We start from the raw sequence: 72,089 nt of genomic DNA on the forward strand, positions 1-72,089 counted from the left end.
CCTCTTCTTAAACCGGTAGCTGTTGCTCCATCTCTTGTTTGGTCCAGTTGGGTCGCATTTATTTGTCATCAGTGCCACCGGATCAGAAGAAGAACCATTGGGCGAACCAGCTGTGTCTGAACTGGTGCCTTCCCCTTCGGAGCTAAGAGATGACATTCCATTCCCATTGATCACAGCGGCTGTCGATGGGGGTGTTACTGTTTTTTTATCCATCCTTGTGGTTGACTCATACCCGTTGACCCTGTACCTAATTTGACGATTAATTGTCAATCAAATAATTGCGATTAGCGATTTTATTGTGTTTTTGGCTCTGAACATTGGAACATGTGAATAAAAACTTAATTTCTGTTTGCCTTTTAGGCTTCGTAATCAAAAATTGCACACCTGGGGCAGATTATGACAAATAACTGAAATATACAAAGAAATTACTCACAATCTAATAATTTTCTAAATAGTAGAAATAGTTGATCTACAAGCTCACAACGCGTCACTTTGTGACGCGTTGTGAGCTTGTAGATCTGTTATTTGTACTACTTTTGGAACATTTCGGAAAATGTATGAACATTTTTCAACGATTATGCAGAAATAATTTGCGATTATCTCAAATAATTGTGATTAGGTGATTATGTAATAATTGTGACAGGCCTACCTGTACCCTTGTATGGCAACAGTTTCACTGGCAGAACCTGGAGAAGCGCCATTGACACAGACTTTGTTAACCGAACCCACAGCTGACGTCTCACCATTGACCGTGCCATTCGGTTTAACGTGGCCATTATGGTACCACCTTCTTCTCCTGCCCATGATGTTGTGGACAGAGTGAGATATTGTGCAGCCTGGAGTCTGTAGGGTTTGGGGAATTTGATGTAACCCTAAATGGGTAAAGGGAAAACAAGACTCAATAAACCAAATAATAATTAGGTTTTTAAACAAGCTCACTAGAGGAGGGTCTTAAAGGGGTATTTCTATTTAAAACACTTTTGGGGTTTACTCGGCTTGTGTGTGCACCCCACACAGTTTTTAAGTTACTCATGGAAAACACACGTACCTGGTTTCAGACCAGTGACTGATATTGTCCTTCTAATTCTTTAGTCATTTTCCCCAAAAAAAAGGAGAAAAAAACTAACTTGATGACGGCCCCCTCGACTCTCAACCAGGAATAGTGTTTTCAATGAGTCCAACATGATTAACATGGAGTTTGAAGTTCAATTGGCTTATATAGGAGGATATCCAAATGAACATATTATTATATCAAATATTGAAATATTGAATTGAGCAAGTTAAAAATAAACACTGTCTGGGTTGCACACAAAAGTGCTTTTTTGTCCAACAACAAAAAAAAGAATAATAATTGAAAACTGGTCTAATGTAAAGTACATGTCATGATGTGAACATGCATGGTATATCATTATCAAATTTGATTTTATCATTCAACTTCTTGTTTATGCCCCAAAATGACTGGATATGATATACAGGTTTTGTAGCAATTGTAGAAATATTAGACCTTAATTGTCAAATGTTTAAGCATGTTTTAATCATGTATTCTTGAAAACTAGTTTCATTAAACTGTTGTTGACAGCTGTTAACTTTCTTTTCAAAAGTTTTTCAAAATGGAGTCTTGTTTCTGCTTAATTTAACTAAACTTGCTTGCAGTTAACTGTAACCCAACTCATTTAGTTTCGTTATAAAGTGTTTCTTTGAAACCACTTGTCCCTTATACAGTACGAGTTGCAGAGGTGGAAGAAGTACTCAGATTTTGTACTTAAATAAAAGTATCAATACCACAATGTAGAAATACTCTGTTACAAGTAAAAGTACCAGTATTCAAAATGTACTTGAGTAAAAGTACAAAAGTATTGGCATCAAAATATACTTAAGTACTAAAAGTAAAAGTACTCATTATGCACAATGTCCCATTTACAAGTTTCCAAATGTATAAAATCCTTTGAAAATAGCAGATCTACAAGCTCACATCGGCTATTTTCAAATAGCCAAAGTATGTAGGTCTGAAGTGGTTACTGTGTGTTTTACAAAGTACCTAGTAACTATAAAGTTTTCCAATAATTGAGTAAAAAAGTACAATACTGAGATGTACTGGAGTAAAAGTATTGAAAACTGGAAATACTCCAGTGAGTAAAGTACAAAATACCTCAATTGTAATTCGTAATTACAGTACTTGAGTACATGTACTTAGTTACTTTCCAACACTGACAAGTTGTAAGGGACTACAAGTGGCTACAAAGTAACACTGGAGCCAGTTGTCTGATGTAGGCCGACCGTCGCTTTGATCATTTCCGACACAGTCCCTTGATAGACACCAGGACACCAATCATTAAAATGACATTATGATTGATATGAAGGCCTCAGAAGCTCCCAGCACACAGTAAACACATAGACAGGTTCTTTTTGACAACAGAATGAAACCTTTTCCTTCTCTGTGTGTTAAAGTGGACATTGCTGTAGCGAGCAGGCTAACCTCAATTAGGTGGAATTGGTTGTCAATCTGAAAACCACAGACTGGTTACTTCGTAGCTAATCAAAACGACACCCGACCTCATCCTAAACACGCTTTTATAGAAGAGTTTAGTGGGAGGGGTTCAAAGTAATCTGAAATCAGGCAAATGTAGACAAATATCGTCCCTCATTGACCTGTAGGTCTTCCTGAACTCACCTCCTCCTCCAGGACGCTGACTGTTGTACTAAGAAATGACTGTCATGCGTGTGAGGGTCTGAGGGAGTGAATGGTGGGTCAAGGCCGGCAGAGGGCGTCAAAAACATTAAAGGCATGTATGTGCCTTCTGTATGATTTTATTTACTATAGCATATATACATATACATATACTTGTACAACAGTATAGCAAACACGTACACTTGTTTCTTTTTTTTTGTTTTTCGTTTTTTTTTTTTTTTCCTCTCCATTTTGACTTTCGTTTTTCTTTGTTTTGTAAAAGGGTAGGCGTAATAAGCAATGCTTCAGCCTATACCTTTTTGGGCAGAAATGTGGTTATCTTTTCTTGATAAACTTTTTTGTATTACCTATTACCTATTACTGTAATGTTATGTTACCACAACATTGACTGAAATAAACTAAACCAAAAGGCCCAGAATAATGGTGGGTCAAGCCCAGCAGAGGGCGTCAAAGGCCAAGAATAAGATATAATCAAACTTGAGGTGGATTTGCAACAATCTGAAGTCTTATCTTGGATATGATGTGTCTAGACTCTAGATAATTAACTTCGGTGCATTAAGAGAAAAAAACAAAATAGCGTTAATATGTCTATTTGATAGTGTTGTATAAGATATTTGAGTTATGTCTATTTGATAGTGTTGTATATTACAGTGGTTCTCAACCTGTGGGTCGGGACCCCAAGGGTCCACACATGATTTGGCAAATTGTCAAATAATAAGAGGTAAAAAAAAATTAAAATAGCTGATCAACAAGCTCACAACGCCTTGCGTTGCGAGGCATTGTGAGCTTGTAGATCAGCTATTTTCACAATATCAGTCAAACTAATTGTAATGCCTCTACTCCTACAATTCCAAGTGCTTGTCAGGGTGAGGGGGTCCCCAGTTAACGTATGATTATTTATTATTACTTCAACGTATTTCAGGCCAAGGACCCCTTAGCTGAGAGAGAGATAAAGCATGGACCCCCACTACATATTGTATAAAATTGTGTTGCACATTAAACTTTTTCAGATTACATTACAGACTTGTTTGACAGCACAGTCATCTGAGTTCTGTAAATTCATGTTTCTTTTTTAAATACAACTTTTTACACTAAATCTTTCTAATATGTTGGATTCATGTTAATGTGTCATATTCAGACATTGAACCACTTAAACCCTCAATACTTAGTAAGTCTGACAGCTGGCTCTGTTCTACACCAAACCTCTTCGTGGAAAATAGCAACGTGTGAGCTTGTAGATCTGCTATTTTTGGTTAGCGTTATCCTCAGAATAGGGATGCTAGGGTTCAAGTGGTTAATGTAATGCCCCCTGTAGTAACACTGAGGACAAGATGTGAGCTTGTAGATCTGTTTTTTTCACTGCTTCTTAAACTTTTCAAATTATTAGATTTTTTCATTTTATTTATGAAATACTTTCGAAAAATGTTGGAATTGTTTTTAATTGTTGAAAAGTTGTGATTTCTTTGGTTTAAACTTTTTTAAATCTTTTGAAATAATGTATTTTTTGAAATGTAGGAAATGGAAAAAAGCACCCCATTATTTACTCAGGACCCATAAAAATTTGTCTGCGACCCAAAGATGGGTCCCGACCCACTGTTTGGGAAACGCTACTAGCCAAGGCTATGGGGTGACACAGACCACGGTAACAGAAATTCAGGAAATTATAATACAACGAATCCATTTTATTTTAATTGCCTGCTTGAAATAATGGGAAAATATCAATCATAACTGAAGAACATAACAGTGACCTGGTGACAGAGCAAATGCAGCTCAATATTGTTCCCACTGAATCATCTGAATGACTAAAAGATGACCAAAGACAAGCAGGTGTGATGATATATATGCATTTTTTTATGTTTTAATCTGACCATGAGTCAGTGAGGAGACCATTGGTAACACATTTATATTGCTCATAATGCTCACCATTTATTCTTTTCTGTAAGTTAGGAAGACAGATGACAATCATACCCCAAGAAAACCTGTCACAAAGCGACCTGGAAATCAAGGACTTAACGAAGCTCCAAATTAACAACAAAACAATAAATATTACTTTGCATTCAAAGATTAATCATTAATCGATTAAATACTTCGCTAATCTGCTTATAATACAACGCATTGTGCTATGCCTGTTTTACTATTAGTACAGCTAAACTATCACAAGGTCTTGCTTGATAAAACAGTATAAAATGTCATAGTATCTGAAAAAGAGTGGCGAATGGCACGTGAATACAAATCATCACTATATATGTACAACATTTACAAGTCATGAAAATAATTCAGACAGACTTTAATGCACCCTCAAGAACTTAAGTCAAGTTATAGCAACATCATCTTGAAAAAAATTGTCTTCAAAAAGGCACAGACAGGAGAAAAGATGAACCGAACCATGCAGAATGAAACTAACATCTTTTTGTGCAATGAAGCAAAACTCAAGTTTAGAGCAATTGTGTAATACAGCAGAATGTTTTCCCCCACCTTGCCAAAACAATGCCCTGTGTAATACAGTAATGCAATACATACATACATGTATTAGAACATACCATGACAAACCAAAGCGGTTCATACACAAAAACAGCCTTTGAGACTTCACAGAAAGTGAATTGCTGAGTGATACATTCATGTTATTTACAGTATTATGTGAGCCACTGAGGGCACAAACCACAACCTATAAGCTTCAATTAATTCAGTGTTCTATTCCAGTCTTGTGTGAGTCTTCTGTATACATACTGTACACCCTTGTGGTACCTCACTGCATATTAAGTTTTAGGTTAATCAAGTATAATTCTTTCTGTTGATTTCCTTGAGACATAGATCGAGGGGGTTATGCAGTAAACCGTATCAAACTTTTTGAGATGTCCAATCCACACCAATGGAAATCCACAACACATTCTTTACATTCATTACATTTCTGTGCATCATTATTGTGTCTATTGCTACCGCACAGACAGTGTACTATCAAAAGCTCACTCTTTATTAGCATTTTGCATCCACAGAAGCAGTAAACACTCCTTGGTTGCAGCTTCCGCTCCATAAAGTGACATTTTACACTTCCTCTTTTCTCTGACCCACTAACGTCAAGCCTGTCTGTCTGTCTGTCTGTCTGTCTGTCTGTCTGTCTGTCTGTCTGTCTGTCTGTCTGTCTGTCTGTGTGTGTGTGTGTGTGTGTGTGTGTGTGTGTGTCAAGTCAACACACTGTTGAATTGATTGACAATGCAAATGCTCCTGAATGATCCTGGAAGACGTCATTTCAAGAAAGAACTTGACCCTCGATTAACTTTCTTTGACTTCATGACACTTCTCTCCTTGGCCTTCATGGCAAATCATCTTCTGAACACCCTCATCATGACACTTCTCTCCTTAACCTTCATGGCAAATCATCTGAACCCCCTCCTCATCGTCAGGGAAGACCATCTTAATCATTTCTACCACTCTCATTCAACTTCTAATTCAATGTGAGAAGGTATATTGTCCCTCTCCTTCTTACAGATTTCTTAAAGAATGTTTGATAAACACGTACCTCTCTACATATTTCATCGACATGCATTATTTCTAAATGAATCCACATTAGGCCTTTTTCCACAAACTGAAATGACAAAAAAAAACAAAAAAAACAAAGGCAGGCCGTTTCAGATTTCTATCTGTCCGGCTTTGTGCATATTCAGCATGCCAGCTTGCATCGTGATGTTTTCCTACAGTGTCTCTCTGGACATATAACACCTCATGAAACAACATCATACGGCTGTATTCCTGTTTACATATTAAAAGTAGGTATGTCCAGTGTACAATATCTAGCAATGCCAACTATTTCAACATCATGAGTACAGTATATTCCCAGGAATAATTCTCCAGTGTCGTCTGATGAGATCAAAGTTACGCCAATGACAGCAAGAAACCATGACGGCAGAACAGAAAGAAAGCACAAACATGACCGATTAAGTTGAAGAGTCACAGTAGTATGACAGTCCGTGAGTGAGTAACTGAGAAACTCCATTTCGTTTAGTACAGAAATTCCAGTAAAAACGAATACTGCAAGAAAAGCGCATTTTCACCCCTTAACAGCAGAGGGCGATGTCTGTCCATTAATTTACTGTCTCTGGTCCAGTGTTCCAGTGCTGCATTCACACCCCCGCCCCCCCCCCCCCCCCCCCCCCCAAATTGGGATTTCAGTTTCTTATCAGACAACCAGACATGATCCTCATTCTAGCACCATAGAATGATTCTCATGCTAGTTGTGTTGACTGCTAGTTCTTGATCTCCAGGATGGAGGGGTTGTGGTCCAGGATGGACAGGATGATCTTGTCCATGTACTGCCGGAGACGGAAATTGATTTCTTCCTGCTGCTTCAGGGCGTCCATTAACTAGAGAGAGAGCGTAATGCATCAGATTAATCAGATTTCACATGGCTCGCCCTCTAGATGTATGACGACTTCCATATGTTTTATCTATATTGTCTGTACTGTCTGCAGAGCATATCACACCAACATTTCACTGCACATACTTGAGTGACAAATAACCGTTACCTTTTATATTAGGTAATGATTCAAGATGTAAGAAACAAAGTTTCCAAATAATAGAATAAAATAAATAATTTCCATTTAATGATAGCGATCTATTTACCACCACAGCATAGCCTGCCCTAGGGCATACATGGGCAACCTCACCTTCACTTAATGCGGCCCGCAGGTTAATATCGGAATACTGATATATTGATTTCAGCTGATCCAATTCCAAACATGCAAACATGACCCGCTTTAATGACTTTAATGTCTTTATTATTAGTTTAATGACTTTTTTTTATGTCCAATGTATTTGTATTTAAGTTCATAAAGTTAACTTAAGTATAACTAAATGCATTTGAAATTAAATAAAAAGGATACTTTTCAGGATTCTAATTCCAAAATAGCAAAGATATCAGATCAGATCAGCTTTTTTTGCTACTTTTGTGTGACATACTAGAACGGCATTAATTTATGAAAAAAGTTAAAATATGGAGATACAGTAAGAGGTTTCTGCCCGACAGCAACAATATGCAACGTGGCCCCCTGGAGTGAGTGTGGAAATATAGCGGCCCTCTCCATCATCAAAGTTGCCCACCCCTGGCCTAGGGTTTTACCTGGTCTCTGGAGGCGTTGTCTATCTCGGCAGCCAGAGACTGGGCCTTAGTCTGTGTGGCAAACAGGTTCTTGGCTTCAAAAAGACTCAGGCTGAGGATCTGCCCATTCAACTCATCGTTCTGTTCCCTCAACTTCTGATTCTCCTGGAGTGAGAAGAGATGGAGAAGAAAGGAGAGGAGAGGAGAAGAGGGGAGGGGAGGGGAGGGGGGGAGAGGCAAAGCAGTTAGCATCATCTCTAGAGTACCATCTAGAGGCTGCCCAGAGCGACGCTGCCTGTGGTGCTGTTTTAGAATGGTTACTCCCTTCCTTTGCTCCTGCCAAACTCCTCTGCAGCCACACTCGGTTAGTACTGTAGCATCTGAAACTATCAAGCCGCACACAGCAAGTCACAACAGCAACACACTGCTCTCGGTACCACATCCAGCAGCAAACACAGCAACACAAACATCTATTCGGGCAACGCCCACAGGACAGAACAGGGGGTTATGTGGTGTTATGTCACAAACAGGTCACCTGTATTATTATTGGATGTGGCTCTCTATGTGCGTTTTTCCCACGGGTGTTATGATTGCTCCACAATGAAGTTGCCCATGGGCACTGACAAGGGATCAGCTCTCCTGCCCCACCTTCCCCAACCTGAACAAAACTGACCCCCAAATCAACCTCTAGGTGCAAGTTCACACTACTTTCGTTATAGTTAGTGGTTAAATCAGGAAGTCAAAGTTCACAGGAAGCAACAGATTTTACCATTGGACCAGGACGGAACCGTGCCCCAGCCAGCACCAGATGCTGGAATTCAGGAGGGAGAAAGTCCTGGGATGCAAATCGCTGGACACACATACATAAATACAAAGATTATGTGTTTAAGATCATGTGTTCAGCCTTACACTTTGCTTGATGTCACATGGCAGTACACTCGCTACGTACACTGCATAACACGTTTGTCTGAAACGTCCAGTGGTGTGTTCTAGGTTTTTTCAGAGGGTATACGATAATTATTCCCTGCACGACACGCTAGCACGTTTTCAATGGATGAAATGGTTATTAGACTGTATACGCTTTTTTCAAAACAAATTTGCACTGTATACGGCGTATACAGCGTAACACGGTAGAACACACTACTGGAAACGTCAACAAATAAGGACGATTCTAAATGTGAACCTGTAGCAAATAAATTAGTAAAAGATAATAGAGCATTGAAAAAAAACAAGCAAAAAGGAAAGACAGACAAGCAGACAAAGAGAGAGACAGGTGGATATTCTATATTAAAGTTGTACAATGCAGAATCACAAATAACGATTTTTAGCAACCTCTGCTGGTCACTACCGTCACTGCATACAATTTCCCTAGTCCTCGATTACCCAGAATTCCATTCGTTTTCACCGGAAGCCGGAAGCGTTTCAAAAAGCGATCTTTTAATTGTTTTATACTATCTACGGATCGTTTCTCTTAGCCAGTGGAGCATTAGTTACCATGAGCTGTGCTTTCTTTTTCTGTTCTTTTTCGATCTTCCAATCCTACATTATCTTAAAATCAGCGTGAGGTTCCTTTTTGTTAATAGCGCGGTAGTTCCTGGCCAAACAGGAAACCGTTGCGGTAGTTCCTGAGGACGTCGGCCACGACGTCATGACGTTGGCCAGGAACGTCATTTTCCCGGGAAAGTCCCCCCCGTACACGTTCAATAGAAAATATATAAATAAAAGGCTTCCGGGGGTGAAATTCACGGAGTGGGTGTTGTGAAACTTTTGCCACTCGCAAAAGATATACAATTTAACTTTAGTTTTGTTGAAAACGTTACCTAGTATTACTTTAAGCTTAGAGAGAGACCTGCAACTAATCATCATAGTCACACAAGTATAGATAAGATACTACAGACAGAGCATTGACTCATCATCACCAGGCTCAACAACATCATTCTTCCACCCCAGTCTTGCATCGTGTACAGTACAGTATGTTTACTTGAAACAGAAATTGCTTGAGTGATGTTGTGGAACTGCAGGTGAGAAGCTGTGACCAGTAGAGAGTTGCCTGCTGTTCAAAATCCAGTTATTACAATTAAATGACTGCGGGGCTATGGACTGTGGCTTTGTTGTTTTGTTTTAATTCTGCTTTTCATGTTTGTTTTTGTTTTTTTAGCAAGGAGACTTACTGCCGAATCCATTTACCAGTCATGCATTGCTAAAAGAATCCATTTACCAGTCAGGAATATGAATCAGAGACAGTCTTATTAAACTTTTAATAGCTTAGTCCAGCTATATATTTGGAAGGTGAAAGCCATTACACAGCAACAGCAACGTCAACGGCCTTACACTGTATTCTCACTATGAGGAACAAGGTGGAACTGCCTACTTCCCAGTCAATGAAGGCTTCAGTCTGTTCAGTGTAAAACATCATGGTTTACTTTTTATAAGACATCTTAAAACCATGCTCTTCTGATCTCTTATCTCGAACGTTTACTTTACTAGGTCTGTTCACTTAGTGGGAACTGGAAACAACAGCAACGCATTTAAGTGCCTTTGGGATCTTGACTCTTGGCAGCCATTTATCTTGAGACAATGTCACCCTACGTATGTGTTTTGTAAAGGAAAGCGTCGTCAAGCGATTTAAATGACCATGTATGTTGATAAGGGCTTAGAAAAATAAAGAGAAATAGCCCTAATGCTATTTGATGGAGCATATCAATACACACACCTCAATAAAGTACGATGTACAAAACAATTATAACTAACACAAACATCCCTCTGCCTTTCTGTACTATTAGTTTATAAGGTCCTAGCCATGCCTTAGCAGTGGTTTTCAAAGAGCAGTCCAGGGAACCTCAGGTGTCCTTGAGAGGGTCTCCATCCAAATGGGTCTCCATCCAAACATAATTCAAATCACTTGATAATCATTATTACACTACAAAAATAAATGCATGTGTGACTATTCTAACAATAATGTTTAAATATCACCGTTATTAAGCTATTCCGCATGAACAATTCTGACAATTTAATTTAAACCAAAAAATATTTGTAGTGTCAGGGTCCTCAGGATATATTCATTTGAAACCGTTGCCTTATGAAAGTCAATTTGAGGGTCATGACATGAAAAAGTGAAATACCCAGCCTCATAGCACACCCACATCACACTGGCATTTGGAATAACTGGTAATCAGGCACACCTGATAGATGGCAATGTCACCACATGGCCATCCCCCTCTCTACCCTCAGTTTTCTGTCTCATACAAAAGTAAGAAACTGAACAAAAAAATACAGAAGAACTGGGTATGAGGCAGGTAAAGTATTTGTGTACTCTATGCTTCTTGGGAGTTACTCTCCTCCTACTCATTACAGTCATTTAGCAGACACTTTTATCCAAAGCGACTTACAATAAGTGCATTCAACATAGGTAGGCAAGGAAACTACTAATCACCAGAAGTCTTAAGTGCATTCTCTTCTAAAACAAGCAACTAAGAGTATACCTAGCGCTAAGGTAAAAGTGCAATATCAGCTACAGTACCTACTCCTCCTCTTATATGAAGAACGGTACTTTGGATTCCATCTGGTTGGCACTTCTTTTATTAAGAGAAGCTAATTATTTTTACCCCTATTTTCTCCCAATTTTGTTATTATGCCATTTAACCCTCCCTACACCTTTCTGTGTTGCCACTGCTGTACCTTACTGGCTCACCTGCCAGTAAGGAGCCCCCACCGGGAGGACGTAGCGCCTCTGTTCTACTCCTGCCATTCAACAAGCCCCGCTGACAGGCGCCCTCCCTGCTGCCCAACTTCCTTAGCCCTGAACAAGGCCAATTGTGTTTGTGTGTAGACACTTGGCCAAGCGGGATGTACCGAGGTGGATTCGAACCCCTAGACTCTGTGGTGGACAGTCTGGACACGGACAGGTACTTGAACCCTGTGCCACCAGCTGTATGGCCCTTCTTTTCGACATGACAATGTATATCAGTGTGTTTTATTGAAAAACCCATTAAAACCGGGGAAGCATCTGTGTCATTTTAGATTTATAAAAAAATAGCAGACGTACAAGCTCTGTACATATGCTATTTTTGAACATTTTAGAACAATCTTTAAAGTGTGAGAACTACTGATTTAGAAGGCATTCGTAGAATCGGCCTCAGGTCTTAATGGGTTAAACATTCTTTAAAGGCATCATGACCATAGCTGTACTGCTGTGTGCACCGTGTGTTGAGTTGTACCTGTTTGAGTCTCTTCACCTCATGCTCGAGTTCCATCTCCCTGGTTCTGTAGGTGATGTCGGACAGGCTGGAGGAAGAGCTGCGACCGCGGCCGGGCTTCTCCGTCTCCAGCTTGAACAGCTGGAGGTGCTCCAGTTCCCGACGCAGATCCTCTATCAGCTGCACACACACACACGCACACACACACACACAAAAAGGATGAGTGTTATGTAAGGTCAGTGCAGCATTTTTTTTGGTTGCAGTGGTGCGGTGCGGAAGTGGAAGTAATTGTGTGTGTGTGTGTGTGTGTGTGTGTGTGTGTGTGTGTGTGTGTGTGTGTGTGTGTGTGTGTGTGTGTGTGTGTGTGTGTGTGTGGGCGTTTATCTGGACTCAGTCCATGAGTCACTTCACCTGCAGCGAGGGAAGTCATGAAGGTGATGGGAATAGAGAGAGACATAGAGAGACACAGAGAGAGAGAGAGATCAGAAGGAAAGAGCGCTTTTGTGTGTGTGTGTGTGTGTGTGTGTGTGTGTGTGTGTGTGTGTGTGTGTGTGTGTGTGTGTGTGTGTGTGTGTGTGTGTGTGTGTGTGTGTGTGTGTGTGTGTGTGTGTGTGTGTGTGTGTGTGTGTGTGTGTGTGTGTGCGCGCACATGTGTGTACTATGCTGGTCATTTTGCCTCACCTCCTGCATTGCCTCCTTCTCCTTCTGGAACTGCTGCCTGTTTTGCCTCAGTTTGTCCATCATCTTCCTGTAGAGGTCCATCTCATCCTTCAGACGCAGACTCGTGTCCTCCAGCTTGTCCGTCATCCTCTGTTTCTCCTGACAACGGACAAACAGACATTTTACTGCTTGTGTTTATTTTCACACGGTCGCCTCCACGAATGAAGTTAGACGGGGTTGTGTTCTTTTCCCCCATTCTGTTTGTTTGTTTGACTGTCTGCAAAATAGCCAGAGAACAGATGGCCAGACTTCCATGACACTTTGCAGTATGCTTCAAAAGAAGAAAGAGGCCGCACTGCTCGTAGACACGGTGCAAACAGTATTTTAATGATAAACAACCAACGCTTTGACCAGACAAAGACCTCTCTCTGGGCAAAACGTTGGTTGCAAAATACTGTTTGCATTGTGGCTACCAGCAGTGTGGTCTCTTTCTTCTTTTAAAGTCTTGTTACTTTACAGTATGCTGCCTCAAAGAGATGCTTGACTTTTGGGTCAAAAATGACAAAAGTCAATGTCAAAATCAAGGTCAATGTCTGACTGTTAGCAAAATAACTCAAGAATGTGTGGGCGGATCTTTATACAACTTGGTGGGAATGATCACCAGGCTGCCACAAAGACATGATTACATTTTGGGTCAGAAAGGCAAAAGGTGGAAACTGCACATATCTGGAAAACAGTATAGGAGGAATGCAGTCTCTATAGGTCATATAGTCATTCTTCGAACATAAACAATAACATATTTAAAACTACATAGGATAACGCTGTGCCATTATGTATCAATACATGCACAACACATACATATGGAAACAAACACACACACTTTATTTACCTGCAATATGCATTTAATATACATGACTTATTTTTTTATTCCTAATTAGATTTTAAGTATACTGTACTGTAAGCCACACTGTTGGTCGGTTTATCCGATTAAAACATTCAAGTGAGAGCTGGTTGCAGCTTATCACAGATTACATGCTTGTTTTTCTCTGTCATACATTTTATCTACCACGATTCCACAACGTTAAACACAGAGACCAAGAATTTCACTGCCTGCCATGATGCTGTGGTGTCGCGCATGTGACAATAAATCACTTTGATATGCTTAATGTGCATAACTTAATGTATACAGTACATCTTGTGCTATGATTCATGCTCACACATACAAATACATACAGTACATGCTCACACACATACAGACACAAATGTACAAACACGTACTGTACATGCACAAAAATATGCATTCATGTTACACAGCATTTCCATTTGGTGCCATAAAACCAAATGTCATACTGTAGGGGCTGAAAGTGATGGCTGCTGTCCTGCATACAGTATACAGTCTGAGAATAGAGGTGTTGTTCACAACTCAACCCAGATCTAACACCTTCTCTAAAACACTACTCCCTCTCTACCCCCCCCCCCTCTCCCTTTCACACAACTCATTAGTTAATTTGCTTTCTCACTCTTGCCTTCTCTATCTCTTTCCTCGTTCATGTGTGCTGTGTACTGTATGTATTTGTGTGTGCACACTAATTTGTTCCTGAGAATTATTTTGACTATCAGGGACACAATCACTGGACTAACAAGACTGTGTTGACAGTATGTGAATACGGAAAACAGACAGACACCGTCTGTGTTAGAGAGAAAGTCACGATAACACCCCTCTGATAAGAACCAGTATGCGCGCGCAGGCCGGCACCAAATGAAACCCATTCTGTGATGTCTCGCTAGGACGCGCCTCACTAGGTTGAATGTACTGACACCAGCGCACCCAGAAACAACAGGTTGGGAATTGATTGCATGAAACAATCACCTGTGCGTCCAGTCTCAATGCTGGTAAACAAATAATTGGTCTATAGTGAGCTGCTTTGGCAGAGTGACTATACCAAACCCCCAGGACCCGAGGATTATAGAGCACCGAAGTCTGACGTAATTTACGCATGTTTTTTTTTTCTTCCCACTCTGAATTCCCATAGACGTGTTTAATATCGCGTCATATAAGAACTGCGTTCCAAAAATAAACAGATGAGCCAGGCGGTTTGACTCATATTAATTTGGCGTTACCGCCGCCAAATTAATTTAATTCTCGCCAAAAACAGACCATATCATATATGAGTGACTGACTATCTTAAACGATACAGAGCCAATAGTAGAAATAGCGCAACCAAGTATAAATCACGCTTTTACCTCGTCCAGTTTCTCTGTCTGTTGCTTGAGCCGGCACATGTTCATAGTCATGTCACTGTTGTCGTCCTCCACCTGCTGAAGTCTACACAGATACAGGAAGCCATGTTTCAATGTAGGCTGTGAGAATTGGAAGGTCACCACAGGATCAACCCCTTCATGTCTTTGCACAATATCTGTGTGTTTCTCACCGGTTGTTTAGAAGTTCTATCTGTGTGTTCTTGTCTCTCTCCATCTTATTGTAAGCCTCTCTGTGACGTCTCAGTTCCTCCCCCATGCTCTGCTCTGAACGGGTCTCCTGGTCTTTCAGCAGCTCCTCCAACTCATGCACTCTGAGAGAACATGAAGATACATCACATGGAGTTAAAGATTTATTGATGGATAAAATATGGATGCAAGCCATTGTTCTGACACAGATATATATGTAGATTGAGCAGATATATTATGTAGAAACCTTTTTTTTTGTACCACGAGGGAAAGGGCAAACTGAGAGCAACACTCTAAAATGCACCCTGGGATACAGAATAAAACATAAAACCAACAAACAGTTTAAAAAAAAATAATGTGTTGCTCTCAATGAGACGTAGCAGTAACGCCTTTACCTAGAATGTACAAAGGGAACCGTTTGGAAAATGTGTCACAGCAGGAGAGAGGTATGCATTGTTTAGCTCTCTCTACATGTAAAGTAGTACATTTGGAACAGTAGAGAAACCACAAGCTTCCGCAGTGGCTACATTATTAACACAATGCAGACAGTAGATGTGTAACGGGGGGGGGGGGGGGGGGGACTTCCACAAGTGCTGCTGTAATATAGAAGGTTTCATTCAAACACTCTCATGTCGCTAGGTAGAATTTTGACATACCATATGAAGTCGGATTTACAAGAAAGTACAGCTGAATTCTGAGATATCATATCATAATGACAAGAAGAAAAGGGATATAGATATAATGCAGGGGGGGAAAAGATTCAGGCCTTTTTTTTTATTCAGTGGTGGAATTGGGCTTCCATCCATATACTAAGACAGTGGTTTTTCTCAACCTTTTCAGGCCGCGACCACCCAAAATAATCTATGTGAACTGGGGACCCCACACCCTGACAAGCACTTGGAATGTAGGAGTTGAGGCATTACATTTAGTTTGACTCGGTTCCGCAGATGAAAATTGTGTGTGTGTGTGTGTGTGTGTGTGTGTGTGTGTGTTCTCTCTTGTTGTACCTGTGCACAAGATGTGTGTTCTCCTGCTTTAGCCTGGACTTGAGATCACCATTCACTAAACTGTCACTCTCCAACTCTGCTACTTTCCTCTCCAAGAAGGTCACCTGGCAAAGAGAGAGAGAGACAGAGAGACAGAGACAGAGAGAGAGAGAGAGAGAGAGAGAGAGAGAGAGAGGGTACAGGGTTTAGAGTGTGACTGCGCCTTTCACATTCAGTGATGGAGGATATTTGGGAATAAAGCAAGGCTCAGAGCTTATGTTTAAAATAAACCTGTGACTTAGAAAGAAGACAACGGTCCCTATGTGCTCAGTTGAGAACTAGTACCTTGCCGATTCAAAGGCACACCTGAAGTATGTTCCTGTACTGTTTGTGACCTAGATGTTTCCCACACTTCATTTATTTTGGTATTCCATTGCACTAGCTATACTACCCTAAGGGTGCGGTCACACCGAACTTTGGTTCTGCCTATGCGGTCGGATTCTGCCAATGCTTTTCTATGGAAACGGAGTGGTTTGTTGCCATTCGTGGATTTCCACAAAAAATTAACGCCCCGTTTCCATTAAAAAGCATTGGAAGAATCATTGGAACTGCACCCGAAGGTAAACTTTGTTTGAAAAGTGAAAGTAAAAAACATCCGTATTTCTTTTGCTCTGGTGAAGGGAATATGCTGAAATGGATTTTCAAAGAGGAGCTTTTTCTCTTGGCAAAATTCCTAAACAAATTAAATAAATGCTTGGAGGAGAAGACAAACCCCTAGAACAATGTAGTGTTTATATGGTGAACTTTGTTTTTGTATGTGATTATGTTGTAATGTACCGGTATGTATGTTATACAGCAGAGGTTCCCAAACCTTTCCATGCCAAGGACCCCCAAATAGCCATAGCCTCTGGTGGGCCCCTCCCATCCTTGTTACGAAATGGCCTTTTTTTTATTGTTGAACAATTTGGACTTTTTCCTTCTTTTTTTTTTTTACAGAAATGACATGGACAAAATAGGGATGCCAGTTACAATAACTCTTGGTTATTATTCTCAATATTTACAGTGGGAACCATATTCTGTTGCGAGTTCAATCACAGCAATACACACTTGAATTTGGCATGAAGGGCTAATACTCAACCTGTGGTCCAGGTCTCACTGGTGGGCCGTGAGGGTATTGCAAGTGGGATCCAAAATAATTGGCAAAACACTACGATTTTAATGATATAACAATAATATTAAAAAGTGGTACCAGTGAATAATCCAAGGTGGAACACAATCGATTGATCATTAAAATAAACATGCTTTGAAAATGCACGTGACACATAGCCTGGCTCCAGCCCCTGAATCACTAGCCACACTTCAGGGGTCTGGTGACGCTGTCGAAGGCGGGGTTTTCTCGGTTGAAAATGTAACCAGTATGATCCAGTATGAACCAATCGCCAAAGAGTCCCACTTTGGCCACGCCCCCATCTCAGAAAACGGGTGCACTGAGGGTGTCATGCTGCGTGACACACCCACCTGACCACAAGTGGTCAGGTGGGGTGGGCACTGGGCCACGAATGCTTTCAATATTTTATCTAGAAAAAGGTTGAGAACCACTGCTGTATCTGAAAACATGTTAAGATTGATGATCAATTAGCAATTTAAATGATCGAAACGACGCAGAACTTTTGAGTGAATGCTGCAGCAATGAGTCGCACTTCCCCTGAGCATCTATCCTGTGCTACTAGCTAAAAAAAAAGAAGTACAGAACATAATGTTCAAAGACAGGCACACATACATACAAAACACACACACTCAAGACATACACGTGCATGCGTGCACGCACACACACAAATACATACCTTCTCATTGATGTCGATGTCACAGGAGTCGATGCTATCTCTGAACAGATCCTCGGTACTGCCGTTGCTACTGCTTAAGTTGCTATTCTGGAGCAGCTGCCTGCTCGCACAAACGTAGACACAAACACACACACACACACACACACAAGCTTAGGGAGAGAGATCTGTGCAGAACAAGGCCAGGTGAGATGCAGCTGGTCCTGCGCGCGTGTGTGCGCGTATGTGTGTCTGTCTGTCTGTGTGTGAGTGTGTATGTGTGTGTGTAAGACAGAGCGTCCTGCACAGACTGCCGCAGGATAGCAGGGAAGTAGGACTGTATGTCCAAGAGCTGAGGCTAGCAGAGGTGTTGGAGCTATAACAGTAAATGTGTGTGCAGACACACACACACACACGTGCGCGTGCACGCACGCACACAGTGTCACTATAGCTACCCTTCTCCATCTAATGGAATGACTTCACAGCAGCAAGCGTCCATTCAATTACCGAGATTACTGATAAAGACAGGAGAGGACAGGAGAGGTGAGGAGAAGAAAGGAGACAAAAGGGGACACATGTGAAGAGAAGAAAAGACACGTCAAAAGGCAAGAGGAGGAGAGAAGGAGCCAAAGGGAAGGAAAGAGAAGAGAGAAACAATAAAGGGCTGGCTGTAGGGAAGAGAAGACAGGAAGGACAGAAGAGTAAAAAAAGAGAACAGAGGGTTGAGCACAGTTAACAAACCCTCATATAGAATTCATAGATCAGGAGTCTGGCAGACCACAATAACTCACCGGGAAGGGGGGGATGGGGGGGGGGGTCTAGGACAAAGACCTACATTGGGTCCACTGTTACTGTGACTACGCAGTAAAATCCTCAGTGTTCATTTAACTCAGAGGGTACAAATACAACCAAAGAGACCATTTGGTTGCATGTGTACACTCTCTGAGTTTCAAATGGATAAATTAACTCCACAGGTTTTACTGTGTACTGCACCAATCTGCAATGCATTCATTTCAACATGCACACGGTTTTAATTTAATTTGCAGATAAGTGGTGCTTATATGGTCGCCAGCTGAGGACCTCTACAACACAATCATAAAGTACTTACTGCCCTTGCAGTCAAGACAAATAGTTCTCCAGTTCCTCTAATTAGCTTTGTTACTGATTAAATAGACTATTCCATACCCGAGGATGCCGGTTCATGACTGGTCATGATGTCACCCTGACAACCAACCAACAACCAATAAACACCGTGGCGTTCAAGTCCATCCAGGTTATGGGACTGCAGCCACGACAACAGATCCCATAGCCCGTGGCAAAGATGCTACTAAACAGCTTAACATTTGGAAAAGTTAAGAATCAGCTTTGTCAATCCCTGCATATGCCAACTGTCAATGTCCATGTCCATGTCCAGATCGATTGAACTTGATCTGTTAATAAACAAATGCAGCACATATGTCTGACTCTGCACACATACTACGCATAACATTGCATTTAAAAAGGTCACACACACACACACACACACACACACACACACACACACACACACACACACACACACACACACACACACACACACACACACACACACACACACACACACACACACACACACACACACACACACACACACACACACACACACACACACACACACACACACACACACACACACACACACACACACACGAAAGTGACGTACCTTCCAAAGGCTGTGCTGGAGATCTTCCTATTGGGGCTACAGCAGAGACAAAAACAAAAGTCTCTGTCAATTTTATCACAGTAACATCACTCAAATTAAGATGCTTTGTGCATTGAACATATTTAACCCATTAAGACCGGGAACGCATCTGTGTGTCATTTTTATATTTCTTTGGCTATTCAAAAATAGCAGATATACAAGCTCATAGTGCGGCCCGCACTATGAGCTTGTATATCTGCTATTTTGGAAAACAAAATTAAATGTGTGCAAATCTTTGAATATAATACATTTTTAACTCAAATCTTTGCTTCTGCATGGGGGACCCTGGAACAAAATATTTTGAGATGGGGGTCCGCAGCCAAATACATATCATTTTGGGGGTCCTTGACATGAAAGATTTGAGAACTACTGATATTATAGCAACATAAGTTTAAAAAAAATCTAAACTGTTAGGATTTAGAAGATATTTGTAGAATCCCCAGAAGCAAAGATTTGAGTTAAAAATGTTCGCTTTAAAAATATATATACAGTATATATTCAATTCATATTCAATATAAGTTTTGCACACATGTTCACGATTTTTCAAAAATAGCAGATCTACAAGCTCATAGCGCGGCACTCGGTGGCGTTCATAGCGCGGCACTCGGTGCGTTCCCGGTTTTAATGGGTTAATACAGGAGACATAGCGGTTAGAGGAGGGAGAAAATAGATATGACGTGACGAAATGTACGTCATATGACAAGGCTACACGGACTGCCTGACGGACATGACAAGTATAATTTGGCCTTGACGCTCTCCTACATTACCTCAATCACAGTTTAGCCACGCCCAAGTGAGTGAGTTTCCCCAGACCTCTATTCAGAGACCTCTATTGGAGGGCTGGCAGAGACTACTGTATAACTAGATGAACTTCAAGGTGCAAAGACATGCTGTCAGACGCAGTAGTGGAAAGTTTACATTTACTCAAGTACTTTTTTTTTCACTTAAATTTTATTAAGTTTTCAAAAACACAAACATATAAAACAAAAAGACAAACAAACAATAGACATCACACATGTTGCCAAACATCATCTTATATAATAATAAAATAAAATAGAAGGAGGGTACAGGTGCTGTTCAATGTTATTAAATGATAGTACATGAAAACTGAAAAAAAAAGTTGTTCAAAAGGTTTTAACTCGTTCAATTCTTACAAACATTTTCATTCATATATTTACTCAAGTACTTAAGTACTTACTGTACTTAAGTCAAATTTTGAGGTACTTTTACTTGTAACTAGTTGAGTATTGCCAATTTTCAGAACTTTAACTTCTACTCCACTACATCTCAGAGGCAAATATTGTACTTTTACTCTACTACAATTACTTGAAAACTTTGGTTACTAGTTACTTTGTAGATTTTGATTATTATTAAAAACATACATTAACCACTTCAGCCCTATATACATTTCGGCCATTTGAAAATAGCCGATCTACAAGCTTGCAACGCATTGTGAGCTTGTAGATCTGCTATTTTCAAAGGATTTGAAAACTTGTGAAATGGGACATTCTGCATAATAAGTACTTTTTAGTTTTGGTACTTTGACTATTTTACTATTTTGATGCCAATACTTTTGTACTTTTATAAAGTAAAAAAATACAGTACTTTTTCCACCACTCAAAAGTCCAAATGAGACAAAAAATACATTAGAGACCCTGGTGGCCCAATCCAGTTGGTGAATAAACCATATAATCACAATTAGGGGTGGGACGATATGGGTATCTCACGATACGATATCTGTGGCGATATTAGGCCCTTGATAACAATAATATCACGATATTCAATATATTGCGATATCACGATATATTGCATGAAATTTCACCAACGATATATCACGATAGTCCTTGTAATCAATTCATAAACACATAAAATAGCACCAATCAGTTCAAAATCATCATTACACAAATACAGAGTCGGAAAAACAAGGTATCACAAACTATCTTTTTCGGCAGTATATCGATTATTTATCGTGGGAGAAAGTATCGCGATAAATCGCGATATCGATATATCGTTCCACCCCTAATCACAATGTTCTGACATGGCAGATCTGTGTTTCATGTCATGATGACCTCTTAGAGCCCTCACATTCCTATCTCTGTCTGTCTATACACTGTCTTGTCATAAATAGAATGGAAATAACTTTCTATTTGTCTCCACTTTCAATTCTTTCTCATATCTGTTTGTCAAGTAAGAGTCAATTAAGAGACTCCAACTGAAGAAAACTAAATAGTTTGCAATGATTAGAAGGAGGCCCAGGTAATCACTATACATTTGACCGTTCTCACCATGAGAAAGAGAGAGAGTGTGTGTGTGTGTGTGTGTGTGTGTGTGTGTGTGTGTGTGTGTGTGTGTGTGTGTGTGCGCGTGTGCGTGTGCGTGTGCGTGTGTGTGTGTGTGTGCAGAACAGCTATGAATGTTCACACAGGGTCAGGATTATGTGTCTAAAAATAGACTCCCTCATACAAAGGTTGATGAGGAAAGCACCGGAAAGATGGCCTATTGTAAAATTCACTTATATAACCACCTGCCTGCGTGTGTGTGTGTGTACAAAATACTGTATGTACTGTAGGTATGTGTGTGTGTGTGTGTGTGTGTGTGTGTGTCTGAGGGGTGGGGTTTGTGAGTTGGTATTAGGGTAGGAACATTACAAGCCCCATTCTGAGCTATATTATTATAAAACGTTACTGTAAAATACTTTAATGGAAAACAGAGCAGTTATCCTTGATCTAACCTCACCCATCCCAATTGAATTACTTGAAATCCTTCTTTATAGCGCACGTGTGTGTGTGTGTGTGTGTGTGTGTGTGTGTGTGTGTGTGTGTGTGTGTGTGTGTGTGTGTGTGTGTGTGTGTGTGTGTGTGTGTGTGTGTGTGTGTGTACGACCGTGCGCGTGTCTACCTGTTGGCTTTGAGGTTCTTGAGACGAGCCTCGAGGTCATTTAAAAGGTTGACCTTTTTGCAGCACTGAGAACAGTAGACATCCATCAGTTCACCGCTGCACAGCTGACGCACCTTACGAGGGGTCTGGCCCGCACTGCAAGGCAAGGCAAGGCGGTTTTATTTGTATAGCACATTTCAACAACAAGGCAATTCAATCTGCTTTACACAGAACATCAAGCAAAGAAAACACAATTATACAGTGCTATTAGGATGGATAAAACACTGTAGAACCACACACCCACGTGTCTGTGCGCGCACACAGAGAAAGAGAGAGTTAGCTAACCATATGCACTCAGAAGAAGATGTCATTTTAGTGTTGCTTATCAGTGCCTGTACCTGTGTATATAGGAGTGTTTTACACATGTAGTATGCGACCTTGGTATTAAAACAGCTCAATTAGTTCAGAATGCAGATGGTGACTGAAACGGTTATAAAATCATATAACTGGTGCCAAGACTTGCTGTATAATGATCTGGCTACCTGCCCAATTACAGTGATAAAACCCGAAACAGGGGTATGGAGTGGTAGAGCAAAGAAAATGACAGAGAGAGAGAGAATGCATTTAAGGGACAATACCACTGTTGTGTTATGTGTAATTTTTCAGGAAATACGATTCTACTGGATTCCACTAATTATAGTACTGTATGAAAATGTATTTGCAGAGACATGAGACTTTAATCAACTACGCGAAATATCATTGCACGGTTATTTTTGGTCAAAGTTATGTTGTCATTGGGTTTTAAGGCATCTGTAATGTTTTAATGACTTTGGACTAGCAAAATAAAAAAATAAGGCCATTAAAAGGAAAATGGTCTATGTAAAAAATGCAGATATTTATTAAAAACATAGCTACAAATGATGTTGGCCTTGTTTTTGTACTTCATAATTTAATGTGTGATGCCCCTTGAGGGCCAGAAAAAAAAGGGGAACAAATGTTTGCATGTACACACCAGTGCAAACCTGTTGTTATTGCAACTATAATTACTCTGTTTATTTCTTTGTGTCACAAGTACTGCACCCTGAAGCAGGCACAAGCTGACACGTGTTGGTGTATTTAAACGTTTTTTGTTTCCAGCTCATTGAATTACTGAATTTACTGAGTTTATTAGGATCCCCATTAGCTGGTGCATAACAACAGCTAATCTTCCTGGGGTCCTTGGTCACAACTCTTCCTCTCTCTTTGGAAAGTCCAGCTAGTTATTGAAATAATTCAACCTATACAAAACTTATTTGAAAAGGAAGATACCACAAGGTAGATGTCCTCAATTTATGTAGAATGATTTGATTGCTTGGCGAGTTTCATCTGTTTTGTATGCTATAGTGATGCCAGTCTATTAGGATAGGAGAGTTAATACCCCAGAACATATAGGCTTGATCATGAGATGAATATGAATGTCTTCCTTGATGTCTTCCTTCAGTGACTCTACTACGCAGTCAGGAGTTTCAGGTTCATCGAGTTATGTGCGTGCGGGTGTCGTGCACCAAATACAGCCAATCAACGAGCTCACAACGCGTGAACGGCTATTTTCGGTGCACGACACCCGCACGCAACTATAACTCAGGCTTAAGCCTCCGATATCACTGAAGCAATTTCAGTTGGTCAAGACATTTCGTGCAACACAGGTCCCCAGCTGTAATGGGGCCGTGGACGTTGTGATTATGTGGTCAAGGCACAACCAGTCATCTATCGGTTTTATTTGACCTCAAGTGTACTGTATGCACAATTTTCTATGGTGTGGTGGAGAGGAAAACATACACAGGTCAGCCCTATGTTCCCTCAGCTTACAATTGGGGTTAGGGCTGAGGGAACATAGACACACGCTCCAATGGGGAACGCGCACACACACACATTTAGACATACACAGATATGCTTCCCCATTCCCTCTCTGTCTCTCTCTCTTTTTCTGATTCTCTCTGTCTCTCTCTCTTTCTGCCTCACACTCTCTCTCTCTCTCTCACCTGGAGGGGACGGAGGAGCCCAGATCGGAATGTCCGTTGGTGCGAGTCTCGTCGTCGGGGCAGGGGCTGCTGGGAATGTAGTCCGGTTCCTCTCCTGCTCCGTAGTCCTCAAACTGCTCCTCATTCAGGGAAGCAGAGGAACGTGTCGACAGGTCGGAGGTCACTGAGATGTTGGTCTGTCCACACCTGAAGGGAAGGAAGCAGAGAAAAACATGAGCATACATTATAGTTTTCATGCATTATGTTGGAAATGGAAAGAGTCATTAGATTAAATATATTGTTTTGTGCTTTTCCTTACAGAATAATGTGTTGATCCCATGTCTGCTAATGCACAATTTGTTTACAGGTCCTCAGAAAGGACAGAAAGCGTGAAACTTCTGAGCTTCATCAATATCAGTGCCGTGTTTGCCCTTATAACCGTCTGATCAATTGTATTGGTAGAAATAAACATAACAATGATAATAATAAAGTGGTAAAGTAGCTGCCCACCACCGCAGAGTCTGGGGGTTTAAATCCACAGCGGTGAAAACCGGCTTTGTCGAGCATCTATACGAGTACAATTGGCCCATGTTTGGGCAGGGAGCGTGATATTTGTCACTTCACATACTCCTACGGGCTGGGGGGAGGCACCTGTCATCGGGGAGTGTTGGGCGGGAGGAGTAGGACAATGATGGCTCTACGTCCTCCCGGTGGGGGCTCCTCACTGGCAGGTGATCCAGTAGGATACAACAGCAGTGTATCCTACTAGCCACAGAAATGTGTGAGGGGAGGAAACGAGGAATCGATTGGCATAACTAAATTAGCGAGAAGAAGGGGTAAAAAGCTCAAATTAAATAAACAATAAACAACAATTGGTAGAAATATCTATCACGAGTATTTCATAATTGGCTGAAATTTGTTCGTAAACGGCGCATATCTTTTGGTCTCTTCGCCAGATTTGATGGCATACAATCATGAGTATTAACTGGCCACAGGCAAACAGGAGAATAGGAGGAGGAAAATGAGAGAACAAAGTGGTAAAGACAGAGAGAAGCAACCCAGAGGTTAAGAAACACAGAACATCACAAAAGAAGTACAGAGACTCCCATTTGTCTCCAGGGAAGAGAAATTCAGCCGTCTACAGTACAGTACCGACAGCGATGAGTGAAGTGAAGTGACATGGAAACCTGACTTCAAAAGCTGCTGCCTTGGGGCTGCTCTGACAGTGCTTAGTTTTTTCTAGAGCAGCGGTTCCCAAACCTTTTAGCTCAAGACTCAAAAGAGACATTTTGCCAGGGACCCAAACTAGTGAAAATAGCAGATCTACAAGAAGTAATAAGTAAAGCCAGTGGAAGTCAGAACTACACTTACTTCACGTCTCCAGAGAAGAAAAGCTCCCCCAGCGCGTCCACCTTGTCCCCGGGTCTGGCCACCCCCTCAGAGGAGTCTGACCCTTGGGTGCTCCCCACCGCACTGTCCCGGTCTGACTCCCTCTCCCTCCCCCTCCCCTCCTCCGCCACCTCCTCCTCTTCTCCGGGGAACAGCTGGCGCCCGGGAGCGGTGTCAGGAACGGCCCGTGTGCACATGATGACCGGACAAGCCTGCGCCTCCTTATCGCGCTATAGGAAGGAGGCAGGGAGAACGAGAGAGAGAGATGAGAAAAAGGTTACATTCTAGTTCATTGGTTCTCAAAGTGGGATCCGGGGACCCCCAGGGGTCCTTCCAGGGGGTCCCCAGCAAAATGTGTTAACATAGCATCACAATAATTTTAACCACTTTAACCTTTTATACTTTGGCTATTCCAAAATAGCAGATATACAAGCACATAGCATGGCACCGAGTGCAGTGCTATGAGCTTGTAGATCTGCTATTTTTTTTAAATCTTGAAGATTCGTGTATATATATATATTCAAAGATTTGCACACATTTTCCACAATTTAAACAAAAATAGCAGATCTACAAGCTCATAGTGTAGCACTCGGTGCCGCACTATGAGCTTGAGATTTTTTTTATAGCCAAAGAAATCTTAAAATGACACAGATGCGTTCCCGGTCTAAATGGATTTAAATGAACCCTGAGGATTTTACAGTGTACGTGCTTTTACCGTTGAGAATAGCAATTACTGAGATCTTACATGTGTGAATCACACTGCCTCTTTGCCTTACACTCACTGTTACAGAGTGAAAACCTTGTGACTCACATTCTGAAGTTTAGGTTCCCCCCCCCCCCCCCGTTTGCACAGAATTTCATGGGCTTATAGCAAGTTATGTAACACAATGACACCCTTTCAAGACTCTAAAAAACAGATACTGTTTTTTGGGGGTTTACCTACATAATCCCTCTACATCATCTAAACGTGGTTAGCAAACAACTGTTAATTACAGCTAAAACACAGACAAATATTGCACTGAATCAAAGTAGATGCAGTGGAATGTAGCACTTGGAATTGTAGGCATTACATTTAGTTCACATCAATGTAAAGATGTCAATTGTATTTAAGGGGGTAAAACCTTTGTGTGGGAATGTTCTTAAGGGTGTCTGGAAGGGGGGGGGGGACAAAGGGGTGAAAGGTCATGTGGTTAAAGGTCATACGTCACTCTCTCCATTAATTTTCACTCGTGGAGGGCTCTAATCTGGTCTAATCTAAAGAGAACGTGACTGAAAAATAGCATGACGTAAGGAAGGAGTGAGAGAGGTGAAGGAGAGGAGGGGTAAAGGGAGGGAGAGAGGTGAAAAGGGGGATAGAGAAAGAGGAAGGTAGGAAAGGGAAGGAAGGAGGCAGGGAGGAATGAAGGAGTGTAAAATTACAAAGATCACTGAAGGAGGAAGAGGGAGAAGGGGGATGAGATAGGGGATGACATAAAAAATTAAGAGAGAGGAGAACTTAAAGGTGACTCTCCAGTCTCCACCAAACAGACTACTTCAGACTATACTTCAGACTACAACAGGCTGCCTGCCAGTGTTGCCAGGTCTGCTTATTATAAGCGACTTTGGGCTTGTTTCCTTGTAAAGTCGCTTGTAAATATTCATAGTTGCTGGTTGCTTGTTTGGGCTTGTTTCTGAAGTGTATTTGCTTATTTGGGCTGGCTTTCAAGATTCAAGAATTAACTATGGTAGTGTAACAAGATGGGGTCTATAAATGGTGTGGATTTCTGACTTTATGTTGATCATCTATGATGTACAGTATATACACATATATGTCAAGGCTTCAGACCCGATCCAACCCCCTTTGACTTCTATTCTGATTGTATTATGAAATTAAAGTTAAATAGAAAAAAACTAAACATATGCATGGAGGTACTTCCTTGGCCTACTGGCAGTGTGCACAAGATATGTGGTGCTGATCAGTCCAGTGGTTTGCGAGGTTAGCCCTGGAAACACAGACACATACAGACAGACCCTCTTCTAGACAGCAGACAGAGCCACACTGTAAGGATTGACCCGTAGGAGTCTTAAATTAAATTAACACTCCAGACTACAGACACAGAGACATTTGTAGCATGTTTGCTGCTTGTGTACCTGTATGAGTGACAGTGACTCATTGATTTCATTCATGAGACAGACCCTCTTCTATGCGGCGAGCCACACCATAATAAAAATCCATAAGGGCCTCAAGTTAAATAATTACTCCCAGGTTGTTCAATGTGTAGGAAGGGTCAAAACAAAGCAGAGAAGCAATTTCCCCCGGGGATCAAAGTATAAGTAACTTAAGTAAGAGGGTATTAGACAGTAGTCTAACAATAAATGTTTGAGCAATAAACTGTGTACAAATACACAAACAAAACAGGGTTCAAACTCCATCCTCATACAGTATGCCTGTCCGTGTTTCTCAATTTCTATACTGGATAAACAACTAGTGTTCTACCTCCCACTGAAGAAAACACACACACACACACACACACACACACACTTTTAATAATTACCCTTTCAACACACTGAGGCCCAGTGTTACTAAGAACAAGCCAACATGGGGTCTGGGGCATAGAGCCAAAGAGAACAAATCCGAGCAGAAAGGTCTGTTTAGCATTCCACAGACCAGGACAGGGGGTCTCCTTACCTCCGTGAGCCCTACAAAATGACAGTCAAAAACAGCCGTTTCCCCTCTCTACTAGAGCCCGACCCATATATCGGTATATAGTAAGAGAACATGACATTGAAAGTAACAGCAAAAACCACTCAAGATGGCGCCACCTGTCCATTAAACTCTATTGAACGGTTCCTCAAGCTACATACATAGGCCAATATTATATCGGCCATTTTTTATTCTAAAAAAAAGAATCTGCACGCAACACGTTGCTGTGAGCTTGCAGACCGGCCATTTTTTTAATAGGGCTTAAGTGTTGAAATAAAATAATTGCTAGTTAAACGCAAAGTTTTGCTAATTAATTAGAAAAAGTTGCACTTTTTGACAAAACATCAGTCAAAAATGATAGTCGGTGGGCTAGGACTCACTAAATTTGGGATCGGCATCATCGGACTCAAAATTCTGGCAAGGGTCAGGCTCTCTACTCTCTACTCCAGCTCCATGTCCACCAGAAATGAGCTAGATAACAACATTAGCATGGTGGATAAAATATCTCATGGCACGGGGAGATCCGGGGATTTTCCCTTGCTTAATATGCTAGAACAGTTGTCGCTGTGTGCGACGCAGTGCGTGCCTCTGCCATGTTTGCCCCATATGAATGCTCCAATGTCACACTGTAGGACACATGATGTACATACACCATCATTAAGGCCCTGAATTAATAAAGCTTGGTTAAGAGGTCTGTTAAGGGCAAAGAGACAGTTGGCAGAAGAATGGTGGTATCCCCAAGCTCTTGTGTGTGTGTGTGTGTGTGTGCGTGCGTGTGTGAGTGAGGGTGTGCGTGTGTGTGTGTGAGGGAGTGTGTGTGTGTGTGTGTGGTTTTGGAATTAGTTCATTTGGATCACTGCCAGTCACTCCTGAGCTGCTCTGACAAGAGAGGGAACAGAGTGATGATTGAGGGTGTGTGTGTGTGTGTGTGTGTGTGTGTGTGTGTGTGTGTGTGTGTGTGTGTGTGTGTGTGTGTGTGTGTGTGTGTGTGTGGGGTACACGCATGTGTGAGTATGTGTGTAGTCGCTCGAACCACCAGGTCCTGGATGACTGGGAGCTACAACTGCCACAACACCGTTTTGTGTTGATGACTTCTGGGCTAGACCACAAACACAGATGGTGAACGTAGGAAGTTTAAGTGCAGTCTTTTATCTTTATGGGTTTGTGTCAATTATCACAATAAGTCCCAAACTGTGTATATTTGTTTTTATATGCTAAAAAATAAATAAAAACATACTTCCTTCCTCCAGTGTGTTTGCTGACTGTGATCTCCCATATTGGTACATTCCATTTGACTTGTAAATAGACTTAGAAGGGCGGCAGTGGCTCAAGAGCCTGCCATGGAATCGGAAGGTTTGATCCCTGGCTCTATTTGGCTGCATGTCAAAGTGTCTTTGAGCAAGACACTGAACCCCTAACCACTCCAGATATAAGTAGGTTGGAGCCTTTACATGTTTGCCTCCACCATTGGTTGAGTAAATGGGTGAATGTAACACACATTGTAAAAGCGCTCTGGATAAAGGCGTGACATAAATGCACCATTTACCTTTTTTCCTTTTGTATAAAGCTCAACTGGTTTTCATTTCTGAACTGCCCATAAGCTGCCACAAAATGACATTTTGGCAGAAAGGCGGTGCTAGAGCATCCCAAACAGTGGGTCGGGACCCATTTGTGGGTCACAGGTTCATTTTTACGGGTCGTGAGTAAATATCCCCTTAAAGTTTTTCATTTCCTTTTTTTTTTTTAATGATTAAAATCTTATTTTTTTTCATGAATTTAAATTAAAATTGTCATTTTTCTAAATAATTTCATAAATAAATTCCAAAAATCAAAGAAATTCTCTAAATTCAAAAACAAATGTTTAAGACGTAGTGAAAATAGCCGAGCTACAAGCTCGCAACGCGTTGTGAGCTTGCAGATCTGCTATTTTGATCCCTGGTTCTGGACATCGCATAGTCATATACAGTACATGTGAAAGGACCGCAACAAGCCGCTGGCTTTATTGCGTTGTATGATATAAGCATAATACGATTATAATTATATACATTGGAATATATTGTGCACACTTCATCTGTCTCAAAAGCTAAGCATAGTTAATTTGTCTCCGTGCATGGCCTGAATACAGGGACTGCTATAAATTAAAATTACTGTGACGACAAAGATGATTATGTTTAAAATATGTATTTATTTATGTGGACTGAATATGAATTATGATGTAATTCAGAAATACCTCAACGCCGCGAGTAGGCGGGGTGCGAGAACGGGAACTGTACATGCAAAAAGAGGGACGCATGACAGACGGACAAAGCCACCTTTAGAGCCCGATTTTAGTGGGTAACAAAATCCATTTAGAGTCTTACAACCATAAGAAGTGATGAAAAGATCCATCCAGTATTACTGTATGCTCTGATGATAATGAAATGGTACAACCTGCTTTATCTGAAGACAAACCTTTATAAGCTGCTTTTTCTGCTTCAACATCCTTATGGGTGCGATAACACATCCCTTAATCATATCTGTAATAGATGAAATAGAATTAAAAACCCATCGGTGGTTCGCAATCGTTTATATGAAGCCCTAACAGGGATCCCCCACAGGGTCTGGCCTAGTTAAAAGACCCTGATTCTAACCTCCTTTTCTTGCTCTCCTCCGCTTCTCTCTCGCTCCCTCCCAGGTGATTCCAAGGGCAGGGGATGGAGAGAAGGAGAGATGGAATGGATGAGTAACTAGGGAAAACCATTCTACATCTTTCCAACTCTCAGACCACAGTAAAATCATCAGTGTTAGTTTAACTCTGAATGTGTACAAATGTACAATTTTTTTACACTCTGAGTTAAATGAACACTAAGGATTTTACTGTGATGCCTCGCCCCAAACTAGGGCAGTGTGTGTGTGTGTGTGTGTGTGTGTGTGTGTGTGTGTGTGTGTGTGTGTGTGTGTGTGTGTGTGTGTGTGTTTTTTTAAGTGAAGTTACTACTCTATAGATGCCTTCATCCAAATGTTGCTTAGAGACAAGCCAGACAACTGTTGGATAGTTGAACACAGGTTGGCTGTTAATTGATTAATAATAATAATCATAATTATTGTCTAGACAAGATTGCAAAGTGCTTGTTTAAAAAACAATTCTAAAAATCTATATTTATTAATTATCGATCAGTGGGGAATAACAAGATAGCGTTGCAGTGGCTTCGTAAATGATTGTGTCACCAATGCCATCATTTATTGATTGGTGGTTGAAATGTGTTATCGTGAGTTTGAATTGAACTCTCTTTAATTGCATGCATGTTGTGTGTGCTCTGCATCCTACGCTCTCCTTAAGCTTAGCCTTATTGTTTTGAAGAGAAGCCTATCTTTCTTCTTTACACCCTGTCGTCACCAAGATGACAGCTTTATGAACCTCATCAGCAGCTGAAAAAGAGCATGTGTGCTCAGCAAACTCTGTCTCTGGATATATAAATGTCAAACACACAGTGTGTGTGTGTGTGTGTGTGTGTGTGTGTGTGTGTGTGTGTGTGTGTGTGTGTGTGTGTGTGTGTGTGTGTGTGTGTGTGTGTGTGTGTGTGTGTGTGTGTGTGTGTGTGTGTGTGTGTGTGTGTGTGTGTGTGTGTGTGTGTACTGTAGTCTCTAGGTGTGATAGAGAGACAGAAAGGGAAGACAGCAGAAAAGACAGAGAGAAATGGAGCCAACCACACAGGGTGGAAGGATGAGTGGAAACATCTATAATTCACAGCCACTGCAGCTGAGAGAGGGACAGAGCCAGAGGTAGAGAGACAAAACAAGAGAAGTGGGAAATAGTGTGCGTGTGCGTGTGTGTGCATGGGGGGGGGGGGGGGGGGGGAGTCCCTTTACTCCAGGAAAATAAAATAAATGGATTGCATGTCAGGTGGAGAGAAAGTACAGGAGAAAAACCTTTAGAACTATTCAAATGCATGGAGAGGAAATAAAGGCACTTAACTTATCTCAAATACACAAATACACAAACGCACGCACACCAAGAACACACGCACACACACAAAGACCACATCAGCGACAACCTTGCAGAGAATCTTCAAAAAGAATAATCATAATCTTTTTTGAAGGTAAATAATCACTAATCTCACCTTCAACTAGCCTCTGTCTATGGTGCCTTTTGTCTTTGAACAGTGTGATAGACAAGTTCCGTGAGGGATGAACCATGATTAATATGCTACTGATGAATGTTGTGTTACCAACTGAAACGCAAATAGTGAGTAATGCACAGCTGTTGAGTAATGCAGAAGGAAGTTGCGGAAATGTAAATGGTGACACGCTGAATTATTACTCAATCGATACGGAACGTACTCGGATCAAAACATGTTTGTTATTAATAGCACAGCGTAACATAATTATATAAACATTCTCAGGGAAACCTCTTAATGATGCTGGACAATTCTAACAGCTTGAAGTTAGCAATGAATGGAAGAGCCATTTCAATTTTAAATGGCCATCTTCTCAGAGTATATTGAGACCCACAGCAGTTTATAAGAAACCGCAGTATATGTAGCTATCTAATGCTACATTCCACACAAACATGTTTTGTTTTATAAAAATGTTTTTGCTATGTTTGCACAGCATTGAACGCCTGAAACAGAGAATATTCAAAATACTGCTGACTTGAGTATGGAAGGGCAGACAAACAAAATATTCTCAGTGTTTTGTTCACCTTTCTCACCCTGACCCCCCCCCCCCCCCCCCCACATGCGCACGCACACACACACTTCATTAGCAGTTAGCGCTCCATCTCTCTGTTATTCAAGTGTTAAACTCCTTTCATCAAGTTGAGCAAGATTGTTACGGCCAACATTAAAACGATGGACCCTACACCTCTCTCTACTCTTCGTCTCAGTCAGGGCTGAGTGCTGTGGGTCAATACAATTTTAGTGCTGAACAAATCATTAATTTGCCCCCGTGGAGAAGGCTGTGGATGACCATGCATTTCAAGGCATCATCAATCCATGTTAGTGGAGGGGAGAAGAGATGGCTTTGAACTTGCCCAGCCATGGCATAGAGAGAAAACCAGTGCCACCTCAAGTGAAACAATGTGGCATGTCCCACAATTTATAAAGTTATGCTACATGTACTGTATTTCTTACTTAGGAAAAATGTGAAGTGTAACAACTTTCCTTTCTTTCCAATTTACTTTTTACCCGCTTGCTGAAAGCTGGCGGGTCTACAGACAGGCTGGACCACTTTTCACACCTATTCGACACCTATTTGTCATTGGCTGTCCTGGCTGTCCTTCACTACTTTAAGCCAATGGGGACACTTTCCCGTTTAAGCCAATGCCTCTCCTCCTTTGCAGCACCCGCCTCCCCTCGCCCCTCCCAGCACTTCCCCTCCCGAAGGAAATCCACGCTCCTCACACCAGTGCATCTTACTTAGCCTCAGGCTACAGAGCTGCTAACCCCCCCCCCCACACACACACACGCGCGCAGAGAGAGAGAGAGAGAGAGAGAGAGAGAGAAACTACCGGCCATATTAGCACTTCAAGCTATAGCGGATATACAAGGGGGCCTGGGGACCCCCGCAAAGCAATCACTGGTGGTCCGAGGACCCCCACTGGGAGCCTGAGACTTCCCCATACTATGAACGGCTATGTTGCGCGAGCGAGACAGGACGCTAATGATTGACATTAAAACCAACGAAATGATGTTGCTCACATGTTGCAAACACAGCAGCTATTGGTGAGGGCGGCCCCAGCTAAACAACAGGCCGCTCGATGTTCGTTTGTATGGAAGAATTTCACTGTAGATGTGGACAAAAACAACGGTGGCGTGACGAGGCTAGTCGACGAACTTAGCATTGTTAGCGTCATGGTTGAACTTACACCTGGTGTTTGCATTTCTCCATTTACAACTCGTACATCTTCATAAACGTTCAGATTTCAAATATAAAGTGCTTATCTCATGGCTACGGGTGTTATAATTATATACGGGCCCTCATAAGTACCCGTATCGTTCAATAAAAAGCATTTTGCTCCGATTGGTGGCCATTGTCTCCGTTTTTCTCAACTACGCGCCTGTAGCGGTTGGGGGGTGTATGCACTCTGATACATTATAACTCTATGCGAAAATGGCCGCCGATCGGAATAAAATGCTTTTTATTTAACAATACGGAAGATACGGGTACTTAGACCCACCCGAAATGACGTGTAACATCCGTGGCCATGGGGTAAGCACTTTATATTTTACATCTGAACGTTTATGTAGATGTACAGGCTGTAAATGAACAAAGTGCAAACGCCATGTTGCATTTCAACAAAGACGTCACGACGACATGTAGCCGTTTATTTGCAGTGCTGGAAAGTAACTAAGTACATTTACTCAAGTACTGTACTTACGCTCACATGCGACGCGTTGTGAGCTTGTAGATCTGTTATTTTCAAATATTTAGTACTTTCACTTTTGGTACTTCAACTACATTTTGATGCCAATACTTTTGTACTTTTACTCAAGTACATTTTTAATTCTGGACTTTTACTTGTACCAGAGTATTTTTATATTGCAGTATTGGTACTTTTACTTAAGTAGAGAATTTGAGTACTTTCTCCACCACTGCTTATTTGGCCTTGCTTTCAAGATTCTTTTTGAAAATAGCTGCTGTATTTGGCCTCATGTGGTGCAACTGGTCGTTTCTTTTGGCCTTGTTTTCATAGACCTCGTAGCTTGTTTCTCTCACAGAACAACACCAGCACTGGATTTTATCAATACATTTACTTACAATCTACAAGCATCCATTGTGAGCTTGTAGATCTGCTATTTTCAAATAAATATTTTATTAAATCTATTATGATGATGATTACTTAATATGCTCAAATTATTTTTTAATAATTAACCAGTTGAGGTACTTTTACTTAACTGGAGTATTTCCAATTATCAGTACTTTTACTTCTACTCAACTACATCTCACAGGCAAATATTGCACTTTTACTCCACTACAATTATTTGAAAACTTGAGTTACTTTATAGATATACACATACAACACTAGCACTGGATTTTATCAACACATTTACTTACATCGGCAATTACAAAATTACCAATCCACAAGCATGCATTGTGAGCTTGTAGATCTGCTATTTTCAAATAAATATTGTATTAAATCTATTATGATGCTGATTACTTATTATGCCTTTTTTTTACAACACAGATCCTCTATGGGGGTCCTTGGCACTAAATAAAGTGGACAGCTGACTGAAAGGTGTCAATGGGGGAGTGATTAGAGGAGTGGCTAGGCTGAATAAATTACCCATTGTTCACGCCCATTACCTGGAGCTGAGAGGTGCTCCGAAGTGACAATTCTTTAGAAGGGATTATCTCAGTTTGCACTATTATAGATAACCAGATTCAAATGATCACATCTTCAAATATGTTCCAATTTTGAAAAATGCCAACTTGCGGCATAAAGCATTATACCCAGTCACATATAACCCCCCATGCAAGATCTGTGTGAATTTGGAAAATATTCATACATTTTCAAAAAAAAAAATCCCAGATTTTTCTAGCCGATCTACGAGCTCACAACGAGCTTGTAGATCGGCTATTTTCAAATATTCAATGTATTTCTATATAGGTTTACACTTTAAAGTGCTTGGGTGGCCTACATATAGTCGTTTCTTTTGAGATTGTTTTCATAGACCTGGTTGCTTATTTCTCTCGCCAAATCTGGCAACATCGTTCAGAACAGAGGCATAATCCTCGGACGTTCATAATGCCACGGAGTTAAAAAGTATTCCAGTCTTGATGATGACGAACCTTTATGTACATGTAGACCTACTCTATAGGCCTAAAGTAAGTGACAAAGGAATTATATCCCCTCATACCTGCAACCTATAAAGATATAATGGCCTGGCTGCAACAGAGAAGGAGTGCACGTGTTCTAAATGTTTTAACAACACCCGGTTGCATTGGCTGGGACATTCTGCACAATGAGCCTGCCGCAAGCGGGTATATTATGACTTTGTCATTTCTTGTTTTCTATCGCTTACTCACCCCATGGAGACTTGAATTCATGGATATTCTTTGTTGACTCTTTTGGAAACTCTTTGTGTCCGTTACCGGAACCCACTGCTCGTCATCAAATTATTGGCTTAGGAATACGACAAAAAAATTAAATAATCCATGAATTCAAGTCTCCATCAAAATCGGGGTGAGTAATCGATAGAAAACAACTATTTTTTGGGGTGAACCATCCCGCTAAGCATAATTTGGGTTTGTGAAAATTACAGTTGGTCTGTCCATCACGTTGATCCCAAACACAACATATCGCAAAAATGATTAGCTGGATTGCAATGTGGATTACTATGCTTCATAACCCCCAGAGGATGACTGTCTGCTACAGATTTTGGTGACCCAGTCACCTTTTCCTCTAACGCATTGGTTCTCAAAGTGGACCCAGGGGGGGGGGGGGGTATCAGGGGGTCCCCAGGCAAAATTTGTTAATAGCGTCACATTATTTTAACCACTTTAACCATATTTTATACTTTGGCTATTCAAAAATAGCAGATCTACAAGCTCTGAGTTTGTAATTTTTGAAAAATTCCTGGCACCAAATATTTTTTAGATGGGGCGTCCGCAGCCAAATACATATAATTTTGGGGGTCCTTGACATGAAAAAGTTTGAGAACCACTGTTCTAACATCACCATTAGGCCAGAATTTCCACTGGCTCACATTTTTACTCAAGATTTACACAAGATTTCTCCAAAACTATTGGCTGGATTATAAGATGAGCTAGTGATGTTGGTGAGCCCATGGCCTTTCCTCTAGTCTAGAACCATGCTTCTTCTGCCAAAACTTCCATCCTAAGTCTAGGGGGTACTAGCAGGGCTTTAAGACTCAAATGGACTGCATTCATATAAATGGATGGTGAATGGACTGCATTTATATAGCGCCTTTCTTTGTCCAAAGCGCTTTACAACGTATTTGACAGCCATGCAAGGCACCAACCTGCACATTGGGAGCAGTGTCTTGCTCAAGGGCACTTTGACACGTAGCCAGGAGGAGCATCGAACCGGTCCGGGAACCTTCCGATTCCAAGGTGTGCTGTCCTGAGCCACTGCTGCCCAGACTAGGTCTTGTTTAAATGAACATTTTAGCTTACTTACTTAAAGCTACACTATGTAACTTTCCTGTTCTACCCTGGATTTGAACCGTGGTTTCCTGCGCAAGTGCTGAAATCTTTACCAGGTGCGCCAATAGAGCTCATTTGAGCCACCCTGATTTCTCTGGGGAGAAGGTCAAAATTCGTGCCAAACCAGGAACAGGATCGTGTCAAAGGTTTTGTCTAGCTAAATGTCTCAATAGAAGATCAGGACGACCAAATAAACCATAGAAGTTGTATTGTATTAACAGAATATAACATACAGATTGGACAAAAGAATATTTTATTGATTCTCACAAAATATAATTACGTACATCATTATAGAGCTTTAACGTTAACATCTTTAACTTACTGTTGAGGTCAACAGTGTAGCCTGTAACGTAGGATACAAGAAGAGAGCGCACTAAGGAAGCGTGGGCACCTCAATCAAAAACTTTGTCCAAAATATGAAATAAAATGATATTTGCGTACTGTAAAGTACACATGATGTGAACATGCACGGTACATCATTATCGGACCTAAATTTACCCTTAAAGTTCTTAAAATGACTGGATATACAGGTTTTTCAGCCATTTGTAGCAAATGTTCTAATCATGTATACTATATACTATATTTGTTTAACATTTTGGAACAAATAGCCAATTTTACATCCAACGTGCCCACTCTTCCTGTTACCGTAATGTATTCATTGTATTAAGCATGATTTCCTGCCTCAACATCCCAGCTACACAAGAGTGCTGGAGACAGACAGAGATGTTAAATAGAGACAGGCAGACAGAGCTATGCAGTGTGTGGGCTAGATATACAGCCACAGGAATAAACAATCTGATTCAATGGATGAAGCTTTGATTTATAGTGTGTCAACAGAAAATACGAAAACACTGGGTTGGGACAGTCAAGTGAGTGAGAGATGTAGACAGAGATAAAGAGAGAGATAGACAGACAGACAGACAGACAGACAGACAGACAGAATATAACAAGTGTGCACGTAAACAGAATGACGGAGAAAAGTGAGAGAGAAAAAGAGATTGAGTGAGAGAGAGAGAGAGAGAGAGAGAGAGAATTTTATGTCAGTCTGGACTCCAGAGATAAGACATGCTTCTCTGCAGTAGCATTCTCTCTATCCATTTGTCAAAACAGCTCTCTCTCCCACAGTCTCTCATTTCTTCTCAAGTGCTTAAGTGCTCTCTCCGCAACAATGTTCAACTATAAAATGACCAGTCAGCTTTAATGCACCATCTTTGAAGCTTTGTTCTGTGTTCTCAGTGGGTGTATCTCTGTACTCTATCCTGAGTAGTCTTTTCACACTCTTAGGTGGTTCCATCACAAGATCTTGTGGGGCCATCATCAGAGGATTTACAAAATGAAAAGAATGATATCAGTATATATAACACACATCATGTGTTCAATAAGTGGGTTTGTCAAAACATCAACATCAGTGAATGGTAGCACAACGTTAGTGGGCACTATGGCTTCCCCTAGTTTTACCGATTTACTGTACAGAGACACCTAGGGGTGGTGTTGCACTGCAAAAAAATAAACAAACAAATAAATAGATAAATACTGAACTGTGGCCACTGTACATAAAGCTTTAGCATCACTGATCGATTCAGCACTGTATTTTCCTTCTCTCACTTCTACGTGGTAAATTCCATTCTTTTCAAGTGCATGTGTTTATATCTTAGGTCTGACGAGTACAGTATATATACTGTATGTCTAGTTATGTGTGTGGGTGTGTGTCAACGTACAGTTTGTCTGCTTGTACGTGTATTTGTGTATGATTCACCTCCTTTAGCAATAGCAGTACTGACACACTCACACAGACAGACACACACTCACAAGAGGAACTATTGACTCATAATCCGGCCACAATTTCACGCAGTAAATACTGTAAGCACATTGGTTTTTCACAGCTGAGGCAGACAGACCTTCAGCCTCGTCACAGGAACACGTGGTCCACTCCACTGGCAGACAAGATACTTCTAATCTAAATGACACCTCAACATCTCTCTACAAACCTCTCTCGCTTTCATAAGTTACATTTTCACACAAGCTTCGTGTCTTCATTAGATGTAACCAAATGTCACAAAGATTGAATGTTATTTTCGTTTTCCTTTGGCCCTTGACAACTGTTGGGTTGGGTGTTTCAGCTTGATACCAATCAATATTGCTTTGATGTTTTGCGAATATTTTCCTATACTTCCTTGAAGGGAAAGCCCTGAAACAGAATTTACATTGTGCTATTCCAATGATATTTAACAGTTAGATCAATATTTACAAACATAGACAGCTGCACTTCAAGGTGTGATTCTATCAAATATTGCATCTGCTCCATAGTGCTCCATATACCTGGGGTATGGAACTGTGTATATTTTCAGTCAGAGCTGTAAGCCCTACATTCAAATAAAATTACATTTGCATGTGATATCTCAAACAATAATTAGAAGCGTCAGCTGATGACAACATGAATTCAGTATTGGTGCTTGCTGATTTCCTGCTTATATGGAGAAAACAGTTGTTTATAGCTGTTGTTTATAGATACAGACGCAATACGTAATAAAGTTTTCGGGTGGATTTTCTCTTTAACAAGACAGCCCATCAGGTAAGACATGGATCACTACATCCACCTGTTCTTATACACAGACCGCTACGTATCCTGCTGATGATGAGAGCCAAGTCAGAACACATGTTGCCATACATGCAATAAATGTGATTTCATCTTGGGACTTCACTTAACCACATTAACCCTGATGTCTGTATATTGGGCAAAGTTTCCAAAGTTTTCATTTTCCAAAAATAGCTAAAATAGCAGAGCTTGTATGTACAGTAGGATATTTTCGCTATTTGTCAAACGACGTAAGTAATTACTGTAAGGCCCAGAACAGAGGCAACCCATGTCCAGTTTACTAAGTAGAGGGTTTAAGTGGTTAATGGACATTTCCACCTGAGTCCTGTGGGGAACAGGTAGGTACTTGGATTACCAAGAATGTTGGCCTGAACAATGGACAATGTAGGACAGCAGAACAGAAGTACACTGGAGACTAACTAACAGGGATTCTCTATGAAACCCTGTAGAGAGTGGAAGCACATGTAGCATAACCCTCAGGGTGAAATAATAACTGAACTGTGTGTGTGTGTGTGTGTGTGTGTGTGTGTGTGTGTGTGTGTTTTTGGAGAACTTGAAATGCCTGAACAAGGCCTTGTTCAAAAGGCTCATATTGCAGTTTTGTGTGTGTGTGTGTGTGTTTGGAGGGCTTGAAATACACGCCTTGTTTAAAAAGGTCATATTGCAGATTTGTGTGTGTGTACGTGTGTGTGTGTGTGTGTGTGCGCACGCACGCACGCACACAGGGTGTGTTTGAGAGTAAATGTTTATTCACCCAGACATGGTCCCTCACAACGTGACAGATGAATGGAGCATAATTAATAATGGTGTACAAGGCTGCATACACAAGGGAAACTCGAGGACAGTAGCAACAGTGTATGGTGTCCAAGAACAATCTGCCAATACAGCCAAGTGTGTGTGTGTGTGTGTGTGTGTGTGTGTGTGTGTGTACTAGTCGTATAAAAAGATATCAATACACTTCATTGTCTTGATATTATGTTTTGTGAATTGTTAACACTTTGAATTGTTAATTGTAACTCTTGTTAACACTTTACTCAGAGTTTTTATGCACCCGTTCTGTTTTTCATCCTACTGCGGTGCTGCGATGACATTTCATTACAAGGATCAAGAAAGGCCTATCTGTCTGTCTGTCTATTAACAGTCCATATACAACAGTATGATTGGAAATCCAGTCAGATTGAAAAAGGTGCACTTGTTTTCACCGACGTAGGCACGCCATCTGAAGGGACTTGAGCCACGAGAGGCACCGCCAAAGTCGCTGTGCCGAGCGTTGCGAAGTTACCTTCAGTCAACTCAGCGCCGTCTGAGTTATGTCCCGATAGGGACAGAATCGTAAATCATCACCCCCCCTAGTCTCGGTACCTCCAAGACATCTTTTCTTTTATTTATGGGGAGGCCCCACCCCGCCGGGGAGCGCGGAAGGTGAACTCGAAGACAACGAGCACTCCTTTTTCAATCCGACTGGTTTTCCAACAATCATACACAACATTATGCTAACCCGTTACGCGGTCAGACAGTGCAAGTGCAGATAGCCAGGCCTGACATTAGGCCTTCTATTTTATATTTTTTCATCTTATTTTTAACTTATTTTTATCTACTGCTTTTTTATTCTCATTAATTATTCTTGAATCTTAGCTGTATCTGTCCTGTGTTTCATGCCTATCTTTATCTATAGTATCTATATGGTGGCACTGCTGAGTTATTTTAGTTTCCATATACACCGCCCTACATATGTGAGACTAGAATTTGTTCTGTAAAACAGGGAAAACATTTGGTCTACGTGTGCGTCACTCTGACCTTAAAGTATTTTACATATGCAATTGTTTGTCGTTTTTGGGAGCTAGTCGTTCGCACGAGAGCTGTACATATCGAGCCTATGTGTGCATTCACAAAATCCCAAGCTTAAGCTACAGAATCAACTAAGTGTCATATTGCAGGAACATGTCACACCCAACACCAATGTCACACCCTCTCGTGTGTTTGTGTTTATTATCCATCCATTTGTCCTCAAGGTGTCAACCCCCTGTTCCCACACAGAGCAACAAGTGCTGAGCAACAACTGTTGGTCCTGTTCAAACAAAACAGCCAACAGCCTCCTCCTTCATATCGAAACAAGGAACTACGTCAATATTAGCATGATGGAGTCAAACCAAAGTCGTCAGTTGGGTAAAATTGTACAGTTGTAGTTTTTACTACATGTGTGTGCAGTATTGGGCATGCTAATCTGCACTCTTGTATTTGAGTGCAAACAATGGGTCGGGACCCATATGTGGGTCGCGGACCAATTTTTATGGGTCGCAAGTAAATACCCCTTTATTTTTTGTTTCCTACATTTAGTTTTTAATGATTATTTTTTCCAAAATATTTTCAAACAATTACCAAAGATTAAGGGAAAAAAATACTTTTAAGAAGTAGTGAAAAGAGAAGATCTACAAGCTCACATCATGTCGCATTGCAATGTGTTATGAACTTGTAGATCGTCTATTTTCACTAGTTTGGGTCCTGGGGAGACATAAAATGTCTCTTTTGGGGCTTGAGCTAAAAAACTGTGATAAAGAATGTTTTGTAAGAATAAAATATGAGACGGCAAGTTACATTTCAACACATACCCACAGTTGCCTTTGTAATGAGGTAAATGTATTACAATAAAACAAGGAGAAAATAAGATGAGACGCTAGCCCGGCAATAATGGCTGTAAAAAAAAACTATTGGTTGTCTCCAAGTCTCTCTGCCAGCCAGGCCATCGTCTCACAGCCAAGTGTGAGCTGCAGTGTGTTGTGTTCTGTCCTCCATACCGCCAGTGAGGAAAAAAGAAAACAAATGTCCACTGAAAAGAATCCGTCTGCCTTTCTTTAAAAAAGTCCATTGTCTTTTTCTTAGTTTGTCAGGCCTCAGGCTGCCATCCATTGAATGGAGGCATCTCATTGTGAGATTAGAGAGGCAGACCCTCAGCAGGTGGTCCCCCTGTCTGCCGTCAGCTGTCTGTTTCAGACTTTATCAAGAAAGGCTTGGACCTTTTTATTGTAACAACTTGAAATGAAAGCCTACTTGATGTTTGACAGTGTAAAACATGAACATGTTTTAGGGCCTTTCAAAGTACTGCATTTTTAATCTCAACGACAGACTGGAATGGAAAGTGGGAACTGTTTTCTGTAATTCTTCTCTCGCACGCACGCACGAGTAATTATGTATTATGTTAGATTTCTTATTATCACTCCCTCTCTCTTTTGGTGTCTCTCTCTCTGTCATCTGACTGATGCAGATTAGCTGCCCTTTATCCAGGGCTCAGCGCTGATAATCTAGTTATACTAGTCCTGGTACACTGCAGCTTAGATCTAAAACAGTACTACAGTAAGTAAGTAACCCAGAGGATTTACCACAAGTAGAATTAATGACATCTTTGCCCAATAACAAGCCAAATGAGTCAAATGGATTATGTAACATGATCTGGAGGCCAGGCCTAGTTTAAAAATAAAAAAACACTGTCCTGGGTTAACATACTTTGAACTGTGATACTGATGGACACAACTCAAACTTCACTTCTTCTGAGACAGCAGACATGATATGCTGAACATATTCCTACACAGAATCAAGTTTCTGGACTAATCCAAATAATTTGAAGTACATATTGTTCTTTAAAATATGGTGCAAAATGAAAAAGAAAACTGTCAACATTACAACAATAAACAAAACATCACTCCTTCATATTTATGCCATTGACATTAATGCATTGTATGTAGGCCTATATGCTAAAAACATTTAAAATGCCAATATCCTGTGATTATTGTATAGTCACACGTTTTAGGGTTAAGGACAAGGTCTACGATTCTTAGTCTCAGGGTTTTAACACAATGCTTTTACAACACATCAATACAGTGTTCCTCCTCGCATTTGAAACCTATTTAGGTGTGATCATATCCAGGCAGAATGCCATTGGACACGGCGCTAAAGTTACAGACATCACATGGTCCAGAGCAGAGATTTGTCATGGTTTAAATGTCTGTCTTGCTCACTTTCCTGGGGTGTTTGTTTGTCCCTATATACCTCCTCCATCTGTTTCTCCTCCAGTCCCCACTCTCTATCCCGCTCCCTGTCCTCATGCAGGATAGCTCTCAATTAATCCCATTACTAGAGATGGAGAGCCGAAGCCAGACGGAAACCCTGTAGCCACCAGCCGCACAGAGAGGCAGAGAAAAACAGAAGCAGAGATATCTAGATAGAACCTCAGATAGACAAGGAGCAGAGGAAGAGGAGACAGACATGGTGAGACATTGAAAGGGACAACAGTACAGAATCAGAAAGATCAGCCCACCACCAAGGCTGGTCTTTCTGATTCTGTGGTGTGGTGAGCTGGGGTCAAATAATGGTTAAACCACACACACACAAACAACCACGAGGACAATGAACCCTTCAGCCAACCAATATCCCCCACCCCAACACACACACACACACACACTTTCTCTGCCTTTTGATTTGGTCTTTCTCCTTGCTCCACACACACTAGACTAGCCCCTTACTTCTTTCACTTCTCCATCTCTTAACCTTCCTCCTTATAATCCTCCAATCAATGTGACACCCCCCTTCCCTTACCCCGATCCCCTTCAGCCGGCCGGCTGCAGCCTCTAGCTGTAGCTGGTCTCTTACCCTGTGTGTGCTAGTGAGGGGGGTCCATGGTCTCAAGTTACCCTATGTGGCGTGCTACTGAGGGGGGTCCATGGTACCCCTGCCTCCTCTGGTCTCTTATCCTGTGTGCTTACTGTGCTAGTGAGGGGGGGTCCATGTGGTCTCTTATACCCCATGTCCAATGAGGGGAGTCCATGGTCTCTTACCCTGTGTGCTAGTGAGGGGGGGGTCCATGGTCTCTTATACCCTGTGTGCTAGTGAGGGGGGGGGTCCATGGTGGTCTCTTACCCTGTGTGCTAGTGAGGGGGGTCCATGGTGCCCCTGCTGCCTCCACTCTCCGCCAGACAAGCCCTCCTCATTCGCTGAAGTCATCCACTTGCCCCGTCCTGTCCTCCAGGGCTAAAGTCCACTGCGAACACACGCTGCTCGCACTACAACACATACAGGTGTTCCTTCAGTTCACTGGGAAGGCAGAGGAGGAGAAGGAGGAGGAGGTGTCAGGGATAGATAGATAATCCAGAGGGTTAAAGTCCTGACGGGTTGGTATTATAGTCCAAAAACACAACAACACAGAAAGCCTAGCCGGAGGAGAGCCGCTTGTATCGCTGTGTAACCAACCAGCTGCACCGGCTGGGATGGGTTCTCCCAACTGCTGCCGAGAGAGACTGCAGCCGCCTGGGCGCACACATACACACTCTCTCACACGCACATACACACTCACACACACACGTACGGTACACAAGCACAGGCTCTGTGTAACACGAACACACATGCATGCACACACACACGCGCACGCACGCACTCACACTCACTCACTCACTCACTCACTCACTCACTCACTCACTCTCTCTCTCTCTCACTCCCTCTCTCTCTGGTCGCCGGTTGACTCGCATTCACACACACAGTGAGAGCTCTGATGATCAGACTGAGGCAACAGTTGTTGAATTCACATCGCTCCTCCTTCCCTCCCACCCTCTCGGGGTGGTTGCTTAGCAACTGGCTTCAGGGGGCGGGCCTTGGGAGAGTCCTCACATTGCTGCAGACTCTTCCCTTGGCCGCTCTGCTTGGCCGCCGCCCACTCAGGCCACATTTGCATGTTGAAGCCCTGCCTGCCTGGTGCCTGCCTGCCAGTGGTAGAAAGTAACTAAGTACATGTACTCAAGTACTGTACTTATATGTACAATTTTGAGGTATTCTTTACTTTACTGGAGTATTTCCAATTTCCTGTACTTTTACTTCTACTCCACTACATATCAGAGGAAAATGTTGTACTTTTACTCCACTACAATTAAATGAAAACTTCAGTTACTTTGTAGATTTTAATTATTATAACAAAACATACAAAACATCACCCACTTCAGCCCTAAATACATAGCCGATCTACAAGCTCACAATGCGACGCATTGTGAGCTTGTAGATCGTCTATTTTCAAAAAATCGTTTATACGGGACTTCTATTTGTATATCTACATTGCAGTATTGATACTTTTACTAAAGTAAAAAATGTGAGTACTTTTTCCACCACTGCTGCCTGCCTCTGTCTGCCTTGTTTCATTTCAGAAAGGACAGTGCGTGGCTGACTGACTGACTGACTGTGCCCTGTAGGCAGGGGATGGGAAGTGACTCACTGTGGTTGTTGTCACTCACACTGAAAGAGTTCAGTCTTCAAGTCTTGAGTGATACAGCAGATTCCACATCAGGTTCAAAAGTGGAGAGGTGTTTAAGATGTGAAAGGAGGAAAAAAGCTTTTGGTGTTTCTGAAAGACTGAAAGAAAATGAAAAATAAAAAGTGTTTGTACTGTAGCTACTGTATGTGTGCATGTTATTGTGTTCAAATAGCTAAGCACTTACTGACTCACCAGCACAGCTACGCTTCCAACGCCTACATGTGAATTAATCTCAACCCTCTATTCCAGTACGTTTCGCTTAAAGAAAAAAGGCTACATTTGAAGGGTTATATTCCAGACATTTAACACCTCCCAGATCAGATATTTAACTCTCTCATGACCCCTCCATAATGATTGTCTGCACTGCTCAGGCTTTGTCTGACCCTATATTCCTTATTCCTCCCATATTTTATACATGTTTTCTTCTATTATCTGCTGTATTCTATATAATGTAAATATTTACATTTTGTGTCAAATTCCTTGTAGGTGAACATACTGTAATAGGCTACTTGGCCAATAAGCAGATTCTGATGCCTCATTTCAGCCCTATAATCTACACACCTACCTCTCTTTACCCCAGCCCAGATAAAGTACAGTATAGTAGGTTAGTGTTAAACCCAGCCAGTCTCCTTCTAAAATCACTGTATCTCCTCTGTGGTTAGTGAAAAACATACCACTGTTTGTTGTTTTGTGGTGATTGGGGGGTAATTTGCACAGTGGACAATGATATGGTGATGCAAGGGGTTATTTTTTGCTGAGGTATAGTTTTTCTTGATTGTTTCAAGATATTTTAGCATAGCTGTTTTAGTGAGGCAGACTAAAAAATAAAATAAAAAAGTAGTAAATATTTTTAAAGTAAGAAACAAGATTGAAAATAAATAAATATAAGACCTAATGTCCGGCCTGGCCAGCTGCACTTGCACTGACCAGGTAACGGTTTAGCATAATGTATGAACTATTAACAGATCTTGGCGGTGTATAGGCATAACGATCATGTACAATCTATCACCTGGTCATACTGTACATCTATCATCCATAAATGGATATGAACAATATTATAATATTATGAACAATATACAGAACAATCTATGTAAGGTGTAAAATAATACTAGTAACGTGAAGTAACGATCACATTTTAAATAATACGAATAAGAACGGCACTGCCAAAAATGGAGAAGACGCTGAAAGAGATTCAGATAAGGGATGGTTTATTCCAACAAAATTCTCTCTGAGTAGGATTCTCAAGTGTTCTCTGAGCTTACAATGGAAAATGCAGGTTGCTTTATGCAGAAATGTTTATCATCTACTGTAGTTAAATGATGTTTTACAGAATCGTAAACAAAGACAGAATTATTATACAAACAATTTGTTATCATGCACATGTCCGATTGTCCCGCTGAAGTGGTCATCTTATCACATTGAAGACGTCTCGAGGCGCCCTGGGTCAGATGTTGTTTGGACATTTCAGTACAATTCAGTTAACAGAGATATGCTTTCTGTGTCAAGGTGACATGAGCATGGCAGTGCAAATGGGCCATTACATGAATCATCAGAAATAGCCCAGGGTGACATGATTATTTGCAATTATACAAAATTATAGAAAATAAATTAATTAAATATTAATTTAAACCTATCAATCTATCAACACTGAAATATTTACAGCAGTTAGCAGTCGGTCCACCGTCTCCCCAAAATATGGTGATGGGAGTTGTGGGGGTCTCTTCTTGCTCTGTTGGTAGTCCAGTGCTATGTTGAACTGAAGGTGGTTGCGGTGTCACACTATGGTGATGCTCTCCACCAAGGCTCTGTACTCCTCCACATTGTCATCCATGATGCAACTGACAATGATGATGAAGGTACTGAAAAATTCGAAGAACATGCCTCTCACAGTGCTGTGCGGCCTCTCCAGCCAGGTGAGTGTTGGCTCTGTGGAGCATAGATGATGCTACCATTTTGGCTGATACGCAAATTGCAAGGAGTCAAGGGAGTCACTCACCAGGGGTTTCAGTCTCTCAATGGTCTTCATGATGTGCAGTGCGTTGTCAGAACGACTGGTCCGTAGTCACTGAGAGCACACAGAGGTACCCGGTACCCGGTACCCGGCACACATTGTACCCGGTACCCTTTCTTGGGTACCGGGTACAATGTAATGTCTTCCAGAGTTGGGGCACTTTCCTCAGCCTCAAGGAGAGGTTGAAGGGGTGCTGCTAGCTAGCGGTCCAGTACATGCCTTGAGCACCCTAATTGATTGATGTTGTCCAGACCTATGACCTTGTTCACATCAATCCTGGAGAGCTGCTGTGTTTTATGTCTTGTTGCCACCAAATTCTTGAACCTGAAAGTCAATTCAAATTCTCTCCTGCTCTGATATTGCCATTGACATTTAAAGGGCATTCTAATCTCTACCACACCTTCTCTAGGGGGGGCGATTGAAGGCAGCTTCTAAATGGGTACAGATGTTGGTTATTTTCCTGGCTCTGAGTGGTTTTATCAATGGCTTGGATATGCTGTCACTCTATCGGCTTTCCCACAGATAGATTTATATTGCTGCTGACCTACTAAACTCTATACTATAGGAAATTGACTCCCCTATAGTAAACACTGCATGCAGCACTGCTGCCAGCACAATCAATTGCCATGAGGCTGCTGGAAATAAATACTGGATAGGATACAAGTTTCCTTGATTTCCCTGTACTCCCTACTGTATAAGTTTCTCCATTCTGTCATTCTTTAGCTGCCCCTCCTTGTGTGTCTACCACAGTATACACAGTCACCCTAGCCAACCTTAGGTACAGTAGGTGACATGCCAGTAAGTCATTCCACACAATTATAACATTTCATCTAGGCCTATAGATCTGTTGTTTCTGCCACAACACAATGTGAAAGCTGGCTAATCCATTTCCCTCAGGTTTCATCACTCCAACCTAATCCTCCTAAAATTACAGCGAAATGTCAGCGAACTCAAGTTTTTCTCGTTTTTCTTTTGCCCCGAGCTTATGTTATGTTGTTGTGTTCTCTCTCTATCTTCCCCCGTTCATTGATATTCTTTCAGAGAGATTCTTTTTTCTTTTCTTTTGGCAACCCTTCATTTCATGACAAATTTTCTCTCCAGGGGGGGCGGTCTTTCCTATGTGACGGATAATCCACTCACAGCCACTAGAGAATTGACGTTTGACGTTAGTGGCAGTGCATCAGAAGGAATAAGGAAGAAAGAAAGTGAGATGGAATGATGAGGAAAAAGGAAGAGAAGGGGGGGGGGTCGGCATAAGTGATCCTAGCTGGCTAAGGGACCCAAATGAAAACTAATTATGTAGAAAGGAATGCACCCCTCCTAGACACACACACACACACACACACACACACACACACACACACACACACACACACACACACACACACACACACACACACACACACACACACACACACACACACACACACACACACACACACACACACACACACACACACACACACACACACACACATTCTCAAAGACACTGGCAGTGGGTCAACCAATGGCCTGTGGCAATTTGTTTATGTGTAATTTGTTAGAGGGCTGGCCCTCTCCCCCCCTCCTTTTCCAAAGAAGGCATTTGCAATTCTATTCATGTCTACCTGCCTCATTCAAGCAGCGACACAGAGTTATGGACCCAGGGCCACAGTTTTCTCAACAGGCTTTTAGATAGCTTTCAGTTATCTCGCCCTGATGAAGACCTTAACCGGTCGAAACATGTTAGCATGTTTATAGAATTAGTTTTAACTTTACTTCCTCTCCTCCACATTGTTTGAGTGCTCGGATCTCCTCTTCCTTTTTAAGTCTATACATTCCTGCTGATCGTAGAAGCACCTCCGAAACACTTTTAAGACTCACTTTTTATCTCCTGCGAGCACCCGGTTGGCCTCTGTGTTTTATCCAGGCTTTTAGATAGCATTAACATGGTTATGTTAATGCTCAGCAGAGAGGGGAAGAGAGAAAGATGCTGTTATCATATTGTGAGATCTTAGTGTGAGAAAGTGTACAAGGTTATGGTGTTGCTGTATATACTGTATAATTGTGTGTGTGTGTGTGTGTGTGTGTGTGTGTGTGTGTGTGTGTGTGTGTGTGTGTGTGTGTGTGTGTGTGCGTGCGTGCGTGCGTGCGTGCGTGCGTGCGTGCGTGCGTGCGTGCGTGCGTGCGTGCGTGCGTGCGTGCGTGCGTGCGTGCGTGCGTGCGAGTGTGTGTGTGTGTGTGTGTGTGCGTGCGTGCGTGCGTGCGTGCGTGCGTGCGTGCGTGTATGTATGTATGTATGTATGTATGTATGTATATATATATATATATATATATATATATATATAGAAACAAAATATATATTAACATTTTTTTTTTTTACCTACTCTGGTCTTACCTCTAGGCTTTATGCTCTCATGTTTTAAATGTTTTGTTCAGTTTCTTAGATGTTTTTAGAGGTGTGATGATTCTTTTTATGCTTTTGCTTATTGTAGCACTTTCAGATTTTCACAAATGTAAAGTGCATTATAAATAAAAATATACACTGTATGTATTGCATTTATGTTTCTAATTTAGTCTTTATTTGAGCAGTGTTTCAAAAGGACACACACACAGAGAAGTGAGAAAATAAATAAACCTAACAAATGTGCTTTTTGCAGAGTTCAGTTGAAGCAGCTCTGTGGGGATTTCACTCACTGCCAGGATTTGCAATGCAGCAAGATAAATGAGAAAGAGTGTGGGGGTGGAGGTGTGTAGAATAGAGAGAGGGAGAGAGGGAAAGGAGAGCGGAAGCTTTATAAGAAATATATAAAGCAGGGATATACTTTTGGCTTTGGTTTAGTTGGGCTGAGTGATGTTCAGGAACACTGTGGAACTCTTCTGACGGTTTAGATGAAGGTACTGAGAAAGATTGGGACAGATACCCACATGCACAATAATACACAAATCCATGTACGACCCTATACGGGCAATTATTTTACTCTACCTTACTTCAAAAACCATTCTTTAACCACTGCATTGCATTGAAGATGATAAGAGCAATAGTATTGCAAGTGTATGCTTACAAGACTCTTCCAATGTGCTTTAATTGCTGTTCTCCAGTCAGAGCCCTGGGTATCCGATAAGTCACTGACTGAAATCAGTTCTCCTTCCTTTTGGACTTCAGTCCAATTGGAAGCCCACTCTCTCAGATAATTTCTATAATCTAGTCGAGGCAATTGCATTCATTGATCAGATCACTGAGCCGTGACTTTCACAGATTTTATTATCGGATTCTGTGGACTTCATTTAAGCAGAGAGGCAGAGAAAGAGAGAGAAGTAGAGAGAAAGTGATGGAAAAGGAGTAGAAAACCCAAAGGTTTTGTATGTACGAGGCCTATATAGTAGGGGGTACTAAGTGAAAAATCGTTACGCGGCGGATAAAAGCATGAAATTTGATACAGATGTCCCTTGGGTCATCCTAAAACATCCTAGAAGGGGTGCCCAAAAAAATCTTAAACAGGAAGTGAGTTATGGACAAAATCCAAAATGGCCTCCTAAACTGTTGACCGTTGACTCAAAAGACACCAAAATAATCTCCAAAAAGCATAAAATGTGGCACACATGTCCTTTGGGTCATCCTAAGACATCCTAGAAGGGGAGCCCAAAAAAATCTGAAACAGGAAGTGAGTTATTGACCAAATTGAAAATGGCCGCCTAGTGTTGTCGATTGACTCAAAAGACAACTAAAGAATCTCCAAAAAGTATAAAATGTGTCACACATGTCCCTTGGGTCATCCTAAGACATCCTAGAAGGGGTGCCCAAAAAAGTCTTCAACAGGAAGTGAGTTATTGACTAAATTGAAAATGGCCGCCTACAGTGTTGGCGATTGACTCAAAAAGCCTATAGAATCTCCAAAAAGTATACAATTTGGCACATATGTCCCTTGGGTCATCCTAACACATCCTAGAAGGGGTGCCAAAAATAATCTGAAACAGGAAGTGAGTTATTGACTAAATTGAAAATGTCCGCCTACAGTGTTGAAAGATGATGCAAGATACCTACAGAATCTCATAAAAGCATGAAATGTGGTACAAATGTCCCTTGGGTGATCTGAACGCATCCTACAAGGGGTGCCCAAAAAGGTTTTAAACAGGAAGTGACCGCCTAAAAGCAGAAAACATAAGGGGACGTCATAAAAGTGTATAATTTGGTACGTACATTGAGTGCTTCTTAATATATCCTAGAAGGGGTTATTTATTTGTTTGCTTGTTTATTAAACTTTTTAGGAAGGGACCATGTTGAAGAAATTCTAAATGGCTGTTTAAACAGTTGACCATGGCAGTCTGCATATTATGCAGACTCAATACGACAGGTTATGCAGTGCATAACTTGCCGTATTTTGTAGTCTACCTTCTGTTTTCATTTCTACATCACTTATTTATTTTACTTTCTGCATAATTTTTGTATTGTACTCTTTGAATCTTCTTTATATATCTAACTCTCTGCATATTCTCATTTATTTTACTCTGCATATTCTTATTTTACTCTCTGCATCTTATTTATTTTGCACTTTACATCTTCTTGCTTGTTTTACACTCTATCTTCTCATGTATTTTCTTCTTGATCATTACTGTTTTTTTGTGATTAGTGTTTAGTAACTACATGTATTCATGTGTGCCATTTCGCAATTACCAGCACATTGGCATAATGCTCTGCAAGGTAACCCAGCATCCCGGCATCTACACTTTCTCGAACAGAAGGGCTCAGCTTTGCAGCCACACTTGAGTTCTCTACAAACTTAAGCAGCCTCTGGCAAGAGTGTCCATAAAGGTGTCCACGAATCAGCGACTTTAATTTATTTGTCAGGAGATGGTAGAGATTGCATAGCTTTCAGGCTTCTGGACCAAATGCTAGATTGGCTGCTCGATTTGAATATTGTAGCAGTGCAGCCCGTGTGGGAGGAGTGTTTTCCATTGAGAGACTATTCAAACTTTTTTTGGCACCCCTTAGGATGCATTCAGATCACCCAAGGGACATTTGTACCAAATTTCATGCTTTTATGAGATTATTTTTTATGAGTGTCTTTTGCATCATCTGTCAAGACTGTACACAGCCATTTTCAATTTAGTCAATAACTCACTTCCTGTTTCAGATCATTTCAGGCACCCCTTCTAGGATGTCTTAGGATGACCCAAGGGACATGTATGCCATTATGAGATTCTTTAGTTGTCTTTTGAGTCAATCGACAACACTGTAGGCGGTCATTTTCAATTTTGTCAATGACTCACTTCCTGTTTAAGATTTTTTTGGGCACCCCTTCTGGGATGTCTTGGGATGACCCAAGGGACATGTATGCCAAATTGTATGCTTTTATGAGATTCTTTAGTTGTCTTTTGAGTCAATAGATAACACTGTAGGCGGCCATTTTCAATTTTGTCAATAACTCAGTTCCTGCTTAAGATTTCTTTGGGCACCCCTTCTAGGATGTCTTAGGATGACCAAAAAGACATGTGTGCCAAATTGTATGCTTTTATGAGATTCTTTAGTTGTCTTTTGAGTCAATCGACAACACTAGGCGGCCATTTTCAATTTAGTCAAGAACTCACTTCCTGTTTCAGATTCCTTTGGGCACCCCTTCTAGGATGTCTTAGGATGACCCAAGGGACATATGTGCCAAATTTTATGCTTTTTGGAGATTCTTTTGGTGTCTTTTGAGTCAACGGTCAACAGTTTAGGTGGCCATTTTGAATTTTGTCCATAAGTCACTTCCTGTTTAAGATTTTTTTGGGCACCCCTTCTAGGATGTTTTAGGATGACCCAAGGGACATCTGTATCAAATTTCATGCTTTTATCCGCCGCGTAACGATTTGGCCATTTTTTGTGCTTAGTACCCCCTACTATATAGGGACCATTTGTGACACTCTATTCCTGATCACATGTGTATTCTCTAGTGTGTATGTTGTTCTGCACACTTTTCCACTGGCATGCTGTGTGGAGCCAGAAGATGTGTGCTTTAATATTTAATTCATATTGGATCACTGCCAAACCTAAACCGATCCTGTAACTTCATGAATTTAATTGATCAAGTTTAGGATTGAATGCGCATTAACAGCAATACGTTCAGTACACCATTGTGCTCTCTGTCACTGTGCTCACCAGAACAGGGATGGTAGGGTTCAAGTGGTTAATTCTGAGTGTACAAAATAAATCCATGTGGTTCCATTTGTACACTCTCAGAGTTAAATTGTATTGGCGTTTTGTATTATCTGTCAACTGGAAACATTCACTCAGCTTGTATGTGTAATGTTAAAGGGATAGTTCACCCCAAAAAAAATACTTATTTTCTATCAATTACACACCCCATGAAGCCTTGAATTCATGGAGATTTTTAGTTTTCCCTAAACCAATAATCTGATGACCAGCGGAATCTCCGGTAGGAGACACAATGGAGATTATTTGAGTATTTGAGACAAAAACAGAAAAATCTCCATGAATTTAAGGCTCCATGGGGTGAGTAATCGATAGGAGAAGTCATTTTGGTGGTGAACTATCCCTTTAATGTTGCACATGTCACGTCAGATATACTTGTACACAGTAGTTTTCAAAGACACATTTATGCAATTTGTCTGGCCTAATTGTTGCGCGCTCATTTCTGGTTCACTTACAGAACAAGGAGAACCAAAATGGAAATGGCGGGCTTGCCATTATTAGCTTACTGCTATATGCTACTGTATTGACCTTGCAGTCCTATTTAAAGTAATATACAGACAGGCCCATCCTTTATACTGCCCCGACCCCCCACCCCCCTACACTTGTGGAACTCCCTGAGCAAAATTCCTTGTGTACCATGATTATAAATTAATTAAAATGCAGGTGTTTGTTGTGCTCATGTTTCTGCCTTACAGTATACATGTATGTCTATTTTGTATGTTGTGTATTATTTAATGTCAGCGCATCTACCTATGTAAGGCAACTGTCAGTGTGAGGTGTGTGTGACACAGTATAATGATGATGATGAAAGGAGATGGCACAGAGAGAGAGAGAGAGAGAGAGAGAGAGAGAGAGAGAGAGAGAGAGAGAGAGAGAGAGAGAGAGAGAGAGAGAGAGAGAGAGAGGTACAGTACAGACAAAGAAAAGAGGGACAAATACAGACAGAGAGATGGAGAGAGATGGGGTGAAATAAGACTAAAAGCTAAAAGCATGGAGACAGAGGGAATAAATAAATCAGAGAGCGTGAGTGTGAAATGAAACATGACTGCGAAGCAAGTAGAAAAGTTGAAGATCAAGCAAAAGGTAAAATTGAAAACCACAAAGAAGATGATATGACATTTCCTGTCATTGGCCCCGTCATCAAGTATAAAAGGCATGCCTTTTCTCCTTTCAGGAGTGATTCAACCACTTATTCCCTATATATTTCACCATATGATGAATAGTGTAAATAGCCAATCTACAAGCTCATGACGCATCACATTGCGACACAATGTGAGTTTGTAGATCTGCTATTTTCAGCATTTTTGATATAGGGGCCCCAGGGTTCATTTAAATGTTTGCACACAATAGCTTGTGCAATGTGCCACATTGTGCCTGTGGGCGATGTCAAATCCATTTACTGCATATTGTACTCCCTTAGGCTAAGGTATGCAGCTAGACTCTATTACAAGAGTGTCAGATATTGACCTATATAATGATGGCTGTATATGTGGCCTGTATGAAAGTACAACCAGGCTATTGGGTTAGGACTGCCCAGGGGGGGGAAGTCACATGCTGTTATGGAGATATTGATTACTTCTTACATGCTTAGCGAGCAAATATTTATGGAAAGATGCATGGCACAGTTACAGTAGGAATAACAATCAAGGTGATGAAATGGCCTTTAGAACTAAAGGACACGCACGCACATGCACACGCACGTACACGCACAAAACCACATTCAAACAGTTGAGTTAATATACTGCATGATATACTATAGTGTTCAACAGCTCAGTACAACCATACTGTATTTTCCACATGTTTGAGTATGAAATCCTCTAAACCTTTTCCCCTTGCAAATCCTGTGAGCACAGGACTTATAAAGGACTATTTCTTTGCTGCCAGACTTCAACAAATACTCCTTCTATTACCATGTGTAGCCGAGTAGCTGAAGTAGGAAGCCGAATATCTCCCTTGGCCAGCTATGTTTGGTTTCCCATGTGGGAGACCAGGCTTTCAATCCAGGGGGTTGTATGCTATTTGCTAGTATTAAATCGTTGCTTCTGGATACACCCTTTATCCTAATAAGACTATAGATCTAACAGCTGCTTGCTACAACCAACCGGAATAAAGTGGTTTGAACCAACTGGCATTGCCATCCTTAGAGCCACACACTCCGAGGAGTCAAATACTGTACTAGATAAAAAAATATATACAAATATCAAATAAAGTATCATAATAATAAAAAATAAGCTTCAAAGTGTCGTTTGGCCTAAGGGTGGCGCTAGACTAAAGGCCATGGGGTGACCAAAATCATCAGCGTTAATCCTCCAGGGGCAAGAAGGTGCAGAGAAAATGATATGGCCAGTAGTTTCGTTTTTGAGATTTGTTGTTTGGGACTAAAGTGATGGATGGACAGACGGATGGACTGTCCAACCAACCCACTGACCCACCAACTGAGCAACTGACAGACCAACTGACTGACTGACCAATGCCACAATCTTTAGAGCCCGGGGCTAGCTCTCCCAGTCCACACAAAAGATTCGCAACGCAACAAGTTGCAACTTGCAACCAGTTGCAACGGTCTGAATTGACAGATTTGCAGATCGGGCCAGTTTTGCTATTCTGGTGCAAGTGGTTGCATTTGCAACAAGTTGCGTTGCGAATCATTGGTGTGGACTGGACTTTATAGCATTAAAATATTGTTAAGCTCACAGAGATGAGCTTGAGTTCATGAGAGATGAGTTCAGAAAGAGCACAACTGAAGATGTTGGTGGACACACAGTTTATAACCACTCATAATGTCCCTTTCAGTGTCTCGTCTGTGATGTGCATGCTGAGCAGCCAGGCCATCCTCACTGACAGCAGATCAAAGCCTAATGATCAATATGACCTAATCTGCCTCAATCAGACCACAGGGGAATTGTACGGAGCCCCTGAAGGGACATTTCAGGTAGATTGTTTTAAGGGTAGGTAAAAAAAATTAAAGGGTCACTTTATTTTTAAAAGCTGGCGGTGTTTTGTGGTATGGGGAAAAAAATCATATGTTGGCAGAAAAAAAGAGGAGGCTATAAAAAAAAAAAAAATTAGGGGGAAGGACTTTTTTTGGGGGGTTAACATTTTTTTTAATAGTTGCTTTATTATTAAAGGGTGTATAAAATAATCTAGAGAATGACATTTTTGGGTCCACAGGGGTCCCCGTGGCGGGGGTGGCGGCCGGGGTTCCACCGAGGTCCCCGTGGACCGGTCAGGGGTCCACGAGGGTCCGCGGGGGTCCCGGCGGAGTTCCACGGGGGTCCCTGCGGACCAATGGAGCTCCCCACACACAAGAATTTTTGACTTTTCGGATGGAACATCCAGGGATGATGCTCAGCTGCACGACCCGTCCGAAGGGCCACTCTTCCTGGGTACCAGATGGGACGAGTGCCCCCTCCCAGCTCTGGAGGTGTGCCTCCGAGCTCCAGGGGGGGTCCCCCGTTTCCGAGCCCCGGAGCAACTCAGCAGAGGGGGAAGAGGGGACCCCAGGATCGCCGGGTAGAGACGGTCCACGGGCCGCCCGGAGCTCCGAGGCGCACCTCCAGGGCAGGGAGGGGACTCGTCCCATCTGGTACCCAGGAAGGGCGGCCCTTCGGACGGGTCGGGCAGCTGAGCACCATCCCACCATGAAAAAAAACTTTGCAAAAAAACAAAACAAAACAAAACAAAAAAAAACTTTGAAAAAAAATAAAAACTCCTTTTCAATTGAAAAGAAAATCATCCCTCTTTACAAAAATGTCATTCTCTAAAAAGATGATTTTATACACCCTTTAATAATAAAGCAACTATAACAAAAAATGTTAACCCCCTCAAAAATTCCTCCCCTTTAAAAAAAATGTCCCCCTAAAACATTTTTTTTATAGTCTCCTCTTTTTTTCTGCCAAAATATGATTTTTTTCCCCATACCACAAAACATAAACCGCCGGTCAATGAGGTTGAGAGAGCCAGAGAGAGAGAGAGAGAGAGAGAGAGAGAGAGAGAGAGAGAGAGAGAGAGAGAGAGAGAGAGAGAGAGAGAGAGAGAGAGAGAGAGAGAGAGAGAGGCACAAAGAAAAACTGCATGCGAGTCATGCATGAGAGTGTGTGTGTGCTGTGTGTGTGTTGGGACTTGGCAGGTACCAAATACGGGAAGATGGGTCGCTGTTGCCCATCTCATATTCTTGCCTATTCCACTTCTGACAGACTATCTGAGCCTTGACAAAACAGCTATTGCAGCCGCAGGCCAAGTTTTCTTCACTTCCTTCATAAGACAATGCAGTGACATTCATGATGACATGACAAAACTCAGGAAGTATTTCTTGCTACACTGTAGGTTACACATGAGGACTAAAGGGGAAGTGGCGAGGAGCTTTAAGGGGATATTGAGGGTTTAGTAAGGCCTCCGACTTCCTCTATTAATAGGTTTTTGTAGGTGGTAGGGTAGTTGAACTGAGACAACACAACACAACCAACCAGGCACATCAGACCATAGCTGTCAATTAGTCTGACAGAGACAGACAGCATGAGGAACACTGGACCATAAAAGGAGACATAGACAGCCAAATTCAAACATGTATGGAACAGTCAAATAATACACACAAAGGGGCACAGAGGGGCAGAAAAGGAGCCAATGACCGAGCGCTCCAGAGCACAGCCTCGATGGCCACCAGCTCCTGAGACTATACACCCCGGGTTCCTCAACTCTACTCGTATTATGCTTGCTAGAGTTTAAACTTTTACTCTAGTGAAAGAGTTTTTGGGCACTTTTTAAAATGAGAAATAGATGAGTTAGCTGCTACAGGAACAACTTCTGGCACAGCCTTTACGCTTTTATGGTCTATGTAAAAAATATTAAATTGTAGTATTCAAGGTATTTTAGGGTAGGGTAAAGTACCTGGAAAGTACCTGGAATATGAAAATTCAGCCGTTTACATACTAGGGCCTAGTTCCTCCTTCACAGAATATCTCATACACCTGTACATAAACGGAATACCTGTTCAACATTTATGCATCAGTGCATAAAAGAAATGCCTGAGTTTCCCAAACATTAAACAGGGTATTGGTGATGGTGAACATGAAAACATAAACAGTGTCTTTATTCCCTGTAGGGCGACTTCCTCTTCCCCTACAGACAGAGCCTTGAAGTCCAACTTGCAGCTTAACATCTCTTCATGAATATAGTCAACAGTGTTGGCATTTCATTTCATTAAAAATACAACCTATAAAAGTTGGACTTTAAGTAATGCTGCAGTGTTGTGTTTAAAGACAAACAGAGGAAGAGAGCCTCATTCTACACCAAGATGACAATTGTCAGGTCAATTTAGTCAGTTTAGGATGTTGTCAGGGCATTTCACATTTTGGTGGCAGAGCAGTAGAATGATAAAACATGTAAGAATTTATGACCAGAGGAGTGATATCAAAAGCAGAAGCATGGATTTCCCCCTCCTGCGAATCCTCGCAACTACAGTATAAGTCCTGGTTCTCTCAGTGTATTAAATAGTCACGGACAAGGTCAGAGTGTGTGTGTGTGTGTGTGTGTGTGTGTGTGTGTGTGTGTGTGTGTGTGTGTGTGTGTGTGTGTGTGTGTGTATGTGTGTGTGTGTGTGTGTGTGTGTGTGTGTGTGTGTGTGTGTGTGTGTGTGTGTGTGTGTGTGTGTGTGTGTGTGTGTGTGTGTGTGTGTGTGTGCGCGCGTGTGTGCGTGTGTGTGAGAGTGTGTGCGTGTGTGCTTTTATGTATTTCACCTACTGTAGTTGTGACATCTTATTGACAGTATAACATTGCAGAGAGCCTTGGACAACACATTAATCCATTGCTGTACAATGAGAAACACGCACGTGTGCTGTTACAGCACAGTCTGTATTCTACATTCAGCTGCTCAATCCATCATTAACATATTAACCTCAATGCAGCAAAAATGTACTAGTCATCATTATTATCTTCGGCCCAGGGCTGATGTTTATAAATAGACTATTTAAAGGAAATAGTTGATGAGTCATTGGTCATTGATTCAAACCTGTTCATAGAACCAAAACGGCACCGTGTATTGGAAGAACTAGAGGTTGTGTTTTATAGGGGTGTGTGTGAGAGACAATTTGTGCGCTTGTCCAGCACTGTACATTGGTCTGAGGCCATGAAGATTGGGAGATTGCCAGAAATGCCCCCCCCCCCCTGTGTGTGTGTGTGTGTGTGTGTGAGTGTGTGTGTGTGTGTGTGTGTGTGTGAGACACCAGGAGGATGCAGTGGTCCAGAACTGAGCTTCTGTGACAGCTTCTGTATTCCGTGTCCACATCATCGGACAATCAGTGACCTAATTAAACAAACAAAGAGACACAGAAGAGACGGGGGTGGGGGACGGGGGTGGGGGGGTACGGTGGTGGGAGAGAAGAGGTGGATCGAAGAATTGCAAGTGAGAAATCCCCAAACAGAGAGGAAGGATCAAAGAAACATGAAAAACACAGAGGAGGAGGAAGTAAAAGATCTGAGCAAAAGTACGGGTGGAGAAAACCAAATGATTCAATTCAGGCAAATGGTGAAGTAACCCACGATAGAACCGACGACATGCAAGCATGAATAGAGAAGAAACAGCGTGAGGGAAGTGAGACTGGCAGGTTTAGAGACAAGCCATGCAGTGAGCATTTACGCCCTGGCCCTGGGCGATATGCGTGATGTGCCAGCTCGGATTTGGAGGGTGCTGGTAAGGGGGAGGGGGGGGGGGGGGTCAGTGGCGGGCACGAACGCTGTCGCAAGCAGTTCACGTTATCCAGTGGTGTAAAGTAACTAAGTACATTTACTCAAGTACAGCAAAATTCTTTTTACTTTACTGGAGTCAATTTTCAGTACTTTTACTTCTACTCCACTACATCTCAAAGGGAAATATTGTACTTTTACTCCACTACAATTATTTTAAAACTTTTGTTACTAGTTACTTTGTAGATTTGGATTATTATTACAAAACATACATTAACCACTTCAGCCCTACTGTATACATTTCGGCCACTTGAAAATAGCCGATCCACAAGCTCACAATCTACAGAGCTTGAAGATCTGCGATTTTCAAAGGATTTTTATACATTTTATTACTCATTCTGCATCATTAGTACTTCCTACTTTTGGTACTTTAAGTACATTTTGATACCAATACTTTTGTACTTTTACTCAAGTAATTTTTTATTCCGGACTTTTAATTGTAACAGAGTATTTCTACATTGCAGTATTGATACTTTTACTTAAGTAAAACATTTGAGTACTTTTTCCACCACTGACGTTATCCCGTTTGAAGAGAAGACAGGGTCTGGACACTGTTAATGGGTAGTGATACAGATACAGACATGATGGCCATGCCCAGCAGGTCTCCGGCAGTGGCGCAGGGAGATAGATAGCAGTAAAAGAGAAAAAGACAGACATTTATTTAATAATATGACTGGACTCAGCATGAGCCTGGATTCATGACAGCAGATGAATCCTATTGGTCACACACTAGTGCAAAATATTATATTCCATCATTCAGGCTCAATCTTTCAGCCACAGTCTTAAACCATTGTGATATAAGTCATTATGGGTTTGTGTGTGCGTGTGCGTGTGTGTGCGTGTGCGTGTGTGTGTGTGTGTGTGCGTGTGCGTGCGTGCGTGCGTGCGTGCGTGTGTGTGTGTGTGTGTGTGTGCGTGTATAGATCTATTTTGAAGTCCTTTGCCTGTTAATTGTTTTGGTTTTTAAATCACTACATTGTAAAGCACCTGCCTATTTATTGGAGATGCTTCTTAGTTGTGCCCGACAGTACCCGTAGATCCTCTTACAACAGTCTCTGTTCCAACAGCTAGAACAACTAGAAGGAACAGTCAATGTATACCGTATAGGGTTTAAGTGGCTAAACTGATTTAGCTGGGGACCACTGTATTAGGCAGCAAGCTGATTAATGCAGTGAAACTGGAAATGAGGTGAGATTGAATGGAATGTGGGAGTGGCCGGGGTGGAGAAAGAAAGAGAGAGACAGAAAGATAAAGACAGACCATGACAGTATGTGCAATTTCGATATTCTTTCAGATATTGCATTTAAAATGTTTCATCAATATCGTTCAGCCCTTCTCCCTATTCTGCTGACCGTTTGCCATTCCTTCTCAGTTCTGATAGGGAGAACAATTTGGGAGTAAACATGATCTTGTGTTCCATTCTGGTACACTGGATGTCTGTCAGGCAACAAACAGCTGAAAGTGATGGCAAAGCAAAGCGTTTGAGGGTATCAACAAAGAGGTAAGAGCTGAGGGAAAGAAAAATCACACTGGCACAGACATACACAAAGACAGAAAGGGGGAAGGTGTAAGGTAAAGGGAAATTGCTTTTACTGCTTCGCTCAGAAGATGGATGCTCAGATGACTCTCTCTAGGGGTTAAGTGTCTTGCTCAGGGACACTTTGACACGTAGATCAACATCATTTGATCATCATTTGATTCCATTTGTACACTGATTTTACTGAGCAGACACTAATGGCAAAGTAGTACAAATGACAATGTCAACTCACTCAATCTCACAATGCTAGTATTGAAGTTATGTCCACAGTCTGACAAAATGTCATTGCCATGAGACAACCATATTCTCATGGCATGCCAGCAGAGCCTTGTTCTGAGCCAAGTCCCTCACCACACAGTTGAAAAATCCCAGGGGGAACTATACCATTTTGTTCACTCGGGCAGTTGCACGTTGACAGTAATGTGTTAATCTATGAACTGATGATCACATGCAATTTTCTCGTAAAAAAAAAAGGTAAAGCTATGATTACAGTATGTGATAAACAAATCATAGCCCGGTATTCGCTGTTGCCCTCAGTTGGATAATTTTGTGAAACGACGAATGCCAGAGTGATAATCTATTACTGTATTATGTTTCTGTGCACAAATAATAAGTGTGTGTGTGCGTGTCCATGTTTTTTCACTGTTATTCTCAGGGTCTGTTTACTCTCCCCACTGGTTTTGAGTCAGTGGATGCCGAGGGCAAAATAACAATAACACGCAAAGCATATTCTAAAAATGTGCATGCACACACACACACACACACACACACACACACACACACACACACACACACACACACACACACACACACACACACACACACACACACACACACGCCATATTGTATTACCATACTTGTGAGGACATAAACGTTTCAGGGTGGTGATTTTATATCCCCTCTCTGGCCATGCACTGCTAAATTATACCATTCATTGGCTTTTGATGACCTCAGCCAGTTTCCCCTGGTTGATTTAGCATGCATACTGTACATATCCATGGGGCACAGTTCCTCATATGCAGCAGCTGCAGAGCATCAGAGAGTTGGAATAATTCATGCATCACATAATGTAATAAACATGTGCAGACCTTTCATAGCAATGCTATACAATACTTAGGTACGATAATCACAACACAAGCCTGACTGTTTTGTGTCAATAATAATTAATGAATTTGACTAAATACAGCTCCCGTAAAAAACAAACAAGCACATAATCCATGATAAGCTCTCAGTTTGCTTTTCTAAAAATATTTATTTTAGGTTTATTTCATTCAGATAGGTCAGTGTAGAGAGACAGGAAACCAAGGGCACTAGAAACACATGGCCGCCGGTGCACTAATTGGCTGAGCCGCCAGACACTCCATCTCTTCTTTTGTGTTTGGCACACTGACCTACAGTGGCTTATGCTAGTTGCGTGGTCGCAGCTAAAAACAGGAATATGTAAAATTGCTCTGCAGCGTGCCATTTCTCTTTGGTTAGTCACACTTCTAGAAGTTGGCATGACCTCACACTGACTTTGAACATGGCTTTGATTCTACTGTGTGTGTGTGTGTGTGTGTGTGTGTGTGTGTGTGTGTGTGTGTGTGTGTGTGTGTGTGTGTGTGTGTGTGTGTGTGTGTGTGTGTGTGTGTGTGTGTGTGTGTGTGTGTGTGTGTGTGTTGGTAAACAGAGGTCTATATGAGGTCACCTCCCACCCTGAGCATCTGGAGGGATAGAATTAAGCGTGAGCTTTTGCACACACGCGCACACACACACACACACACACACACAGTCGCACACACGCACACGCACACGCTCGCACGCACACACACACACACACACACACACACACACACACACACACACACACACACACACACACACACACACACACACACACACACACACACACACACACACACACACACACACACACACACACACACACACACACACACACACACACACACACAGGTTTAGAGGACATGTGAGGTAGATTTATAGCCACTGTCATTCTGTAACGTTAGCAGAATGATGTGTCTAAGTGAGAGAGAGAGGCTCCCAAAGAGGAAGTGATGTTTCTGCTCACTACCAGTCAACCCAGATAATCTGTTAGTCACAATGAATTAGTTTATTTTCCTCTCATTTATTTTCTTTCATTCTTTTGATGGCTTTTGTTGTGTTACTCTGGCTATGTGTTTTGTTCATCCAAGTCTTAAATAAAGGCTGATAATGATGTTTGCCTGGTGGTGGTGTCCTGTCCTTTACTGTCATTGGTGGGAATCTGGGGCTCATCTCTCTTCCAAACTGTGTGTGTGTGCGCGTGTGCTTGTGTGTGTGTGTGTGTGTGTGTGTATGCGAGCATGTACATGTATTAGTGGCAGAGTGCCTTGACGGGTGATTTCTTCATTCTGCGTATTAGTATTATGTCGTTGTGCATGTATTAGTGTGTGTATTATTTGTATGTTTGTGTTTGTGTGTATGTGTTATGTCTGTGTGTGAGAATATCTTTCAAAAGTGTCATTGAAAACTTTAATTAACCAGCTAAGCTGCATGCACATAACGGGGGCTGTCGTCACCCAAATCCTCCTTCTCTTCGAGAGTAACTGTCACCCTAAAGCCTAATTTATATAATCTGTTGTCCAGCTTTCGGAAAAGAACTGATTGTGACACAGTCATGTGATGGAGTATAAAATTAAGCTTAACGTGCCTCCCACAGTCCTACTATGTAAGCATTTAAGCCTTCCAAACTCTGAATTGAAATACAGGTGGCATTTCTGCGAAAGCACCACATTCATTATTGATACCGTCATAGATTTTCCTCCAATCGACCAGAGTTAGCAGTTTTGCAGCCTAACGGTATATTGGCTTTGGGTGAGGAGCCTCTAGTTGTTTTTCTCCAGGACTTTCTCACAGACTTTTGTTGCACTCTGATATAATACACAACGTGTCATATGCATAAAACTTCTATAAACAAGAGAAATGGTTATTGTGACATGGTCAAATTAACTTCAGTATGGTTAAAGAGGTAAACAGATTAACACCCACAGTCTCTCTCTCTCTCTCTCTCTCTCTCTCTCTCTTTCTCTCTCTCATATAAAAGCAACAACAACAAAAAAGAATGGAGTTGCGTATACGTTCAATATGTAAATATAGCTGCAAGCAGCGATAAACAGGGCCATGGCATGATAGGCACTATCACTAGTAGCACCGCTGCTACAGAAGATGTTTCACCCACCGTCGGGGACGTGGTCGTGGATCTTATTCTTGCAGAACCCGGCACTGGACAGTGCATTATTATCCCAGAGGAGGAGTCAGCACTGACGGATAATAATAATAATGTTGCGGCTGCCGTGGAGGTGGACGATGGAGCCGGAACGGCCCAAGAAGCTAACTTTGGAGAAGTAGGTGATGAAGCAAATACTAGCACAAGAAATGTTGCTGATGTACAAGTTCCTTTTAACACTGCCAGTGACTCAAGCTGCATGTGAGCGAAGCTTTTCCACATCAAAATTCATTAAAAACCGTCTGATGAGCACAGCATCACAGGAACACCTCGAGGCCTTTATGCTGATGGCAATTGAAAAAGAGACTCTTGTGTCTTTGGACAAGGACTGCATCATCGACCTGGTGGCGGAGAAAAGCGCACTGATGCGACAGCTGCTCATTCAATAAGGTAGAACATAGCCTACAGTACTTGTTTATTATTCTATTCTATTGTGCTTTGGTCAATTAGTTGGGCAGCTGCTGCTGTGCGTCTTTACGCAGTGCAATGTTGGTGTGTGCGTTACAGTGCAATGTTGGTGTGTGCGTTACAGTGCTTGTGTTTTTGGCCGCCGTGCCCTGCTCTTTGTCTCAGGGTGAATTTGGTTGAAATAGACTAAAGAGTTTAACTATGCGTGTGGCCTTATTTGATGATGCGTAAAGCCTTATGCTTAATGTGAGTTATGGTGCCTGCAGCCAGTGTTGCCAGGTCGGCTTATTATAAGTTTTCCCCAAGATTGTATTTGAAAATAGCAGATATAATAGCTCACAACGCGTCGCATCGTGATTCGTGGCGCGTTGTGAGCTTGTAGATCTGCTATTTTCAAATAGCCGATGTATACAGTAGGTTTAAAGGGCTCATATGGCCCATAGTCGCTTCTTTTGGGCTTGTTTTCATAGACCTGGTTGTTTGTTTCTCTCATAGAACCTGGCAACACTGCCCGCAGCAGGCAGTTGTTGGTGGCTGGTTTTGCGTGTTTCTCTGTGGAGTATGAAGCTGTATATTAAATGTAACAAATAATCGTAAGCATATAGGCAATGTGTAGATGATTTGATAGACAAGTGAGCGCTATGATATTAAACTTGGACAGTGACTAGATCGCCGTAAAATGAAGCTACTGACGTGACCTATTAATGGAGTAATAATAAAGAATAGGTTCCAAGCAATAATCAAAATACAACTAACACAATTAAATATTTGGTTTTCATTTTGTTTTATATATATTTAGAACACACTATTATTACTGTTGCAATGTTATTTAAACAGTAAACCTATATGGCCAAAAATAAAGTAAAATATAAAGTAGAACAAATAAAGTAAAATCAGGCAAAAATATGAATTAAATAACATAACCTAACCTAACCCTAATCCTAACCCTAAAACCGAAATAAAGTCACCAAAAACCGAAAAGATTTTTTATGCACGCGCGTGCACGATTTCGGCCGACCCCCGCTATGGGCCGGTGAAGATCACAAATGCCAGGGCCGATTTTCTGTGCCAGTCCGTGCCTGTTGCCTTCTGCCATGAACCGAGTCCCTGTTTCACAAACACTAAGATCAGTGGCTCACAAAGCATTTACCAATAGAAAAATGTGTCTCCTCAGTACCAAAACTAGTAAAAGTAGCCGATCTACAAGCTCACAAAGCGTTGCTTTCCAAAAAGTTGTGAGATTGTAGATCGGCTATTTTCACAATGAAGTACGTCATACATTGAAAATATCTACTCTCAAATAAGCATTTCATGTTATCTTTAACAATTGCACATGCATTAAATGAAACAGTCATGTTGTGTGCAATGCAATTTAAATAAAGTCTGCATGAGGTGAGGCTTGAACCAGCAACCATGTGATTACGAGGTAGATGCTGTAGGGAGAAGCCATTGCACCAACAGACCTGAATCGGTGAAAAAGGAGCTGACACAGATGACAGTTTCAGGCAAAATCTAACAGCAAGTTTCATGGCTGTCGGCCAAACGAGGCATGACTTTTGCCTGTTTAAAATTTGCATTTTAAAAACATTGCTATAGCGCCCCCCTTTGGCCAATTGGAGTAAGATTGGTTTCAGTGATATTTGGAATGACCCTCTACATTACTGCAAAGATTCAAACAAATGTGAGTCTGCATGTATGTGTTAGGGGCAGATGAATAATTGTCATAAAACTGCAATATTCATTGGCTCATAAAAGCTTAACGTTTTCACTTAGAAAAAATCCAGCCGCACAAATCTGTTGGTATAGGTCCAAAGTTCATGTGTAGAAAGTTTTGTGCAGATTGCTCAAAAATCCCAGGAGGAGTTTGATTTTAACTGCTTTTCATATAACAGTTGTACCTGTTCAAAGTTGGCACTTTCAATTGAGTGCTATAGCGCCACCTTTTGGCCAATGGTTGTGAGTTTCGTGCCTTGGCCGTTTGGCATAGCTCTCTACCATATTGCCGAGTTTCGTAAAAAGCGTATGCACGGTTGGGCCAGAACTGCAAAAAGTGGCGGAAGAAGAAGAATAATAATAGCGAAAGTGTAGAGATGCAATAAGGGTCCACGGCCCTTTGGCCATATAGAGTTCTAGACACTGTCAGAGAGTCTGTGTGAGTATCATAGTTTTATATTAAACTCTGTGGACTATGTTTGAATTCAAATATTTTTATTTGAAATATAATGTGGCCCTCAGCTTGTGTGCATGTATGTCAGTGTATGAAGATAGTTAGTCCCATGTGCTTTAGTGTCGTTACACACACCCAGGGTTGTGAGGATAACTCTTCACCTCAATGTCAGCAAGCCAAAGGAAATGATATTTGGTTCCACCTCACCTCAGCACCCTGTTCTTATCAATAACCAAACAGTTGAAATGGTGACAGTATCAGTTTCAATACCTCAGAGTGACACTAGACAATAGACTCATCTGCGACCAGAGCATTAATGACACCCAAACAAGGAGCCACCAAAGACTATCAGTCATCCACAAGCTTAAAGGACTATGTTGCCCCCCCCCCCCCCATCTCCTCCTATTGTTGTACCAGAGCATTATTCAGCCCACCCTACTATACTGTTCCACCTGCTTCTTCTTTAACCGGGTCAAACTCACATGCATAACCAATAATGATGCCACGAGAATTGATCTACCCACACCCAACCCAGAGTTAAACAATAAGGCCAGCCATCGCACACTTTGCAATCTATACAAATAAATAGAAAAGGACATAACACACCCACTCAATCACCACGTTACGTTATACAGAACACTGAGGTGCAGAAGGGCTCACTTTGGGAAAAGCCTGATAGGCACCTTAAAACAATACAGTACAGTCTGAGTCTGTTTGGTCTGTTTTCTCTCTTTCAAATGTTTCTTTCAGGCTGCCTCTCTTAATCTGCATTTCCCTTACTTATCTTATGTCTTAAATGTTTGTCCCCTTTACGCTCTTCACTCTCTACTGCTCTCATCAGTGGACAAAATATTTACCCCCTTTTCATTATATTTTCTTTCTTCTATCCCCATCCTTAATCCATCATTAATTTATTTCCTTTTATTTATCTTTCTCCCTTTCTGCCTGTGTTTATTATTCCATCATTCTGTCCTCCCTCTGTCTTAGAGGAGCCCAGACATTCATTATTCATGTATGGTTACTTGTTCACATGCTGTCTTATGCCATTTAGATTTTTATTTGTATTTATTTTAATGTTTTGCTTGACCACAAATGCTAAGAATGTTATTTAACTAGCACGTTTTTTTAGACAGATGCTAGGTTAGATGTTTAACTGGTATCCTAGTTTCTGTAAAGCATTAAATTGTTTTCTTTTCGCTCTACCTATGTGAACATTTACCGTGTCATTTATTGATAGGATTCATGCCATTTACTCTGATCTTGCACTTGCAAGTCGCTTTGACCTGCTGAATGCTTAAATTGTATGCACACACTCTTTAACACATTTACCTAGATGCAGATTCTCTCAAAGACAATTAAGTCAATCCAACAAGCAGCATGCTAATATCTTTGTATACCTATTGTGTAATAATCTTCTCTTTAAATACCCTAGATTTCAGGGGGAATACAATTAACATAATTACTGTTACTGACTGAGTAATGATATGTTACCCAGTCCATATTTATCTAATGGTGACTGTCTTGAATGAGCTCTCAAAATGAGTTCACCGTGGCAGCCATAAAGGTCTGGATCATTAGCAGACATCACAAAAAAAGACAACCTGCCACAGCTGTCACCCAATCAAACAGCAAATGATAAATCTACAAGACACCTTGTCATAATGTGGCATCACAGTACATCATAGGTTGGTCACACACAATGCTGCTGCACATCAAAGTTAATATTTTGTCAACTTTTTCCAAGCAGTGCGGCTATCAGTCATTAACGCAATGGACTTTGGTTTTTGGCACACATTTGTTAGCATTCACCCGTGCAAGCCACCCACAGAAACACATACAACACAAACGTGTAGTCCATGGCCATGAGGGAACAGTCCTTTTATGGCCATTTACCTAGCCCAGTGGTTCTCAAAGTGGGGTCTGTGGACCCCCAGGGGTCCTTCGGAGGGTTCCAGGGGGTCCCCAGCAAAACTAGATAATTTAGTATGAAAATCAGTTTAATCCCTATTTCATACTTGCGACACGTTGTGAGCTTGTGGATCAATTTGGAATAATTTTGAACATTTTGAACAACACAAATCTTCTCTTATGGGGCCTCTATAAAACATTTTAAGATGGGGGTCTGCGGACAAATATATACATGAAACAGATGACATGAAACTGTTTGAGAACCATTGATCTCTAGCCTATATGGGCCACAGCCAGGCACTAAACATCCCTATACACACTAGCTCATTAGAGATAACATACCGTACTACTAAGTAGATGGGGCAGAGATGTACATGTCTGTCAGTAATAGCTTTCATCAAGCTGCGGGCCAGCCGTAGCCACATGATCAATACCACTGACTTCTAATTAGTGTCACATCAATCAGGAAGTTGCACTATTCCTCACAGACTGGATATAAACAAACATAGACACACACACCCTCGCCTCCGAACACACAAACACAAGCATGTATGACGATGAAATACAAACAGGGATTGTATACTGCAGTAAAAAAAAGAGTGTAACTCTCCGAGTTAAATTATCACTCAGGATTGAACAGTGTAAATGTATACGAGAGAATACAAGAACGCTCGCCCCAAAACACACAGCAATTTGGGTCATGATGCATGACAGACTGTCTCATACACGCTGAATGAACTACACCACCATAAACTGACGTACCATCAAGGGCACAGTCCCTCTTGAGCAGTGGTGGAAAGTAACTAAGTACATGTAATCAAGTACTGTACTTAAGTACAATGTTGAGGGATTTATACTTTACTTATTTATTTATTTTAAATTGGGGGCTTTATTGATAGTACAGGAGATAGACAGGAAACAGGGAGAGAGCTGGGGAGAGACACGCAGCAAAGATCAGAACGGGAGTCGAACCCACGACATAGTTGTAAGGCATTAGAGCCTATATGTGGCATGCGCCTGAGCCACTAGGCCAGCGGGCGCCCTGATTTGTACTTTACTTGAGTATTTCCAAGTTCCAATACTTTTACTTTTACTCCACTACATCTCAGAGGCAAATATTGTACTTTTACTCCACTACAATTATTTGAAAACTTTAGTTAGAGTTACTTTGTAGATTTTGATTATTATTACAAAACATCCATTAACCACTACCCTACAGTATATACATTTCGGCCAGTTCAAAATAGCCGATCTATAAACTCACAAT

At 41.5% G+C, this 72,089-nt stretch overlaps 1 protein-coding gene across 2 annotated transcripts; it reads right to left on the bottom strand.

Moving 5' to 3' along the window:
- Positions 1-4,485: 4,485 nt before the first annotated feature.
- On the bottom strand, positions 4,486-45,818 carry rab11fip4b (RAB11 family interacting protein 4 (class II) b). Of its 2 annotated transcripts, none has more exons than XM_080451676.1 (13): positions 45,236-45,818; positions 25,881-26,128; positions 24,531-24,716; positions 22,531-22,665; positions 19,594-19,629; positions 17,916-18,015; positions 16,093-16,196; positions 15,070-15,210; positions 14,882-14,963; positions 12,659-12,796; positions 12,017-12,157; positions 7,803-7,946; positions 4,486-7,047 (listed from the first exon to the last, which is right to left on the bottom strand). In XM_080451676.1, the coding sequence occupies exons 1-13, from the start codon at positions 45,317-45,319 to the stop codon at positions 6,931-6,933; spliced, it is 1,656 nt and encodes a 551-aa protein (XP_080307802.1). In that variant the 5' UTR covers positions 45,320-45,818; the 3' UTR covers positions 4,486-6,930. The 2 variants fall into 2 exon arrangements, with proteins under 2 accessions (XP_080307802.1, XP_080307801.1); XM_080451675.1 differs by having other exon boundaries at positions 4,493-7,047; positions 11,999-12,157; positions 45,236-45,816.
- Between the last annotated feature and the right edge of the window lie 26,271 nt (positions 45,819-72,089).

The sequence above is a fragment of the Gymnoscopelus braueri genome (assembly GCF_963280865.1).
Source record: "Gymnoscopelus braueri genome assembly, chromosome: 2".
NCBI lineage: Eukaryota > Metazoa > Chordata > Actinopteri > Myctophiformes > Myctophidae > Gymnoscopelus > Gymnoscopelus braueri.

What these genes read in the sequence shown, in the direction of transcription:
- rab11fip4b (XM_080451675.1), bottom strand. Translation starts at nt 45,319, where the DNA reads ATGACTTCAGCGAATGAGGAGGGCTTGTCTGGCGGAGAGTGGAGGCAG. An exon ending in AGAAGGAGGCAATGCAGGAG is followed by an intron (nt 12,158 to 12,658) that starts GTGAGGCAAAAT and finishes GTGTGTGTGCAG; the next exon opens with CTGATAGAGGATCTGCGTCG. An exon ending in AGGTGAAGAGACTCAAACAG is followed by an intron (nt 7,947 to 11,998) that starts GTACAACTCAAC and finishes TTCTCACTCCAG; the next exon opens with GAGAATCAGAAGTTGAGGGA.